This window comes from Quercus robur, chromosome 2 (assembly GCF_932294415.1).
Source record: "Quercus robur chromosome 2, dhQueRobu3.1, whole genome shotgun sequence".
Taxonomy (NCBI): Eukaryota; Viridiplantae; Streptophyta; class Magnoliopsida; order Fagales; family Fagaceae; genus Quercus; species Quercus robur.
Window position 1 is genome coordinate 38398101 of NC_065535.1, and position 72089 is coordinate 38470189.

A 72089-nucleotide genomic window follows, 5' to 3' on the forward strand; every position below is an offset into this window, starting at 1 on the left:
AGTTCTACAGGTCTCAATAGATAGCTAGCTGTCAAGCTTTAATAAACAACACTTCTTTAACTTAAATCTTGGACAGACTTGCATGACTTTAACACTTGATCTTGAAACACAGTTTCTTGAAGTATTAAACACATCTTAGATCTACCCAAATACAAGTAAAGTGCGTTTTGTCAAAAGATTAGCCAATTACATAAAATAGTGACATATGTTCCTAACAAGTGAATCACATATGTCCTAACAAAAAAAAAAAAAGGATGAAAAACAAAAACCAAGACAAATGAGGAAAGAAACAATTGGATGACACCGAAAAAATAGAGAAAAAAAGAAAAGAAAAAGAAAAAAGAAATGTGTGGTGGGGAGAGAGGAAAAAAAAAAGGACAAGCAAATGGAGAATGTTGTGCACACTACACAACCTAAGGATATTTTGGTCTCTCTCAAGTGCACTTTATTTTCTCTCTAGTTTTCTCTCCAAATTAAGGAGATGGCGTTCTAGTGGGCTTGGAAAGAAAACAATTCAGCCCCACCAATTTTCCACCATATTTTCTTCTCAAACCAAACACAAATTTCTCATTTTCTTTCCACTTTTCTCTCTTCTTTTTTTCCATCCTCCCTAAAATCTACTTAACCAAATGGACCCTGAGAGCATTTGTTAATATATCATTTTAGGAAAGTTTTGATAGGAAATATAAAAAAGCTGTAAAAAAAAAAATCAATTATTTTTTTCTTTTCTCATAAAACGTAACCAATGCCTTTAGGGAATTTGTTAATTTTTCCAATAAAAAAAAAAAAAAAAAAAAAAAAAAAAAAAAAAAACTAAAAGTTAGATTTTTTAATAGAGCTCAAATTTGATAAGTATGGAGTGTAAAACTCATGTTTCATACCATCCAATAAGAGATTGTCACATCAAACCTTTTACTTAAAACTCAATACAATCTACAACACCTAATAACACTACATAAACATTTTACTTAAAACTTAAAATATGATATTTATTGAGATTTTATCCTGTGTGATAAGATATATTTATGTTTTAGTAATATGAAGATGTAACATGCCCTTATTGGAGAGCATAAACCAAATGGTTTACATAAAGTCCTTATAGAATTTAATCTATATTTAAAATACACTTGAGACAAAAAGTAGCGTAGAATCTGCAAACAACACATAAAATAAGCAAAAATCTAACTTCTAATCATTCCCCAAACATACACTTCATTTTCATCTAGTTTCTTAGTTATTACTCTCTTTTTTTCCCAATCAAACTTAACTAATTATCCAAAGACCTTTATAGTTCAGTGGTATTTTCTGTTATCCTTTATTATTTATATGGGAGGATGAAACTAGGGCCCATTGGCCCCCCGGGAGGGGGGTGGGGATTCACCTAGAAGCCGAATCGAGAAGGGTCATCAACAACTAGAAAGAAACATTGACCAAGGATGGAAGAATCCTCAGCAGGACCCTTAAATGTTGAATGACCCCCTTGATCGAGATCAGTAGAGGAGTCTACTACAAAACACACTACCTGATAGCCCATTTTTGGAGAGATGCATCTCCTCTATTATAAATACCCTTAAAAGGAGAAGGAAGAAAAAAAGGTAAAAACTAAAAACAATTGAGGAGAAAGAGAACTCAAAGGTGTTAGTGGGAGAAATGAGATTGGGATAGCAAGTAATATTAAAAATAGTAGTTGATCTATCTTTGTCATCAATAAGGAATATTTTCACCAGTTAGATAATTTTTTCTAACACCCTAGAGTCTTTGATTACCAAAAGCATCATGAGCTTACCAAAAGAATCTTCGGTCATCAAAAGTATCATCGGTCACAAGGGGTCGTTAAGTACCCTCCCTAACACTACGCTACATGCTTTGCCCTGATGTTCAGCATGTATCAATTGGTCGTGATGTACCAAGAAGTCACCAGGGACCCAACGATCGTCAGGTACCTTCCCTGACATTGCGCGACATGTGACCCTAACAGTCATCACGTATCAATGGGTCATTAAGTACCAAGGAGTCGTCAGGTACCCAATGGTTGTTAGGTACCTTCCCTAACACCGTGTGGCACACTCCACCCTGACGGTTGTCACGTATCATTAGGTTGTCAGGTACCCAATGGTCGTCAGGTACCTTCCCTGACACTACGCAACATGTTCTGCCCTAACGATCGTCATGTATCAATGGGTCATCATGTACCAAAGGGTCATCAGGTACCCAACGATCGTCAGGTACCCCCCCCTGACACTGCGCGACACGCTCTGCCCTGACGGTCGTCATATATCAATTGGTCCTCATGTATCAAGGGGTCGTCAAGTACCTAACGGTCGTCAGGTACCTTTCTTGACACCGCATAACACGTTACGCCCTAACGGTCATCACGTACCAATGGGTCGTCATATACTAAGGGGTCGTCAGGTACCCAACGGTTGTCAGGTACCCTCCCTGACACTGCGCGACACGCTTCGCCCTAACGGTCGTCACGTATGAATTGGTCGTCATGTACCAAAGGGTCGTTAGGTACCTTCCTTGACACCGCGTGGCACGTTCTGCCTTAACGGTCATCACGTATCAGTGGGTCATCAAGTACCAATGGGTCGTCAGGTACTTAACGGTCATTAAGTACCTTCCCTAACACTATGCAGCACGCTTCGCCCTGACGGTCGTCATGTATCATTGGGTCGTCAAGTACCCAACGGTCGTCAGGTACCTTCCCTAACACCACGCGACACGTTCTGCCCTGACAATCATCACGTATCAATGGGTCATTATGTACCAAGGGGTCGTCAGGTACCCAACGGTCTTCAAGTACCTTCCCTGACACCGCATGACACATTCCGCCCTCACGGTCGTCACGTATCAGTGGGTCGTCAGGTACCAAAGGGTCATTAGGTACCAAAGGGTCGTTAGGTACCCAACGGACATCAGGTACCTTCCCTAACACCGCGTGGCACGCTCCGCCCTGACGGTCGTCACGTATCAATGGGTCATCAAGTACCAAGGGGTCGTCAGGGACCCAACGATCGTCAAGTACCTTAACACCGCTCGACATGCTCCGCCTTAACGGTTGATAGGGATAAATCCCATAGCAGACAGATCCAATTTGCTAAGCTAATAATAAAGTGACGGTGACACCTAGAGACGGTCCGGATAGCCTGACAGTCAAAGACCTGGTAGACGGAGTCTCGTCTTGAACGAAAAGTTGAGAGACGGACGAACCCTTTAAAGTGGACGGACCCTTTAATGGGGACGAACTCTTTAAGGTGGACGGACCCGACGGAGACAAGTGGCAAAGCCACGTGGCACCCACGTGACCTAAGTAGTCTCCAAGGAACCTAGTATGGGAATGCCTTGCATTCTACGTTCCACCGTAATTTGAGGGATCCTACAAGGAAAGAATCCCACAATATATGAACGTTGGAAAAGATCTTCTCCATAAGGAAATACCTTCTCCATCAAGAAACTGAGGTTAGCTCTATACTACTATGAAAACCTCAGAGCCCTCACAAATCAAGGTACGTGAATTCTCTCTAGCTCTTGCACTATTAAGTTCTTGGCGATTCTTCCATCACTGACTTAACCTTCAAAGGGTCTTTGGCCAGTACCCCACCGATGCCATTTGATTGGTTCTTCTCTTTTGTTCTTTAGGTGCACCCATTGGCACATGTGTGAACGATCAACTCACTGGAGATTTTTGTGCATCATCAATCATAGTTAGGAAAATTTTTGGAGTTCTTTATTATGGATTTTCCCAAAAAAATTAAATAAATTGTACTGTTGAGTTCCTCTCAATTTCACCCACTACAATTTCTTTTCTTTTTTTAATTAAAAATAAATTAAAAAACAAATACATTCAAAAAAATTTATTAATATAATTAGCATTTGAAATGGGCCAATTTTTTTATCATTTTAATCCAAAATCAATATTGCATGGTAAATTTTTTGTTAGAAAATATCAACTCCTTTTATCTACAAACATTAGCTCACCTATAACAAATATTATTTTAGAAAAACTTAAAAATGACACATGGGGCAAAATTAAATAACAATTGGAATTCAATTTGAAATCTAATTAGATTTTTTCTCAACTTCGGCTTTAATTATATACTAGTGTGTAGCCCCTTGCATATGCATGGGTACAATTAAAAAAAATCACCATTATACATAATATTAGTTTACACCTTTTTTAAACCATACATTTCTAAATATGTAATGGTTTCTCATTATATATATATATATATATGATTTAGAATTTAATTAGTTTTATACTCTTAGGTTTTTGCACCCAATAATTCACTTGCCACAAAATTAAAAAAAAAGGACACATGGCGAAAACTCAGTGCCTGTTTGGATTCAATATTTTGATAACTCAATTCTCAGTTTCCATAACTCATAACTCAAAAATGATGGGACCCATAGCAAAAAGGTTGTTTGGCCAAACGATAACTCTGTTTCCATCACTCAATTCTCTGATTTTTGAGTTATGAGTTATGGAAACTGAAAACAACCAAAGGCTGTTTTCAGTTTCCATAACTTATAACTCAATGGCATTTTCGTAAATAAACACACATAGAGGGACCCACAGCCGCAACTTTTGACCACCTTTTGACTTTTTTTTTTTTCACTTGTTCGGTCTTCAGTTCTGGGTTTTTTTTTTTTTCACTGGTTCGGTCTTCAGTTCATTTTTTTATTTTTTTTAGCTTCGGTGAGTTTGGGTACTGAAAACAAAACAAAACAAAAAAAAAAAAAAAAAAAAAAAAAAAAAAGAGAAAAAGCTACACCTGCTGACAGGTATGGGCCCACAAATAGTGTGAAAAATATTGAGTGATGGAAATTGGGTGATGATGCCAAATGGGTGTGAAAAATTGAGTGATGAGTGATGAGTTATGAGTTATGAGTGATGGAAATTAAGTGATGAAAAATGGTTGGCCAAATAGGCTCTTAGACTCTAATTAGAATCCAATTTAGAATCTAATTGAATTTGGACTCTTTGATTTTTATACTCAATAATTCACTTGGTATAAAATTAAAAATTAAATGGGATACGTGGCGCAAAATTGAGAATCTAATTAAAATCTAATTAGATTTTCTCTTTAGCTATTAATATCTATAGTTTCAAAAGTCTAATTGGCCCGAAAAAACACAAAATGAAATGACACATTTTCGCAATAAAATTTTACCTATGTGTAATATGTCTCCTCCCCATGTTGGAAAACATTATGCATCTCACACAAAAAGAAGGTAGTGGAATAAAAACAAGATTTACTTCATATTTTACATAAAAACAAGTTACGGCCTGAATTAGAAAATTTGCCTCAAGAAAGCGCATACCTTGTTGCTTTTAAACTTTAAAAACCAAATATATATGTACTAAGAACTTGAATTTTTGCCCTAATTTACTAAACTTATCAAGACCAAAAAGAAAACTAAAACTTAACTTCAATGGATCTTGAGCACTAACATTTTAATAACTAGCTCAAAGTTACTATTAATTATATTTTATTCAATTATTATTATTATTATTATTATTATTATTATTATTAAATAAATAAAATTGCACTATAAGACTTATCAAGACCAAAAGGAAAAATAAAACAGTGGGAGAACAAACATAACCACCCCGTGGATCCCAAGCTAAAGAAATAATGCCACAAAGACATTTCCAAAATAAGAAGTGGGCCTAAGTCTCAACACCAAAAGCCTAAGCCCATGGAATAATAGGGCGACCCAGATAGGCCACCAAGGTAACCCAAGGAACACCTAATTAAGGTCGTTACCAACAGAGTGCCGAGGACTCAGTCTCGACCCTTTTCCCGAGAAATAGAAAGAGGACGACACAGAGCCCAAAGTAATAGTCACCTCTGCATTAATTAGGTGTTCCTACTTAATGTCAACCGCATTAAATGATGAATGACTAGTTTGAACAGTAGACACCCCAAAAGTCTCTCTTCATAATCAAAAGATGGCAGGTTAAGTATCTGATGGGATAACCATCTTTTGTCATCCAGCCAGAAAATGCATAGCTAGAAAGGAGGAAGGAATGAGAGATAAAGGAGGAGTCAGTCCACAAAGGAGGGGATCAAGAAAAAGTTGAGGAGAGAGAGAGAGATTCCTTAATTAAATTCACTTTGTTCATCCATCTTTGTCATTCAATTACTTGTCCAATCCTTCCATTGTGGATTTTTCATCCATTCTTTAGAAATTAGCTGTGTTGATCAAGAATTTTTGATTTATTCATAAAGTATATGTCTTTGACCCCATAAAAACCTAACTTCAATGGATCTTGAGCCCTAGTAATTTCATAACTAGCTCAAAGTTACTTTTAATTATATTATATTATATTATATATATATATATATATATATAAAATTGCACTATAAAATTTATTTGATTACACAAGATGTCCCCTGATGTTTTATTTAACTTAACTACTACATAAAGAACTTTTGTAACTCTTGGACTTGCTTGCAATCAAGCCTCTCAGAAATATCACTGGACCTTCTAGAAAGGGAGCTAGCTCAAGTGAAAATTTGCTAGAGAAAAATATTGCTAACAGGGGTCCTAATCTAGGGAACCCTTCCTCAACTCAAGCTAATTCAAACCCTAACCTCGTCAGAGAGCTTCACCCTAGGGATAATCACGAAGCAAACTCAGCTGTAACTACTAGAGCATGCCATTACTCTAGCACGGAACCATAAATTACAAGGAGGACCTCAGGCAGGTGGGATGGAACTGGATGTCGTCCAGGAGGACTTTTGCTCAGGAATGTGAGTCCTTCTCTCCCTCTCTATCCCCAAAAATGAATATACTTATTTGGAATTGCAGAGGGACTATGAAGCCTTCATTTTGTAGTACCATTCATGACTTAACCAATTTCCACTCTCCAGGCATTGTGGTGATAACTGAAACTCACATAAGCGGCTCTAGAGCTGGTGAAATCATCCGCTTTCTACCCTTTGATGGCATTCATACAACTGACCCTATTGGCTACACGAGAGGAATTTGGCTTCTTTGGCAAAAGAATATGGTTGACATGGATGTCCTCACTACCACAAAATAGGAAATTCACGTTGTGGTTAAGGTAATTAACACTCCAACTTCTTGGCTACTATCATCTATTTATGGTAGTCCTAGGTTTGAGGAACGACAAGTTCTTTGGGACAATCTTTGTTATGTTTTTGTCCTCCATAATCTCCCCTGGGCTATTGTTGGGGATTTTAATGATGTGCTCAATGGATTAGAAAAGCTAGGTGGTAATCCGATTAATTTGCATTGTACTATGGCCTATAGCAACTGCAAGAATTTCTACAATATGATTGATCTTGGATTCTTTGAGCCCATCTTCACTTGGACTAACCGTAGGGAGATCACTGCCTTAATCCAACAAAGAATTGATAGGTGTTGGGCTAACCCCTCTTGGAATTTAGCCTTTTCTAAGGCTAATGTTACTCACCTGCCAAGAATAAGTTCAGACCACTGCTCTCTTCTCTTATGTCTAGCAGATAATCTCCAAAGTAAGCTGGAAAGGCCTTTTCATTTTGAGAAAATATGGATTGGCCACCCAGGGTTCCAGCAAGTAGTTGATAATGCTTGGAATCTGTCCTTAAGCCTCCAGTTAGCCATCTCTTCCTTTAAATCCCTTGCTACCTCCTAGAACAAGGAAGTTTTTGGAAACATTTTTGCCCAAAAAAGAAAGCTTCTTGCCAAAATTGGAAGCCTTCAAAAGGCCTAGGCTTCTCGCCTTTTTGTATTTCTTATTTCTCTAGAGCAAGAGCTCTCTCTTGAATATGTTGCTATCCTTAACCAGGAAAAGGAATTTTAGGCTCTTAAATCTAGGGTAGACTAGTAGATTTTTGGTGATAGAAAGACGGCCTTCTTCCACGTTAAAACCATCACTAAAAGGAAGCATAATAATATTAGGCGGATCAAGAACAATATAGGTGATTGGGTGGATTTGAAGGACCAAGTGATGGATATAATTCTGAAGGGCTTCATAGATCTCTATCAGTCACAGTATCTTACCTCCATGTCCCCTTTGGATTTTGAGGTTGACTGGGCTGTCTCCCTCTCTGATGATGACTCCAGGAAACTTTCTTGCAACTTCACCAATCAAGAAATTCACATGACCATATTTTCCTTAAAGCCCTTCAAGGCCCCGAGCATGGATGGTCTTCATGCTAGCTTTTTTCATCATTTCTGGCACACGATGGGTCCATCTGTTATTAAAGAGATCCAGTCCATCTTCTCCTCCAAAAAGGCCCCATCATACCTCAATCAAACTTTGGTGGTCCTTATCCATAGAGGAGATGGCCCTGAAACCCTTGGTCACTTTAGGTCGATTAGTTTATGCTCCACTGTCTACAAAACTGTCTCTAAGATAATTGTAAACAGTATCAAACCCCATATTCACCACCTTGTTCTTAGGATATGTGCCCTTTAAATCCTATTGTACGATGCTATGTATGACATAATGTTGTGATTAATAAAGTTGTTTTATTATTGTCTAAAATAATTATAACATGAATATTTGGACATTATCATATAGTCCATAAGATGCATAGTATGTGATTTATGTGATTTAATCACAGAAGATATAAGTCACAAGTTCTTTGTAAACTCAGAATTTTAGTTTGTAGTCAGTGATGAAATTGGGCATTTCATCTACAAAGACTATAACATATTAACTAAAATGATTTTTCTTGATCATAGAAGTAGAGACTTCTAGTTGATATATTTTAAGTGTTAAAATATATTGAACTGGACTGCTGTGAGATTTATTATTCTACTAACGATTGTCAAATAAATAATAAATCTCACGACTTCTATTTACATCAACTCTTAATCCTAAGAGAATAATGAACTTGATCATGAAGTGTAAGTTGCTTTAATATATCAGGAATGAGTTCTAAAGTCACAATCAAAATCTTAGTATGTTGAGCAGCCACATTTATCATTGAAAGAACATATATTCTCAAGATGGAATTCATAATCTCTTAACGGAGATATAAAATATTCCCTTGAGATATGTTTAATGGGTTTGGTTATTCAGAGTGTTAGGCCTAACCACTTTGCGAAGGAGTTACTAAAGTATATATTTATGAAATTGGATTTCATAAATATATGATGAATAACTTAAAGGATTAAACCGGGTACTCAAGGATTAAGATGTAGTAATCTTCAAAGTGGCAGTCAATATAAATGACTTTGTATTACTATGAATATTTTAATGAAGGGGTTGTATGTATAATAAAGTCTTGGGATATAATTTATTAATAAGGCCTAGAGTGCAATTATATTTATCTACAGTATTAAATATAATTAATGGTAATTTTGGGCTTGTCAAGCGTTGACAGAATAGCCCCAAAATCCATTAGAGCTAGTGTCTTATTTGTTCCCTTTGGTCCCACTCCAAGCCACATACTAAATCCCAATTGCAATGGCTTAAAAGTCTAGCCTAATTAGATAATCAATTATAAGAAGAGAAACATACAGAATTTTTTAAGAGAATGAAATTTGGAGTACACGAATAACAAAAAACCCTAGTCTACCCCATGTACTCGAGCCCTCCAAACTCCTGCTATCAACTAACTTCACCAAGCCTTATCTTCTCTAGCTCTCCGAATCACGCAATACGCCCAATTGCATCCGTCAAGCCTCACCAGCTTCTTTTGGCAAATTCCCAAAGCTTTCCAAGCTCTAAAACACTCTCTACACTCTGAAAAAGTGTGGGTTGTGTTTGGGTACAAATCTCCTATCAAGGTATGACAATGAGAGAGTGAAGGAGAAGAGGCTAGAATGATTTCTCACTAAGGATGAGTACCTCTCTCTCTAAAAGATGGGTGTGTGTTGTAGAAAACTTATCTAGGGTTTTTCTCTCTCAATGGCCTCCTTTACATTTGTGGGTAATGATGGTATATATAGTATGGGTGAAGGGTAAGAAAGTCACTCTTAAAAATCCTCCAGGCAGAATGTTTCGTGATTACCTCGCGGGAAGGTCTTACCCGCAAGACACTCACGAAACTGATAGTTTGGCACGACTCTTTAACTTTCAGTCATATGCTTCTCACGTGGCTACTTCACAGGTTAGCTTCTCGCGAAATCCACTTGATCTTCAATTAAGCTTGAGTCTTCACCAACTTAATACTAAACCCAATACAATAAAATCCCACAAACATTCAAGGAAACAAATTTATGTAATTACAACACTTTTTGTCATTGAATAAAGCCAACATAAAACAGAGTTGTAAATCACGACTTTACAGTGTGTATGTGAGTGGAAGCCACTCTCTTATTCTCCCTTGAACACATACATATAAACTGATTGAGAGACCACAGCTCTTGGGCACAAGTGGAATTAGAGTGAAGATTAAGAGTGTTTCCAAGTACTTCTAATCTTTAGTTTTGAATTTCACTACACCAAGGAACACTCTCTTATTCTTATATTCTAAAATTTACATAGTACATGTTATTAATTGCGAATGAAGTAAATATGTTAATTTTCCACTGCGTATGTTTTGTATGCTACACAAACATGTATTTATCCAACACTTGTTTCCCCCCTTTAAGCTACTTTCATCTCGAGAAGGAAAGGCCCAAACAATATGATTATAGCCCAGGAAACACTCCATGGAAAAAATGAAAGGGAAGAAAGGCACCATGGCACTAAAAATTGATCTTGAAAAAATCTTTGATCGCCTTGAATGGAGCTTTATAAGGGAAACCCTCATCCGTTTTAACTTCCCATTGGATCTCATTGATTTAATCATGGACTGCATCTCTTAAACATTTGTGTCTGTTCTCTTCAATGGTGGCAAACTCCCTGCTTTCAATTCATCTCAGGGTATCCGCCAAGGAGACCCATTGTCGCCATACATCTTCATATTATGCCTAGAATACCTCGGGCTTCTTATTCATGAGAAAATAGTTGATCGAACTTAGAAACTCATCAAAGCATTCAGATCTAGTCCTGCCTTTTCTCATTTATTTTTTGCAAATGACCTTATCCTTTTCAGTCAAGCAACTCTTGAAAAATTCAATGCCATCGAGTATGTATTATCATCCTTTTGTACTCTTTCTAGTCAGAAAGTTAGTAAAGAGAAATCAATAATCCTCTTCTCAAAAAACACCCTTATAGAAGACAGGGATTCTATTTGCAGCTCCCTTGACATATTGGAAACAAAGAAATTTGATAAATATCTTGGTTTTCCCTTGAAGTTTGCAGACCATGGATCAAAAGATTTTGAATTCATTATCCATAAAGTCCAAGACAAGCTCGTTGGATGGCAAGCAAGCCTTCTATCTCTTGCAGGTAGGAGAACTCTTATTCAATCCTCATCGGGCCCTATCCTTGATTATGTCATGCAAGGTGCCTTGCTCCTAGCAGGGTATGTTAGGAAATTGATCAAGCTAATAGAAATTTTTTTATAGGGCTCCAGCCTTGAAAAACAAAAGATGCACATGGTCAATTAAAACACAGTTAGTCTCCCAAAAGACCAGGGTGGAATGGGCATCTATGAATCAAAACCACGGAATCTACATTGCAGCTAAAGGTTTAAATGTTTTGAACCTCCCTACTTCTCCCCTTTCCTAGATTTGGGAAGTAAAGGCTCCTCCAAAAATGTTGTTCTTTCTCTGGTTATGTTCTTACAACAGTATCCCCGTCCGAGAAGTATTGGGCTCAAAGGGTTTAAGTCTTGATCAAAGCTGCCCCATCTATAGGTCTCATCTCGAGTCAAGAGACCATCTCCTTAAAGAGTGCTCCTTCTCAGTGAGCTTTTGGAACCAGCTTGGGCCTCCCTCAAGCCTCTATTCCTCTTTTGGGCTCCCTTTCCAGGAATGGATCCATGCAAACTGCACATCCAGCCTTGATTCTCGGCACCACCACATCCCTTGGTCCCTTTTATTCCTATTTGGAATCTAGTTTTTATGGATAAATAGAAATTGTGTGACTCATCAAGCTAAGCAAGCAAACCCCTCACTCTCCAAGGAATGTATTGCCAAAGCTTGAGAGTTCCCTTTCCTCATAGCCCTAAACACTTGTTCTGCCCCAAAATCTAGGACCAACACCAGATGCGTTAAACCGGCCCTTCATTGGTTGAAGCTAAACAATGATGCCTCCATTCTCGTTAATGATGCGGGTGCTGGTGGATTAATCCGAGATTCTGATGGTATTTGGGTTCAAGGATTCTCTAGAAAGATAAGCACCTCCTCAGTCCTTATGGTTGAACTTTGGGCATTGAGGGATGGTCTTCACATGGCCAAAAACCTGAATATCCAAAAGCTTATAATTAATGTTGACTCCATTGAAGTTGTTAACCTTATAACTTTTAATTGTATCATTAATAAACTAATGCAACCACTTGTGGCTGAATGCAAGGCCATTCTCTAAGCTATCCCTTAAGCCCATCTCCTCTACTACTACAGGGAGGCTAACAAGGCTGCTGACTCTCTAGCTAAACTGGGAAGACTGCAGGAGGAACCTAAATGAAATACTATTTTCGTGTTTGATGATCTTAATTGTATCCCTCCCCCCCCCCCCCCCCCCCCCTATTTCAGATGTACTTGCTTTTGACAACTCTAATAGCAATCCCCATGTAACTAACTCCCGCCTTTCTGCGGTTTAGTGTTTTTTAATGCATCTTTGTTAACCAAAAAAAAAAAAGAACTTTTGTAGTTCCCTTATTGGTATTGTCTGTTTTTATTGTAACGTTTGATGATTGAAACATGACGCTTTTGTGTTTCTACTTCTAACTCATTTTTCACATTTATTTCTTTAGCTATATAATAATACTAAGACGGAAATATTATTTTCGTTCCTACATTTTGACCCCATTCCCATTTTGGTCCCTACTTTTTTATTTTACCACTTTTAGTCTCAAAATGAAAAACGCGTTCCATTTTGGTCTCTACCGTTACCTTACTAACGGAAAAATCTTACTTGGCAAATGGAGTATACATTTGGCACACTAAATACTGACGTGGCTAATAAAATAATATTAAAATTTTTATCACGTCAGCATTCAGTTTAAAATATTTAATTTATCAATTTTAACCAAATAAAAAGAAAAAAATAAAATCAAAAAAATATTTGAATTTTGATCTGGTATCATCCTCAACAAGAAGACAAGCCCAAATTTAATCACAAGAACACACGCTTAGATTTTCTAAGGATTTTCTTACCCTTTCTTGTCAACCAAACACAAAAAACACAAACACAAATAGATCTCACATTTTCTAGGATTTTCTTACCCTTTCTTGTTAACCAAACACAAACACAAGCACAAACTAATCTCCAGCAAGAACACCAAAATATCTCAAACCCAGCAATCAGCAATCAACAAAGCCACCCAAGATTTTCTAGGATTTTCTTAACCTTTCTTGTCAACCAAACACAAAAAACACAAACACAAATTGATCTTAGATTTTCAAAGATTTTCTTACCCTTTCTTGTTAACCAAACACAAACACGAACATAGACTGATCTCTAGCAAGAACACCAAAACATCTCAAACCAAGCAATTAGCAATCAATTGGAAATCCACCTAAGATAGCGATCAGAGCTTTGACGTTGACGTCTTTCGCCATTTCCGACCGGCGGTTCTTGTTGAGCGAAGGGTTTCCGTTGAACTCCATGAAGAATTTCTTCCTACGGCGTCATTTCTTGGCAGGCGGATCGAGCTCGATTGGGCTGGGTTTGGTCGGGTTAGGGTTTTGAGGCGGTTCATCTTCTTGAACTAGGTCAGAAGAGTAATTTTGGGAGTTCGAAACAGGGGCTTTGGGAGGTGAGGTTTGGGGATTGGTTTCTGAAGGGGTTTACCAGTATCAAATATCAATGTTAATTTATTATGGTTCCATGTGGGTTCCATGAGAGTTCTGGGGAAGAACACATGAACAAGTTCTTCCAAAAATTTTAATGAAGGAATAAAAAAAAATTTTATTTAATTATCTTATTTTATTTTTAAAAAATTTAGTAAAAACATGAAAATATGTTTTCTTAATTATTATTTTATGCTGTCATGTAATTTTTAAATGCAAAATAAAAATTTTAATATTATTTTATTGGCCACGTCAACATTTAGTGTGTCAGATATATACTAAGATTGCCACGTAAGATTTTTCCGTTAGTGAGGTAACGGTAGGGACCAAAATGGAACGCGTTTTTCATTTTGGGACTAAAAGCGGTAAAATAAAAAAATAGAGACCAAAATAGGAATAGTGTCAAAATGTAGGGACCAAAATAGTATTTCCACCTAATACTAATAATATAAGAACAAAATTTAGTTACAAAATTAGTTGTAACTTTAGGTTACAACCTTACTCAATATCTTTTTATTGAAGGTGAATTTTGACAAATTTACCATTGGATCATATCTCCTTCTTATATTTCTTTATGCTTTCAAAATTTCTAGAAAATTAAATATCAATAGCTATATCATCAATAAATTATTCAAATTGCTAGTTTTTGTAGTTTACAATTATCCACAAAATATAAGCTTATAGATCATATAGTTAATAATATCCAATTGACACAAAATTTGACATGTATATCAAGAGCATAAAAAACATGCAATTCAACGGTTAGATTTTCAAAATATATAGTAATATTTATTTTATTGAGTAAGGTTGTAGTCGAAGGCTACAACTAATTTTGTTGCTAAATTTTGTCCATAATGTAATTGGTTTCTTAGTTTACTTACCAAAAAGAACTTTGTTGGTACTGTCCCTTCTCCATTATGATTTTTTTTTTCTGGGAAATAAAAATTAAATTAAATAACCCACAAAAAAACACACACACAAATAACCTTCATATTCAAAGTTTGTTTTAATCTTTTTCAGTGAACTAATTTCCAAATGCTTCAATGGTAATCACCGATTTTTTCTGCACTAGCAACAATATTAATTTAAAAAATTCCATAAATTATAGAATTATTAATTATAAGTTTCATGTCTTTTGGTGTTTAGATGTACTTAAATTAGGGTAGAGTAAAATTTCTATCTTATATTAAAAAAAAAAAAAAAAAAAAAAAGCATTTGATAGGGTGCCAACTTTTTTTTATCATTTTAGTATGAAGTTGATAATGCATGTTAAAAAATTTTGTTGGGAAATATCTTCTCCTTTTATCTCCAAAGTGTAATTGGGCCAACCAAATACAAAAAAATATATAATTATAATAATAATAAAAGGTAATTATACTTCTCTCCTTTAAGATTTGGGAGAATAACACTCCACCTCAAACTTGAGGAGAAAAATCACTTTCTCCCTTAAGACAAAAAATTCATTAAATTGATGTAAAAAGTGTTGTGCACTAATTTGCCCTTTGCTTAAAGGTAGGTTCTTAAAATTATCCTTCCTTTCAAAATTAAAATCTTTTTTTTTTTTAATTTTAATTAAAGAGTATTTTAAAATATCCCCTACGACTTTTGATTTTTTTTTTTTCTTTTCTATTTTCAATGGACTACGGAGAGATTGGCTCTTTCAAGTGTTCGGTGCTTGATAAACTTTGCATTTTGATTCTAAATTTGTTTATTTAGAAATTGTTTTTCTAATCATGGTTAAACTTTGGGAAAAATAATCTTATAGAAATTTAGAATATTCCATTACAAATATAAACAGAAAGGGGGGAGTGCTATTTTCTTCAAATCTCAAGGGTGGAGAGTATTTTTTCATTCAAATTTAGAGTAGAGTATCATTCCACCAAACCTCAAGGGAGGGGAATGCAATTATCTCAAAAAATTATTATATGTTTTCACCATAAAACTTTATCCTATTTGTAATGTGTATCCTCCCCCAAACTATCAATTCGTTGGATTAGCACTTTAATTTGAGAGAATTGTTTCAAATTGTCAGTATTCCTAAATATCTAAATTATTAGTGTTAAATGATAGTATGGAAATGGACACATATGTACTACACATGATATCGGCCACAAAACAACTCTTGGGTCCCAAAAATATTATCACCAAAATTACTAATCCAAAATAGCAAGCATACACAAGAATACAAATAGTTACATGGAAAACCCTTTCTTCTTAAAGGAAAAAATCACTAGACAAACTTTGAATTATTTCACTATTATCAAATCAATTATAATAATTCTCAAATTTACACCTAACTTGAGAGCTACCCAAATACAATAATCAATCATCTTGTGTATGTCTCACGGCTAAAGAAAAATCTCCTTATTTTCTTTGTTGTGTCACACACTCTCTTTGCATCTTATAACTGAAGAAAAATCTCTTTATTTTTCTTTGCTCTCACACACGCACTACATCACTGCGGTTTCTTCTTCTTTTTCTTCCAACGGTTCACTCTTGGTTGCTCTCTTTTTTCTTTTCACGCAACTTTCATTGGATGCATTTAGTCTTTGTCTTTCTTCACTTTTCAACATCAAATAAAGCTTTAAAAATTCTACTTGATTTGTGTGCTTTACAAAAAACATTGTCAACAAAACCGAAACTTTTTTGTCTAGCTCCTTGAGCTATCTTCCAAGCAAAAAATCCATTGTTTCTCCCTTGGTTTCACACAATATTCTCTCTGCTCATAGAAAGGACCCTTGGGCTGAAGCCATAAAATTCTTTATAACATTGTCTATTTATAAGACTTCAATTTCCTATTCCTTTGTGGACAATGAATATAATGTTTTTTTTTACAAAGAATAGACTTTCCTTTCACACTAAGTAAACCACAAAAAAAAAAAATAATAATAATAATAATAATAAATAAATAAATTTTCCTTCTTCAACTATCAACTAAGAAACTCAATTGGCTTCCCAAGTCACATTTAGAATTAAAGGCAATTTCCCAACAATTACACACAATAGTTCTAGGAATTTGAGATGGCCAAAATACCCTCCCATATCTTCTCTTCTCACTTCTTATCTTTGGGCGCGGTTGCAATTCAATGCATCGTGGATTTCAATGATTGACTGATGTTATGGAACGTATGGATTTAGGAGGAGTTTGAGGTTGGTGGGTTTAGGTGATTGGTCGAGTGTTGAGAGATGGGTGGTGGGTTGGCCAATGTAGTGATAGAGGGTTGAAGCTTCACGAGTTTAGTGAGAGAGGTTTCCTTTGTTCGAGATTTTATCAATGCCTGGAAGAGTAAAGAGGAATTAGGTGATGTTTTTTTGGGTTGAATCCAAGCCTACTTTGCTTGCTGTTAGAGGGGCCAAGAAGCTTAATTTATCCCAGGTTTATTCTTAAAAGGCTGACCTTACCCAAGGTTGAAAATCTTTTATTAAGTTGAATAAGATGAGTGAAAAGAAAGCTCATGAAGTATAACATATCATGTGTATACTCCAATGATAAGTATTTTTTTAGTAACCCTTGGGATTACCATAAGACAAGCAATGACCATTTTATTTGGGATTATAACCAAAAATAAAAACTGTCTACTTTACTCCTTAATAATGTTCACAATCTGAGGCTTTTTAAAAAAACATATATGTTTGAATATAATCACCTTCTTGCTTAATACAGCTCTAAAATCATTACCAAATGCAAATAATTTCACCTTTCCCCATTGGGAGGACCTGCAATTAACCATTTCTCAAATTGGAAATGAGACATCCCAAAAATTAAGAGTTGGACAAGTTGAGAGAGAGAGAGGGGAGGACAAGGACCAAGAAGAAGCAGTGAGATGACCGATAAACCTCTACTATAAGACAAGCAATGACTATTTTATTTGACTTTCACAGAGAGGAGTAACAAACAGGGGGGAGATAAAGGAAATGGGAAAACTTCAAAAAGTTGCTCATCCCTCAACTGACGGGAAAAAGGGGCATTAAGATACAACAGACATGGCCCGATTAGCCTGAATTACAAAGACATATACAACAAAGATACATAAGAGATCCCTCTACCTGAAAAGGTAATATTCTCTTTCACTCTTTCTTCCTAAGTCCTACTCTTAAAACTGTGCCTATGTGCAGTCAGAAATCTACCCCCACTATTGAAGGAACCTAAACAATCATTGGTACAAGGACTGTAGATGAGAAAGATGGATAATTAAAGAAATTCAAACAGTATGTCCCACCAGTACAAAAGCAATCAAAACCACATTATAAGAAAAGTGTAGAAACCATCAGCAGCACATAATATCCTTACCCCAATAGGCTTAAGGATCCTTACCCAGTTATCCTTCTATTACAAGTTCTCTTATATAGCCTGTAACTGGGAAAAGGAAATCCGGATTATGGACCCAGAAACTGAGGTAGCATGCTTGCACACAAGGGCTTCAGTAGCCTGCTCCTCAGTTTCAAACAGAACCAGGGCCTGCTTCTTCCCATTCATTTCGAAAAGCTTAGTGTTGACAATGGTGCCGTGTTCTTCCAAGTGGCTCACAATCTCCTCCTCAGTGAGATCCTGGGGGAGAGTAGATAGGTGTATCATTTTTGTGGGGGAGCAGCAGTAGCGGTAATTCTTTTGAGCATTACGGTTGAAGCGGTTGAGATTTGAGTTTATGTACTCATGGGTGTCAGCACCTTGGGTTATATTTGGATGCTTTGAAAAGTTCACCTCCATTGGCTTCTCAAATAGCATTGCTCCCTACATTTCCAATTTAAAAGGTATTAGTACCAACTAAAAGAAAGGATTATTAATCAGCGTTGACTCACTGCAGAAAACACAGTGCTTTCAACAGATTCCTTCAAGTAAATAATGATTGTGACATATCATGTAGGACAATAAGGCCCATAATTTGCAACAGAGAGGGAAAGTGAGAAGCAAGATTTTAGATGTGAGGACCAAAAACTATGAAGTGTTGTTATTCAAACACTACCACCACCCACCCCTCAACTCATTCATTATCAGTGGTTTCAAATGACTGAATGCAGCATTCATGTTTTGGAAACTGAATGGTTAACAAAGATTTTGATTCATTGATTTTCAGAATCATGGAACAGTGTTTCCATATTCTATTCCATAGTGAAAAAAAAAAACAGCTGTTGACAACTCATGATGAGAAAATCAAAACCCTAAAAAGATCAGTAAAATCATAATCGACTTTAATTTTAGATTAATAAATTCATTAAACCCAAAAGAAGTATATCAGAACTTACAACCAAAATCAAGCAGTAAAAAACTGCAGAGACCAAACAATTAGATCTACAACTCAAACAATGGAAACCAGAAACAAAACAACTACTAGGGACTTAATTGGAAAATAAAGAACTCCCATCTTTGGTTCATACATTGGCTTTGCCTTGATCTTTTCATAGGCTTGGAAGAGAAAATTTTATCCTTAACACAGCACAGATAACGAAACAAAGACTCCTCACTTTGACACTCCCCTCCATGGATTCTAGTGTTTCTTCCAATCCAAATAGGGCTGTAAACGAGCCAAGCTTTGTCGAGTAGTAAATGTTCAAGCTCGGCTCGACAACAAAAGTAGAATGTTCAAGCTTGGCGTGAACTTGATATGAGCCTAAAAATAATGTTCAAACTTGAGCTTGTTATAAAATATAAAAGCTTGAGTTCGGCTTGGCTTGGTTTGGTTCATTAATCAAGCCAAGCTCGAGCTCAATATCAAGCCCAAACTCAAGCTCAATATCATGCTTTTGAGCTTGAGATCTAAAACAAATATATTATCAAGCCTATATCAAGTTTATTATCTAGCCTATTGGGTTTGGATGAGTGGTTTCAACTTATAATTAATTAAAGTCTTAGAAGGATATGAGTTTACTTGTCAAGGTCATATCAATTTTATTACCAAACTCATAAATAAGCCTAGGCTCAACTTGTTTTGTTACTTTTGTATCGAGCTTTGGTGTTCACGAGCTTGTTCATGAACAATATTTTTTACTCGAGCTCAGTTCGTTTATAAAACATGCCTAAAACTAAAGCTTAAGCTTGGCTTGTTTATAAATAAACAAACATGAACGAGCTTTTTATCGAGCCAAGCCCGAGTTGTTTATGAATGGCTTGGTTCATTTATAGCCCTAAATCCAAATGTGGTAAAATATACGTGCAGTCCAGGCAAGATTAATGACAGGAACACGGAAACATTTTCTCTTCAAGTTTGTCATAACCCATTATAACTCCCTATCCCATGAGCCAAATTTCTAGCTTTTTTTATTGGTAAGTTACACACCCAATGGTTTAGAACCCACAACCTTGCACTCCACTCATTCATGTGGGAGGAACACATGCATTTGAGCCAGAACTTATTGGCGATGATGCAGCGACTTTATGCCTTAGAATAATCAACAAGATGGCTGCAAGTCTAGAAGCAGCAGCTAGCCAAGTAGTGGTAGCTTTGGTGCAACACAGCCTAAAGCATGCCTTGCAACCCTATGCCAGAAGCCGGAGTATAGTTAGTAGCTTTATGAAGTATTTCAGTGTCATTTTTTTTTTTTTTAAGTAAAGAAAATTTTATTGAAAACAAAACAGACCCAAGTGCACTTGAAATGTACTATGGGTACAATACAATCAAGATCCCAAATTAAAATGATCCAACAAATCAGAAATAGAAAAACAATAAAAGTTTGTAAAACTAAACTCCACTCAAGTAAAGTATGAAAGAAAAAGGACTTAACCTCGAGAATAGAACATTCACATCCCTCAAAACTTCTAGCATTCAATTCCCTCCAAATACACCACATTATGCAATGTGGCACAAACCTCCACAAAGCTATATTGGATTCCAAACAAGCTAAACACCATTGTCCATAATTCACACACTATATAGGCAATGAAGAAGAAGATGATTCCCCGATTCCCCACACTGCATGCACATACAAGATACAACACCAATCTATAACCATAATTCTCCTCTTCTGAAGATTATCTAGAGATAAAATCTTACCCAAAGTAGTAGACCATGAAAAGAATGGCTACACTAGGAGGGACCTTTGCTTGCCACACCAATTTCCAAGGGAATGACATGACATTAGGAGGGGATACAGAATGATAATATCCATGAACCTCAAAACCTTTACTCTTAGCCAGCTTCCAACAGATTTTATTACAACCATCACCTCACATAGAGGTGGCATAGATCATGTCCATAAACAGATTTGGTTAACTGTTAGTTAGGCCTTGTGCCAACTGGTGCAAGTCCATGTGCTGAGTTAGTTAGAGATCTCAAGAGCTAGTACTTGAGCCCAGCTTGTATAAATAGCCCATTGCTGCACTGGGAACTCAGTTTGATTAGAATACATATTTTAGCCTTAGTGCTAGTTTCCAAGAGAGTGCTCTTGAAGAGTTGAATTCTCATTCTTGCGCTTCTAAACAACTTAGCCTTTAATTTCATTTCAATTCCTGCTTGCCTATTGTTTTGTTTGCATCAGGAGAGCCAATCGGTCTAGTTAATGAGCATAATAAATCAACAATCCATTTCACAAATTTTCAAATGAAGAAAGTCTTCAACTTGGACTCACAAGATTAGCTCTTGCAAATCAAAATTGACATTGCATTAGCCAATATGAAAACCAAAAAGTTGAAACACAAACTACCATCCATATTTCTCACTATTTTTATTCCAGAATTTGGAGACCCCGTAAATCAATGTAAATGGAGATTTTTTTTCTGACAGGTACTGTAATTATCAAATTCTGTCAGTAAAAAGTGAGAAAGAAAAAAGGGTATTCTAGATCCTATAAAGTTCCACTTGAACGGTTAGACCAAAATATCAAGACACAACTGTAAGAAAATGTGTCCGCAAATCCTGCAAGGTCTTGTATACTAAGAACATAACTTGATTCCCTCAGCAGATCTAATAAATTGACATGCTACTGGAATCAGTGACAAAAAGACAATTGAATCTTATTAATCACAGTTTAATGAAATAAATTTTAAGATACATATTTGGAAAATATATACAAACCTCACCTTCAAAAAGTTAACTGCCAGTTCAGCCTGCAAGCCATCACCCATCTGAATGAGTGCATGATCTGGTTTATTGCGGAGAAGTTTAATTCTCACAATGTTTCCATATAAAGAGAAAAGATTGAAGAGCTTATCCTCATCTATTCTCTGAAACAAAGGATTGTAATACATGAAGACAATAGTTGAGCAAAATCTTTAAATTAAATAAAAATAAAAATAAAAATAAAAATTTCTTACATCAGGATTGAGATTGGAAACAAGGACTGTACACCTGTCATTTGTCCCACTTATTCCAGGAGGCAAACCTCCTCCAAAGGCAGCCGCAATGGCTGCTGTATTGGCCATCTAGATTTTGAAAAGAAACAAAATGTTCAATCAGGTGCATGTTTAGGGAAAAATTAGTGCAACTACTAAAATACATATAATTAAGGAGAACTGCAATGTATGTTAAAGATGGGGGAGTCTCATGAAGTTAAAGAAGTTGGAATAATTGTCAAAACAAGGGTCAACCAAAACCGATATCTCCTAGCAAGATCCTATGCTCAAAAAAAGGGTATTGCATTTTTTTTGATAACTAAATAATGCTTCCTTGAAGAAAATGAAAATTAAACAAGTAACCAAAGCACACAATCAGTGTACTAAGGAGCCAGAAAAACAGCAAAACTACAGTTCATGCAATCAAGCAAGTAGGCTAAAGAATTAAAAGTAAAAGCACCCAAAGCATTTGTCCACTCAAACAAAGTCTGAAAGAAAGACAGATTCAAGTCAGGAATTAATCTCTCACTTCCTTCAAAAGTACGAGCATTTCATCTCTCACCAAATACCCCACATAAGACAATGAGGGATCATAGCCCAAATCACCACAGATTTATGCCTGTTGAACTTGCTCAACTAGCTAGCTAGTATTGCAGTTAAAACTCCAACACTGGGGGATGGAGAAAAGAAAAATGCTGAAATTGAGTAATGCTACCAGAAGCCTTCTGAGCTTTAAGGTTAAATATGGGAAAAAAGATATTCTTATGGCATGATAGATGGCATCAAGATGGGACCCTAACCTGAAGTATTTTTATAGGGTCATATATGATGCAGCGAGCAGACTTGATGCTGAGGTTAATAGTGTACTTAAGAACAAGAATTGGATCTGATATCAATCCAAAGCAAATTATGCTTTGGCGGAGGGGCGGAGCTGAAAGAAGGGGACAGGGCTATCCAGTCTGCTTCTAGATCGGGCATATTCACATGTGCAGCATCCTGGGAGGAGCTGAGAACAAAGTATGAAGAAGTGCCATGGCGGAAACTAATTTGGTTTCAATGCACATTCCTAAGCATGCATTTGTCAGCTGTTTGGCACTCAAGAACAGGCTTTCTACAAGAGATAGAATGCTGCAATTGGGTTATACAGGTGACACTGCCTGTATCTTCTGCAGAATATGCATTGAATGCAAGAGCCATCTCTTTTTATAATGCTCTTTCACCAAGAGAATTTGGAGGTCATGGGAGTTTGTCTAGTTTCTAATGCTCAGTCAGCATGGGATGAGCTGATAGGTTGGGGGATCAGAAACCTGAAAGGTAGAAGCTTATGCGCTTCTCCATTTAAGCTAGCTAGCTAGGGCCTAGGTGGGAAGCTGTTTATCATTTACAGCTTTCTAAGGAAATTCAGAACCAATGCAAGGAAGATAAAAAATGAGGAGCAGAGAGTTAGAAGCATAAACCATGCCAGAGAATGGATAGAATACAAAGGAGTTGGCTGCAGTTCAATTCTAAATAGTCTTGTGCTGAGTTGGGGAATTTCCATCACTGTAATTCAAAATAATTCTGCCTAACTGTGAAAGATCATTGTAGAATCTGGGTGTATCTTAACCTAAGGGTCAGGCTCTGAGTGTATCTTTGGATCCTTTGCTCTGAGTGTTTGGAATTGTACAATGTTAATGAGAAGAGAAAAAATGGGTGAAAAATGGAGCCATTTTCCATAAAGCCCTCACTCAATCCATTACATATATAGAAAGAAAAAATTACAAAATATAACAAAGAATATTCTGATAGTGACAGCTGTAAAGACAACTCACCAATAGTATCTTCTATAAGTGTCTAGAATATGGACAACTCACTAGGGATACCTCACCAATGGAATCTTTCTAGAAGAATACAATCATAGCATTCTTTTCCTTTCGAACATATCTTTCTAACATACAAGTCATTTCATTTAAAAATAAACTGTTGGTTTATCACCCAAAAAAAAAAAAACACTCCCTACCTCCCTCCTCCAATCTCACCCACATGCACCAAACAAAAAAGATATAACAAAATAAATAGGTCTTCTCAATTGCCAATAATTTTTAAGTAGATTTTATGATGAGTCTATAAGAATGAGTCCATTGTATGCTAGGATATGAAAAGCTTGAATTCTTTTTTTTTTTTTTAAGTAAAGAAAATTTTATTCAAAGTCATAAAAAGGAGTCACCCAAGGATACAGGAAGTATGCAACAGGGGACCAAAACAATCAAATACAAAAATTACAAGCATCCATCAAAATCATAAACTGAAAAAAAGAATGACCTCCTATGATAGACATCCAATCCAATAGTGTTTTTAAAAAGAAAAGTTCTAAGGCAATCATAGTACATTTATAAGAAAAATTTTAATTCAAACACAAGACTAGATAGAAAAGGAGAATAGTCAATCTGTAGACATCCCATATTATCCACCACAAAGATATAAATAGATAGCATCCTCCAACTCAGATAATTATCTTATTCAAGACTTCTTCATGGCTTGATCAATACCCACCTGTGGAAATGGAACTGGAAGAAATTAAAAAGAAAAACTCATCAGTAAATGGTTGAAGAACACAAAATACAATTGACTTGTTAAAGCAATTTACAACTATCAAATTAAGCACCTGCCCGCCCAGTAGCTTGAAGGGCATACATGCCTCCTGCATCCCCATACCCAGGCTATCACATGATGGAACAAAAAAATTAGAATAATAGGCAAAGAACAACATTTTTACAAATGCACATAACATCAACATCAAAGGACAAACGCACATACTTGTGATGATCTGCCTTGATGTTCTGTAGGTAGATTTGGGTTTGTGAAATCCCTATGCAATGATGGACATAAATTAATTAATTTAGCACCAATGAAGGATTAATGTCATAGAAATAGAGTAATTGATTTCATAATCCACATGCTACCACCCACCTTGAACGCTCATTATTGTAGTTTACTTGTAACTCGTCAAGGCTTGGATCATGAAAAAAAAGGGGGGGAAATTAATCTCCAGAACAGATGAATAAACAATAATGAAAGAATAAGCATACACCCAAAGACACAGGCAAGCTGACAAAAAGCTTTGGGAAACCAAATACATGCAAAATGCAAACTGCTAAAAGGTTTAAAACCTACTTCGAGTACTGAATGTCCAGCTGACAGCAACCATCATAAATATTACGTCCCTATAACATGACACCAACAACAATTAAAACTATTTTGGAAATCAAGCCAGGATTTAGACGTCAAGAAAGCTTCCAGTTCATAAAGAACAATACCTGAAGTGCAGTTCTAGCTACAACAGCACTCTGACGTGATTGATACTGAATGAGGGCTTGAAAGCCTACATAGTTTGCAAACAAAAGATGACAGGCTATTAGAAACAAAATAAGACAGCATGAATATTTCTATTAGAGTGACCTATCTCATTCTAGATTACAAGGAATATGATCATGCAAACAACAGTACACCCACTACATTTTTAAAAATTATAACTACAAGCGTTTCTTATCTAAAAAGCAATTTATAGGGGCCATTCTGATGCCAATTATGAGATTAATTAACATGGCTCTTTTCCACAAAACAACATTGACCCATCCAGCTGTAAGACAAATGTAATATAAAGAGAGACAAAGGAAGAAAGAGAGAAAACTTGAAGAGGCTGACCAGCTGACTTCTGAAAAGTGACGATCTTCTCCACAAATCCATGCGGAGAAAACACTTGATGCAGCACGTCCACTGTTATTGGATATAGCATGTGGTGAATTGTAACTAGAAGAATTCGATTTGGCTGAGCATCCAGATAGTGCCCGGCAGCAAAACAGGATAGACAGAAGAGAGAGAAGAGAATAAATAGAGGAATATAGATAGAGAAAAAAATCCAGAGAAAATAATAATCTCCTATGTAAAGTAGAGATTGCCAAAAAAATGGTCAAGATGAAACGAAAAGGTAAACAAGAGAAAATAAAACGTGAGATATTAAAAAAAATCAGAAAGAAAAAAAGAAAATGGTTGTTTTGATTCAAGCCAAACAATTATCCTCACAAAAAAAATCTTTTCTTCTCTTTTGATATACTATCATGTTCAAAGTTCAATGAAAAGCACAGTAGAAGCAAAGCAGTAACTGTGTGCATAAAGCACATGAATAACATTCCTTAGATAATCTTTAGAAAGGTATCTCAGCTAGAGTAATTGAATAAGCAATATAATATGCAAGTCAACAGACAAGAAACAGTTATCCTCATTATCATGCAATTTTTCTTTTTCTTTTCTTTTCTTTTTTCTTCTTTTTTTTTTTTTTTCCTTTTTTGGGGATAAGTATCCACCATATTACTGCGTTATCAGCAGACAACAATTTTTTCTTATTAGAAAAATTACTTCTACTATTTATGCAGGAAATTAGTAAAAATTATTTTGGCCACAGAAAAGTTTCTATACACATTGCTTTCCTCCATAAGCATAACAAGGTATATGAATTATACTTCTCAAATAATAATTAAAAATGTACCAACCTCATCTCCTCGTCCTTGAGTGTTTTGATCCATTGTTGTTAGTTCCTGATGTGATGAGAACTGGACATAAACATTCCTCCCCCTGGGGCAAAACAAAAGGAGAGTTAAACCATATATGAAATCTTGAAATTAGACTAGTTTGGAAACAAATTGTGAATAATAGCTCTGCAGACTAAGGTGATAGTAAAATAATAAAACCTATCACAAAGAAATCAAATACCAAAGTAAACAATAAGCTCTAAAATAAACAGTACTTCCTCTTCTCATAAGAATGGATGGATAGTGAGGTCATGGGTTCAAAACCCATTGGATGCGTAACTTACCAATATATATATATATATATATATTTTTAAGTAAACAATCTGTTATACCTTATGCTTGGCTGGACGTTTGCATAGAATTGCAGAGCATTAACTGCTGAAGGAATATCTTGCATTTGGATAAGAGCCTGCATGCATGGCAGAGACAAAATAAAATGTGTCAGATCTATGGTTTGGCTTAATTTAAAAAATAAAAAAACTGTCTCTACCACGTTTTGCACAAAGTCACAACCTGATTTTTTGCTCGAAGCATCACAAGCTTAGTTATGACTCCAAATGGCTGGAATAGCTGAAGCAAATCATTCTGGTATGAATAATTTAAATTGCGTCAAAGATGTAATTATCCAAGATACAAAATCTGTAAAATATATATAGACAAGTACATGAAAATAAATGTAGAACACAACAGGCAAAAGTATAGCATATAACACATTTTAAATTTTTATTATTTTTTAATAAAGTTGTGATGCCCCAGATTAATTAGATGTTGATTGAGTGTATGCTAAGTCTCATATCGAGCATATCACATATACTGGGTTGATCTAGGCTTTATTAAAAACTACAAGGAACCTCAATTGTGACTAGACTTGTCTTTTTGGGTTATAGTACAGATATGGCCAGCGCTTATCTTTGGGTGTTACAAAATGGTATCAAAGCTCTAGGTTTGATCCTTAGGATTTTCTAAATTATAAAAAAATAAAAATAAATAAAAAATTATGAGCGGGGTAGAATTTAGGCAATTTGGGGTATATCCTATGGTACCTAAAAGTTGATTTTCTTAACAATTTTTACTGAATTAGAATTTTCGTAACATGCTAGTGTATATTGGACATAGGTTAAGATGCCACCACGCAATAGAAGACTCATGGACATTAGCAACAACTCTCATAATGATGGGAATCAGCAAGGCAAATGTCAAGAACCTAGGCTTAATCAAGGCCAACCACTAGATATGTTTCAGTTGATGCAAACCTTAATTGGGGTGGTTCAACAGCAAGCCACTACTGGGGATAACTTGACTAGAATGATGGAGTAGCACCAAGGTCAACAAGGTGGACTGACTGAATTTAAGAGATTCCCCTCCAACTTTTGAGGGAGCCATTGAACCTATGGAAGTAGAGAAATGGATGATTGTAAAGGAAAAGGTTTTTAGAGTGCTAAAGTGCTCTAAGGGTGAAAAGGTGGGTTATGCCACCTACATGTTGCAAGGAAATTAGGATTGGTAGAAGCTAGAAGAGGACAAGCATGGCCAAGAGTCAGAACCATGCGCTTGGGAGGTTTTAAAGGCTGCATTTTATGATAAATACTTTCCCTAGAGTGTTTGCTTCTAGAAAGAAAATGAGTTCATTAAGATGAAATAAGGAAACTTGACAACTGCCAAAAGCAGAATCTGCTAGTTAGCCAAATTTGCTCCTGCATTAGTGGCAAATGAAGAGAGCAAGGTCCCAAATCAATCAGGGAGTGTTGCCATTTTTAGTTGACCATCTTAGCAAATTCTGCTGCATACTGGGCATCATGTTTCCTTGTTCTAGCTGAATGAACTCATTTTCTTTCTAGAAGTGATCACTCTTGGGAAAGTATTTCTCATAAAATGCAGCCTTAAACACCTTCCAAGTACATGATTCTGACTCGTGGCCACACTTGTCCTCTCCAACTTCCACCAATTATAAGCATCTCCTCACAACATGTAGGTGGCATAACCCACATTTTTACCCTAAGAATATTAGCACTCTAAACACCTTCTTCATTTCAATTATCCATTTCCGCTTCCAAAGGTTCAATGGCTCCCTCAAAAACTAGAGGAGCTAGTCTCTTAAATTCATCGATTCCACCTTGTTGACCCTGGAATTGCTCCGTCATTCTAGTCAAGTTATCCCTAGTAGTGGTTTGTTGCTGAACCACCCCACTTAAGGTTTGCATCGACTAAAACATATCTAGTGGTTGGCCTTGGTTAAGCCTAGGAAAAGTGTTAGCCACATCTACGTTATACCTCAAGAGGATTAGTCTAGTCACAATTGAGGCTCCTTAGTTGTTACTAAAGGACATATCAACCAATTACATACCCGATGGGACTCATCACACACCCAAACAACATACTCTTAATCAAATCTAGGGCATCACACTCTTCCCCAGTTAAAAAAGAAGAGTGCTAGTCACATTTGCGCTATGCCCTAGTCTAGTCACAATTGAAACTCTTTGTAATTGTTAATAAAACCTAGATCACCTAGTACATGCTCGATGTCACACACCCACACATCACACACTTAATCAATATCCAATCAAATATGGGGCATCACAAAAGATGACTTCCAAAATTCTTAGTTCTAACCAAAATATATGACAATTATTTTGTTGGTTAGTTGTGCTTGGCACTTGATTGAGCATTAAAAATTAAATTAATGCCCCCTATAATTAGTGGTTGCCACTGAATTTACAGCTCTAGTTATGATTAAAACTACAAAGTGATGCTACCAATATTAGGAAACGCATCAATGACCCCTAATGAAATGAAAACCTTATGACCCATATCAGTTATAGAATAATCAAATTTATATACAACATTAACTTTCAATATAAGATGTTTGAATCAACTCATCTTAGTACTTTGTACTTTTTACTCCTAATCCACGTTGCAAGAGCATGCATATATGTAATACAAATAATATATTTAGACTGCAAGAAGCTTAAAAGGAAAGTAAATAAGGAAACCCTCCAAAAAGGTTAGATTTTTGTATAGAAGCTTAAAATGAAAGTAAAGAAGGAAACCCTCCAAAAAGGTTAGATTTTTGTATAATCTCTAAAGTTCATAATAGTACAAGAAGAGATTATTGTAAATTTGATTTCTCTTTTCAGTTTCATATCCTCCACTTCAATGATCAACTCTTTCAATCTTCCTATTTTCTGTGTGCAAATACACATTGAACATATGTTGAATAAAGAAGAGTAGCTGATAAGTAAATATTATGGTGAAATTTTTCTTTCAGCAATTATCTTAATCTTTTATCTACTGCTACGTAATTTCTTTAGTAAATTTAAACGTAGTTGTTGCAATTTTTACTTCTTTTTTTACAATACATCCTAACAGATTGTGTTCCTATGAGTTAAACAATGGCAGCCATCCAAGTAGGACCCCAACTTCTTTCTATTTCTTCAATATAAATGGGTATGTTGGAAATTTGGAATTTGGGACTACGGAAGCACATTCACACCAAAAGAACTTAAAAACATCCACACAAATCATAAAATTTAACGTGGTTCAACCAAGTCATGCTTACTTCCATGGTCAACTCCAACCAAAATCTACTATCAACAATATAGATTACAACTAAACTTAATCAAGCCTCACAAACACAAACTAACCTAAATCTCTAACTCCCAATACCACTCACAGACCCAAAACCCTAATGTGCCCAACAGTGCTCTTATATTAAGAAAAGTCAATAAACTCTCAAATCTCAACTCACACAAATGGGACACAGCTACCTCTTAACCAAAAAACACTACCAGGAATCTTCTGGGTTCCAAAAACAATCTATGCGTTTGTTCCAACACAAGCATCTTCCAACCTCACAGAGTGTATTGGTGAACTTACTAAAAAAAAATGGATTTCAAAACTATTTAGTTTAAGAAACTTACTAACTATAATATAGAGTCTCTCACAAGAGATTATTACCATCCATAAACACCTTTGACATATGCATGTATAAAAATGGTTTTCCTTTTGTGGGGCACTTGAACTGTGAGTAGTGGAGAAAAAGTGATCAGTTCATGCGAAAGTGATAGGCAGTCTCATTAAATTTGGACAGTAGAATTTAAAAGAAAATAGAGTGAGAATATACTTCAGATATTTCGGGGCCCACATTGCGAACGTGAATGACCTTAGAAGGTTCTGTCATTGTGCTGAAGCTGAACCACGCTCACCCTGACCCTGACCCTGACCCTGGCTGTAACAAACCCAACCGTAAAATCAGCTCAGCATTGCTTTGAATTTAGAAGCAATCAAATTAATATATATCACACATAACAAAGTTTTTTTTTTAAAATTCAAAATGCAAACAATCGGACTTGATTTTGCGAAGCTGAATTACAGACAGCACTACTAAATTAAACACTCAACTGCTTGCTTGAAATGAACACGAATATAGTATCGAAATCCCTAAATCAAAACAATTTAAAGAAAATCATTATTTCAAGAAGATTAAAAGAACATTTAATTATTTTTATACAACAATAACAAAAGAGGGTGTGTGCAGTGCAGGTCAAAACCCTAGGTCATAAAAGAAATCACAAAAGGAGAAAGTTTTGAATCGAAAAGAATCTACAAACAAACAGGTGGATAGATTCCAAATTCGAAGTTCACAACTTTTTTTCTTTTTCTTTCTCGGCAACCAAACGGACCGTACATTCGAAGTAAAACAAATATGAAAAAAGAAAAGAAAAAGAAAATCAGCTTGGCTTGGCTTGCCTGAGAGAGAGAAAGTGGTGATGATTGATGAGTGAAGGATTGAGAGGGGAACTGCGCAACTGCAACGTGTATTGTGTTTATTGTCTGCTCTCTGTTTCTCAAATCTCAATCTCACTCGCACTCGCACTTGCACCAATTGCTGCTCTCTCTTTATATTTACGCGGCCTTCTCTTTTTCTTTTTTTTTTTAATAAATTTATATACACGCCTTATAATAAACTAGTCGCTAACCCGTGCGATACACGGGATAGTTAAATAAAATTTATACATATTCACTTTTATTGGTACAATCATTTGAAAATAATTCTAATTAATACTCAAATGTAAGAGACACATTGACTTACTATTTAAAGTAGCCTTTTGAAGAATTTACACATATTGTGCAACTGAGCCTTAATTTCTCATCAACAATAAAAACATGGAAATTCAAAACATGGAAAGAAAATAAAAATTACAACAATTAATTCCATTATCTTTCATGCTATACTTTGTAATTGTATGGAATTAAGTCAACTTAATTTAAGTAGTTGTAATAAAATTGGCTTCTACTATTCTCTATTCTATAAAGATATGAACATATTGGATTTCTCAAACAATTACCGGTATTGCAATAAAATGATTTATTATTGAAAATAAGAAACAAAGAAAATCTGTCTATACCTTAAGAAACACAATATAATAAAATTAAAGAGATAAAATTTTCGGAGGACAAAATATTATAGATAATTTTAGAAAAAGATTATACACTTAAAAGGGTTAGTAATTTATAGCACTTACCCCCCACTATTAGTATACAGATACCAAGTGCGGTCATCGTAACCCTTTGAAAGAACCTTCCCCAATTGGACCCTATCAAAAAAAAAAAAAAAAACACCCAATTAACAAAATTGATCCAAAAGGGTCTAAAAAGCACACAAAATCAATTCAAAAAACAAAAATATGAGACAAAGTAATTACTTTTCGCTGCCAATGAAATCGTCTTTTGTATTGCTGTTCCAAATTGCAACACTTATCTCTCTAAGGCCTTCAATTAACGAAAACACAAATTTTTCTTGGAATACCGGAGTATTATGACCATCTATACACAAAAAAAAAACAAAACAAAATCGGCATAACTCACTATAACTCTATAGAAGCCTCAAAAATATAAAGAGAAATTAAAGGGGTTGAATTTGATATTTACGTTTGGAGAGAGAGAGTTTGCAGAAACTGTGACTTTATATTTCTTAACTTGAGAGAGGGGTAAGGTTGTTAGGATTTTGAGGGTAAGGTTGCTAGGGTTTTGAGGTGTTATAATGTTTTTATTTTTATTTTTTAAATATTGTGCTGACGTGGAAAATTGTGGTGCCAGCAGAGGCTTCGGTTTTATATTTTTATTTTTTAAATATTGTGCTGACGTGGAAAATTGTGGTGCCAGCAGAGGTTTCGGTTTTATATATATATATATATATAGACTAATACTATTTTTTTTTTTAATATAACATAAGATGTATTTATTATGGGAAATCCTAACAAATGCTTTTAGGGCATTGGTTAATAATCTATTTAAAGAAAATTTTTATGAGAAATTAAAAAAAAAGTAATTAATATTTTGACAGCTTTTTTCATTTCCCATAAAAGTGGTATCAAAACTTTCTTAAAATAGATTATTAACGAGTGCCCTTAGGGCACTTGTTAGCATAACCTATTTATTATTTAAGGAGATTTTTGCTAGTATTGTCCTCTGGGCACTCGTAAGAAAGACATAACGTGAAAGGACGATTCATTCTTGACCAAATAGCATCTTGCAATCCAAAATTAGAATAAAAAGTTTTGATGCCAGAACACCATAGGTTGTTAGCCAATTGAGGAGAATTTGAGAGTCAATTTCTAGGTTTATATGTTTATATTCTAATTCCCAAGTCTTTTTTAAACCATATTTATTTGAGGCATTGCCAGTGTGAATTAAGAAACATTTTATCCATCTCCCTTGACTATCTCTTAATACACCTCCACCTCCTGATTTACTAGGGTTATTTTTAGAATTACAATCTGTATTTAAAGTAACAAAAGGGGGTTGTGGAGGATGCTAAGATATTATTTTAGTGACTTGTGTTCCTTTTGTTTTTCTATTATATGCAAGATGATAAAATTTTGTAGCTAAATGTGAAGTTTTTAATCTATTTAAAGAAAATTTTTATGAGAAATGAAAAAAAAAGTAATTAATATTTTGACAGTTTTTTTCATTTCCCATAAAAGTGGTATCAAAACTTTCTTAAAATAGATTATTAACGAGTGCCCTTAGGGCACTTGTTAGCATAACCTATTTATTATTTAAGGAGATTTTTGCTAGTATTGTCCTCTGGGCACTCGTAAGAAAGACATAACGTGAAAGGACGATTCATTCTTGACCAAATAGCATCTTGCAATCCAAAATTAAAATAAAAAGTTTTGATGCCAGAACACCATAGGTTGTTAGCCAATTGAGGAGAATTTGAGAGTCAATTTCTAGGTTTATATGTTTATATTCTAATTCCCAAGTCTTTTTTAAACCATATTTATTTGAGGCATTGCCAGTGTGAATTAAGAAACATTTTATCCATCTCCCTTGACTATCTCTTAATACACCTCCACCTCCTGATTTACTAGGGTTATTTTTAGAATTACAATCTGTATTTAAAGTAACAAAAGGGGATTGTGGAGGATGCCAAGATATTATTTTAGTGACTTGTGTTCCTTTTGTTTTTCTATTATATGCAAGATGATAAAATTTTGTAGCTAAATGTGAAGTTTTTTACATAAGCTAGCTTAGTGTTTCAAAAGGAGGATTGAATATCCTATTATTCCTAGATAGCTAAAGTTGCCAAATTCCATAAGCAAATAAAATATTCCAAGGTGTCATTTGAAAAGAGTTGAGAGATGTGTTAGTTAAATTTTCATGTAACCATTCTACCAGCGATTTATGAAAAAGAAGATATTTCTCATTGCCTCGGGAAAGCAATCCAAAATTCCTTTGCCCAAGGGTAGTCTTGAATGACATGTAAAGCACTTTCAAGATTTAGACATCGAAAACACTCAGAACCAATACCATGTTGGTGGTGAGCAATAAAGGAATGCGTTGGTAATCTATTATGTGTGCATTTCCATATAAAAATTTGAATTTTTGTAGACATGGGGTTTTCAAGGTATAAGTATATTTTAGCACACTTTCAGCAAAAAAAAAAAAAAAAAACAAAACAAAACAAAACAAAGGTAATTACAGTAAACCCATCTGTGGTTTGGCCTAAATTCACGTTGCCTACATGTGGTTTGAAAAGTGTCACTTTACCCACCTGAGATTTGCACCGTTAACCTTTCGTAACGCACCTCTCAGTTTGCCGCTAAAAAAACACATTTTTAGACAAAAATAAACATAACTTTGAATCAAAAGGATAGGGTTTGAAAATTTTTCAAAAATGGATGAACATTGAAAATGAAATTTCAAACCATTACAAATAAGCACTTTGCCTTCTTCCTATAAAACAAAATTATACATAAGCAGAAAAGTTTCAACTTTCAACTTTCAAGAATTTATTTTCGAGGGAGATGCTCTAGTCATCATCAATTTGGTGCAAGGGGAGGATTTTTGCACTTCTCACTTCGATAATATCATTAAATTAAGATTGTGAAGCTTTAGCCATTTTTGTTTCAACCAGAATTGAAACAAGAAAGCCAAGAATGTTGACATCTAGTTTGGTTGGATAATGACCTAGCTGAAATGGAATGTGATGTAACTTGTGGTATTTCATTGTAGTTTTAATGAAACACAATACCCAACAAAAAAAAAAAAAAAAGGCCTCACCTAATGATTAGATCTACCAATTTAAGCTAAAAATTTCCACTAGAGGTTACCAATTTCATTACAATAGCTAGCCAATGATCTTTACTAGGCTTGCTAGTAAATCTGCTAAGCACTCCTACTGCATATGCAATTTCAGGTCAAGTGCAATCAATAACATAACACAAACTACCAATAATGCTAGCATAATCTTTTTGATTAAAAATCTCATCATCATTATTCACAGGAAATAAATAAACACTAGAATCAAAAGGAGTAGCTACACTTTTGTGATCATAAAAATTATATTTTCTCAACATAATGTGATTGATCAAGAAATATCCCATCATATGTTTTTGTAATTTTCATGCCCAAAATAAAATTAGCCTCACCAAAATCTTTCATATCAAAATGGCTTTTAAGCATACTTTTTGTCTCATTTATAACATGCATATTTAAGCCAAAAATCAACATATCCTCCATATAGAGGCTAATAATAACGTGTAAATTATTCCATGATTTAGAATAAATACATTTATCACATTCATTTGATTTATAACCATTCTCAATCATGCAAGAATCAAACTTTTCATGCCACTATTTTAGTGCTTGTTTTAGGCCATATAGGGATTTAGTTAGCTTACATACCTTACTTTCTTGTCCACACTCTACAAAGCCTTTAAGTTGATCCATATAAATCTCTTCCTCTTGGTCCCCATTTAGAAAAGTAGTTTTTACATCCATTTGATGAATTTTCAAATTAAAAATTGCAGCAATAGCAATTAACAATCCAATAGATGTAATTCTTGTTACCGGAGAAAATGTATCAAAGAAATCAAGATCAATTTTTTGTTCAAAGCCTTTTGCAACAAGTCTAGCTTTAAACTTATTTATTGATCCATCTGGTTTCAACTTTTTTCTAAGAACCCATTTACAACCTATGGTCTTACAACCCGGTGGAAGATCTACTAATTTCCAAGTTCTATTAGAAATTAGAGATTTCATCTCATCATTTACAGTCTCTTTCCAAAATATAGCATCAGGTGACGTTAAAGCCTCTTTTAAATTTTGGGGATTTTCCTGAATGTTAAAAACATAATAATCAGGACCAAAATCCTTTTCAACTCTAGCTCTTTTACTTCTTCTAGATTCCATTTCAAAATTTTCTTGATTTGTAGATGTGAAGTAGAATAACTAGGTTGTGACAAAATATTTTCTTCACCCCCACTATTTTTCAATTTAAAAGGAAATTTTTCTTCATGAAAAATTGCATCACCAGATTCAAAAATTATTTTGTTTTCAAGATCAAAAAATCTATAGGGCTTTACTATTATCTCACATATCCAAGAAAAGCAAAGGTAGTAGCTCTTATACCTAATTTAGGTTTTTTAGGGTCAGTAAGCCTTACATAAGCAAGACAACCCCATACTCTCAAATATTCCAAATTTGGCTTAGTCCTTTCCACATCTCAAAAGGTGTGGTGTGTGACTTTTTATGTGGCACCCTATTCAAAACATGACATGCAGTTAAAATAGTTTCACCCCAAAAATGTAAAGGTGCACCAAATTCAATTATCATGGCATTTGTTAACTCAATTAAAATTCTATTTTTTCTTTCAGCCACACTATTAGAAGCAGGTGAATATGGTGCAATAGTTTTATGGATAATTCTCAAAGACTGAACAAATGAGTTGAATGCACTTGATTCATACTCACAGCCTCTATCACTCCTTATTCTTTTTATTTTTCTACCAAATTGATTTTTAGCTTCTTTTAAAAAATCTTGAAATTTTTCAAAAGCATCACTTTTATTTTTCAACAAATAAATAGTTGTATATTTTGAGAAATCACTAATAAAAGTGATAATATATTTATTTCCTTCACGAGTTAAAATCCCCTCAAATTCACATAAATCAGAGTGAATTAACTCAAGCAATTCAGTATTTCTTACAACACTTTTATGAGGCTTTTTTGTAATCTTAGCTTGACTACAAATTTCACATTTTTCAAAATATTTTGACAGTTTTGGAATTAATCCTAAACTACTCATGATTTCCACATATCTACTATTTATATGACACAAACGAGTATGCCAAAAATTAATAGAATAAAGCATATAAACTGAACTAGTAGATGCTTTATTATTCTTAACATTCAATTTAAACATTCCATTACAAGCATAACCCTTGCCCACAAATAATCCATTTTTAGTAATTACATAATTATCAGATTCCATAGTTTACTTGAAGCCAGCCTTGTTAAGCAAAAAACTTGACATCAAATTCTTCCTCATGGACAGAGTGTAAAGAACATCTTTCAATGTTAGCATGCGTCCAGAAGTGAATTTCAATTCAACCTCACCACTCCCAAGAACCTTGGTTTTGCTAGAGTCACCAAGCATAACAGTTTTCTCTTCTTCAAAAGGAGTGTACAATTTGAACCAATTTTTGTCATAGCAGACATGCTTATTAGCACTAGAATCTGTCCAGCACCCTTTAACATATCGCATCATATTGATGTCTATAATCATAGCCACTAAAGGCTCTTCGGTTACGTTAGCATGCACGATAGATTCACGTTTCCAAAATTTGCAAAATCGAGTAATATGCCCACTCTTGCCACTGACAAAACAGGATCTATTGAATTGATCTTGTGAAAGGGGGTCCTTGATTCTTATTATAATTTTTATTCGGGTTTCCCCTTCCTTGAGGTTTATTATTATTTTTAAAAGCTCTCTTTTTAGGTTTCAATTGACCATTTCTAGGAAAATGATTTTTGGGCATATTATTATTAGCTGAAATAAGATTTACCTTTGTGGTGGAATTACCATTGCTCTCTTGTGTCATGAGTGCATCTTGTCCTCTAGCCTCCTCCTCCACACGGACGCGTGTGATCAAAGTCTCCAAGGATGTCTCCTTTTGTTTGTGCCACAAAGTCTTTTGGAACTCTCTCTAAGATTGTGGTAATTTATCAATTATGCCAGCTACCACCAAATTGTTTCCAATCTTTATGCCTTTGAATCTCAATTCTGCTACAATCATTTGGAAGTCTTATGCTTGATCCACCACCGATTTTCCATCCACCATTTGGTAACAGAAAAATCTACTAGTAGCATACTTCTTTACACCAGCCTCCTCGGTATCGTACTTGCTTTGTAAAGCTTTCCAAATTTTCTTAGCAAAATAATAAGTTGTATCATAATAATCATAGAAATGATCGACAAGACAATTCAAAAGATAAGAGCAACAATTATATTCATCTCTTGTATACTTATCTATTTTTTCTTGTTGGAGACTAAATTCTTCATTGGCAGAAACCTTTTGATGGATTCTTGTCAGTGAGGATGTAGGGGACTTTGAGAAGACTCAAATATAAAAGGACCTTTCCTTTCCACCTCTTGAAGTGGGCTCCTTTAAAACAAAGTCTTGGATTGGGTCTGAATGAGTCTATTTATAGGCTCAATGGGCCTCACGAAATTACTACCCAAATTAATTAGGTCCATTATTATGATATAATGGGTGTTACAAAATTAATTGCTGGATATTAATCTAGCCCAATATTTGAGACAATTCATGTTAGTCCATTAATCACCGCAATTAAAAAGAATAAAATAGTCTCTCTCATTTTCAATGTGGGATTAAACATTTTCACTAACTCCTCATCTTCCATATTCATTCCCACATCTTTACATTTATGTTGTAACATTTATTCATTTTAATTATTTAATATTAAAATGCTCCAACAATCTGCTAATACAATCTTTCTAAGAATTACAAGGTAAATACTTTTTCTTTTTTCTCTTGGTATTGATAATATCACATCTTTGCAACCTTGTAGGTGAATTTGTATTTGAAAAAAAAAATTATTATGAAATAAATGAAAGCAATTAAGTAGATGAGTTTGTAGGTTTTTTTTTTTTTTTTTTTTTGAGAGGAAGATGAGTTTGTAGTTGATAAAAGGTTATATCTAAGAGAAAAAAATAGTAACGAGTAAGCTACCATAGATGGCAGCTTACTGTAGTTAAAACTTAAAAATTTTAAAATATAATAACTTTGATGTGGCTTGAATTTTATGGACTGAGGTGCTAAAATAACTTTTGAATTATTTTAGCACCTTTTATTGTGAATGCTCTAAGACCTTTGGTACTACTGTTCAAACATTCCTCTCACTTGTCATATTCTCCCTCGTCAGCATTAGGATTGAACAACCACACTTGTTGAATAATGTGAACTTGTATTGCTCCCAATTGGTGTGCTGCCACAAAAACTAACTTTGAAACTCTCTTTTTATATCACTAACATAGGGGTAAGAGTCCAACCTAGGATGCATCTTTAGAATGGTAGTATTTTTGTTAAAGTGATAATCCCAAATTTACTTTAATCTTCATAATCTTTAAAAATTTATCTTATAAAATTGCCACATTTAAATATTTAATAAATAAACAAAATGTATAAATTACATAAACTAAATCTTTTTAATTTTTTCGCTTCATTTTTTATTTTTGTATTTTTAATGATTAAAATTTGAAATCAAGCTTACGTGACCAAGTATTTGACTTTTGTTGTTCTATCTTAAATATGTGGTTCATTGCTTCTTCTTTTTTAATTTTAAATGATTCTTTAAATTGTGTCTAAAATTATTTAATTAGACAAATTTGATAGTTAAATTTTTTTTAAATGATTCTTGCAAGTAGTGAAAAACATATTTTTTTTAATATGTGAATTAATGCACTACTTTTAAATTGGCTTTTTGATTATGCAAATTTATAGGGCTTTTGGGACTAATTTGTATATATAAAAAAATTATTAAGTGATTTGAGACTTAGAATTTTGGATATAATTTGCAAAGTGAAAATTTTGTACTCTGATTAGTTTATGTTAGATGAACATATAAACTATAGCCTTTTTTAGAAAGATATAAAATCTAAAATCAAAATTATTTAGACAAAGAAGTTGATATAAACAAAAAGTAGGCTACATTTTTTGTTAAGGCACTAATTGTTACTTTATCCAAAGAAGTTGATAAGAACAAATAAGTTATTTTTTTTATACAGTATAGAAATTCTACTTTAGCCTAATCTAAAATGTATATGTGTGTGAAACTCCTTCCTGAAAACTTGAACCCTAGCCTTTACCCCCCACACCCTACAAGCACCTATATTTTTCATGTCTGCTCATAAAGTTCTCTACTCCTAATGTTGACCAAAACATGTTTAAACTAAAAATTTTGGGCAAGCTTCATTACAAGAATTTGATACAAGCCATGATTAGAAAATTAACTAGAGAATAAATTAATTGGAGAATAAATTTTCAAGGCTATAAAAAAATTTTCCATTTAAAAAAAATTGAACATGTGAAATATGGTTGTTAAAAGTGGGTGTAACTATGTGTTGATGCCCATTTTAGCAAAGAGAGAAGAAAATGGCCAATGGCAAGAAAAAGCCCAACAATATAACAAAGAGTGAAGAAAGAAGAATTAACAAAGTGAGAAAAAAAATTATTAAGCCCGAGTGGTAGGAATAATGGTCCACAGGCCTATAAAATAATAATAAAAAGGCCTCAAAGAAAGCAAATGGGCCCAAAAGAGCCCGAAGAAGGAAGTAGTAAGCCCATGGGAATTATAAGAAATGGAAAGCAAGCAAAATGGGTAAGAGGAGCCCAAAGAAAGGAATTAGTAAATGGGATTGGTGCAAAGGCCAGCAAACCCCTGAAAGTAAAGGATATGGTAATTGGGCTGAGGAAGCCCAAAAGATGTAGTAAAGGTTCATGGGAATGTAAGAATGGAATGGGCCAAGGATGCCCAAAGGAATGAAGCAGGCCGAGGATGCCCAAAAGAATGATATGGGCCAAGGGAACCCGAGATGGCATGAGAATTAACCCAGTAGAAATACTGGGCAACATGAATTGAATAAAGGAAAAGAACATGGCAAGCCCAAATGAGGCCCAGCAAGTACAAGTCAAGTGATAACATGGCAGAAGTAATGGAGTGGCGTGGCAGGAATACTAGTCAGCTCACAAACTAGCAATAAAGAGAAACAAGGGCCGAATTGAAGAAGAAAGGGTCTTTGCCCAAGCAAGACCGAGCCTAGGAAGGAAACGAAATGCAAAGAATAAAGACCCAGACTCACCCATGCCACAAAAGGTTAAAAATAAGCAGCAGAAACGCGTAGTGAGACCAGACAGACTCACAAGCAATGGCAAACACATGAACAGTAAACAAATCGTGGACTCACATGGAAGTGGAGCACGCACAAGACTCAGGCACTACTCACTTATACCCAACCAATACAAGCACGGTGGGCCATGGGCCAAAGGTAAGAGAGGGTATGGTTTGGTGGTGGGGAGAAGGGGGAAGTCTATTCTGAGATTCTCGCTTAAGCTCTTTTAGGGGAAATGTCTTGCTAGAATGACATACCACCCAAAAGAGGGAAAGATGAGCTGAAATCACTAGGTGCATGCTATAGGAGTTAGTAAGAGAGAATACCCAACCCTTATCCGAATAGGGATGCTATGGAAAGCAAGAAAATAAAACAAAACTCTTTTGTCTGGGAATGGAATGTGGCGAGGCTGAGCAGCCGACAGACTAGTGGGTGGTCTAGGAAGGACACCCACACCTGGCCAAAAGTAGTTAAAGGGTAAAATAGTAAAACTCTTCACGACAAGTAATATAAAAAAGGCCTTCTTGGACTTAAACCTGCTAAGGAACCAAGCACAGCAGACTAATCCCCCTATCCCCCTTTTTCTTTTTACTAATTGATCAAGCATTGACAATATTCCTTCTTTTCTTTATTATTGTCACTAACCTATTTCTGCCGTACTCATATCGTTGTGTTTTCCTTATTAAAAAAGTGGTTTAATTATTGTCTTTGGTTGGTAGCAAATATATTCTTCTTATCTTATTATATTATGCCCTTTTGTTATAACATTTTTGTGACAATGTCTTCTGCCTTAGGCACGTGACCAAGATCTTAGCAAAGGGGCTTTAGCTTGTGCAATAGCTGGCTTGAGGTGAGTTTCAATCAAGCCAGTCCTGACTCTCTTACCCTAAAACTATTGGGCTACAACGCGGCAGGAAGCAGTCCAGTCCAGTCCAGAAGTACATAAAGGCCCACCACATTATGCTATTGTGAATAAAGGCACATAGTTGGTTTTAGCACATATGTGCTAGCCAAATGGTCATATATGCCATCGTATTTGGTCAAAAATAAGTTCTTCATGCAATTCTGTAGAGAGAGAATTATCTACCAAATCTAAAATTTGATGTAGCCCTTGGATTTGGTGTGGAAACTAGATATGATATTTCAGAGCATCTTTACATGCTTTATGTAACATTGAAACAAACAATCTGCATAAAATGGGAAATCAATTTTTAAAAATTTATAACATGACAATATGCACTTAAGGAGTTTTAGAGTTGATTTGTCCTCAAAGGCACTTGGCTTTCCACAATCCTCGAAAGCCTCATAAACACAAATCAAATGATTTGGAAATTCCCCTTTTTGTCGAAATGTTGCACACCTTTCAATTTTTCTTGTGAGACAATTAAAAAGTGGTATTTAAACTTCATCTAAGTTTTGAAGGATGTGGAAGTAGAATTGAAACGGATTGAGATCCCGTGCAATACCTAGGGTATTGTGCACGGGGTGCAATAGCACAAATCTCGACCGTATATTTGATCCAAAGCTCATTATTTTGAAACGTTATACATCCAGCCTGGCAATTTGTGTGCTTTCAATTTCTCCCACCTTCTCTTTTCATTTCAGCTACCAAATTAGAATTTCAGTAAAATTCTCTCTCCTCTCTCTTTCTCTCCCACTTCAACTGGGTTTCTTTTTCTCTCTCCCCTAATGCTCCACTCTTTCAACATCCACACTTGCTCTGTGCGTCTCCCTCAACCTCGTTGGTCACCACTGCTAGCGCCTAGCATACCCAACTCAGATCCATTAGCAAAAAAAGAAAAAAGAAAGAGCAACTCACCATCTGAAACCAAACCCCAAACACTCACACCTACAATCCCTTTTTAGACCCAGATCAAGAGAGAGCAAGGGTTGAGGTTTGGAGAGAATTAGGTGTAGAGAGAAAAGTTGATACTTTTGGGTTTGATCTAGGGAGGGAAGTGAGATTAAAATACAGAGAAAGAGATTTTAGTCAGAAGAAGCCACCATCGAAGGTGGTGGTGAGTAGTGGTTGTGATGAGCCATGGTGAGGCTAACTTGGGCTTGTTTCAGAGACCATTGACAAGTAGTTTTCCCTTATCTCTTTTTTTTTTTTTTTAATTAAATTTTTTAGTAAACTCTATTTGGTTGCTGGGAAAGGAAGGAAAGTAAATAATAGTGTCACAATTTTGTTGATTGATTTATTGTTGCTGAATTTAATTCTATTTTCTTTTATTTTTTATGTTTTTGGTTTCTAGCTTAGGAATTGAAATCAAGTCTTATATCGCCTGCATTTTTGTCAATTGTTTAAAAATGCTTAAATCCTTATAATTTGTATTCAATGGGCTTATTATTAGGCATCCTAAAGATACTATTTGACCAAAACATAAATGTTCAATACACTGAAAGGTTTTCACAAAAAAATTTTGGCAACATATATTCCCATTTGAAGGTAATTACACAATATTGAATTTAAAGTCTTCTTGTAGACGTGTTGCTAAAAAGGCATGCTTTTTATTGTGTTGAATGATCCATATTGAGTGTCACTCCTTAGCTATAGAAGAAACTAAATGAGTAGCACAAGTGATCAAATTTCGTAATTATACAAAATTTATTTTTTTTAGATTTTCAATTATGCTGGCATCCACAGAACTGCTACAGATGCATTTCAATAGCCACGAAGTTTGTTATTTATAATTTCTATAATGAAATTGGTTCTTTAAACTTAGTCTTTTGGATTTAATTTGTAGTCACTTTGGTTACATTTTTTTTTTTTAATAACTTGTAGTATTTCCACAACTCAACTAAAAACCATCATAGCTCAATACTGTGCTTTAGGTATGGTTGAATATGCTATGATTGAATTTTTGTTTGATGGTGAGCTTGTGTGGTTATAGCTTTTATTTGGATTTGAAACCAATGAATGGTGGTTGGATGGGTGTTTTTAGATTTAGGTTGATTTCAAAATGGGTTTCTATTTTCGTGCTTTATTTTGTAAAAACATGTCATGGTGCACGAGTTGTTGAGTGTGAGTGAAATTTGCGTTTCATGAGTGTGCTTATATTAGTGTAAAAAAAATGTAGTAGGTGAGTGCAAATCTAAAAATCTGGATCTATAAAGGGTAAAGTAATGTGGATTAATCTTCTCGTTGTTTTTTCCCCTTTGCTTTGATTTTTGTTATTGCCTTGCTTCTTTGTTGTTGTTGTCACCTTTGAGTCTTTTGTTACCGCTTTACTAGTATCTCTTGAGTAATTTTAGGATTTTTTTTTTTGGCAAAAATACTCTTTTCGTCCCTACATTTTAGGGTCATTTCTATTTTGGTCCCTACATTTCTATTTTACCACTTTTAGTCCCTAAACCAATTAACGCGTGACATTTAAGTCCTTTCCGTCAGCCAACTAACAGAAAAAGCTGACGTGGCTAACGGCACATTAAAATAATAATTAAAAAAAAAATCTATTTTGACATTAAAAAAGGACACATCAACATCTAAATTAAAAAAAAATTAACTAAATAAAAAAAATTACAAACAGAATTAAAAACAAAAAATCATATGAATGGAGATCTCAGATCCTTGAACAAGAACAATAAGATTAGAAACCCATAAACTCATAAATTTCACATTCAAATTATCAAATTCCTATTCCAAATTCATCTTGATCATGAACACACAAGAACAACAAACCCAGAATATTCAATCCCAAGAACAAAAGATAGAAACCCAAAATATTCCAAAATTTGTACACAAATTCTTCCATAAAAATCAATTGTACACAAACACCAATCCAGATTTGAATGGGTTTTTTTTTCCTTTCCTTTTTTATGTTCTTATCAGGAGTAGATCTGGGTTTGGAGCAAATCCAATGGCGCCGTTTCTAGGTTTGGAGCAGATCTGGGTTTGGGTTAAAAAACTCCCAATACTTTTCTTTGCCACTTCTTTCATTTTGTTTGAGCCAAAACTAAAAATGGCTGCTGTTGCTGCTTCCATTTCTTCAACGAGCTTATTCTCTCCCTACACTCTCGCTCGCCCTAAAACTCACAACCCTCAGCCTCATAAGCCCTCCAATTCCAATTCCAAGAGAAAGCAACCACTACGAAACCCTTTAGCTCCACCCCCACACACTAACGACAAATCGAAGTTGCTCCACCCCACACTCCGTCGAAGGTTTGACGTCCACCCACACTTCGACGCAGCTCCTCCCCACACTCCGACGCCACTCCAACGCAGCTCCACCCCACTCTCCGAAGCCATACCCACCTCCAACATCTTCGATCTATCGCCGATAAAGCCAATCTATGGGTTTGGGTTTTGATTTGTGGAGGAGGAGCATGACTGATTTAAGTCTGGGTTTTGAGGAGCGTGACGTGTAGGTTGCGATTTGGGTTTTGGTGGTGGTCGATCTGAGATTTTGGGTTGTCACGATGGACATCAGCATGGGGTCGTGGTGCTGTGGGTGGACCTGGGTTCGTGGTGCCGTGGGTAGTAGCTCGCCGTGGGTCTTGGGATTGAGATTTGTGGAGTGGTTGATTTGAGTTTAGTTTTTCTGGGTTTGAGAAGTCTTGGGATTGAGTTTAATTTTTCTAGGTCTTGGGATTGAGTTTAATTTTGTTTTTTAATTTATTTTGTTTTTTGGTTTAAATTGTCTAACATAACTTTTTTTTAAAAATTAAAATGCTGACGTGGCATATAAAAATGCTAAATAATATTTTTTTTAATAATATTTTAATCACCACGTCAGCTAATAAGGTGTTCTGTTAGCCACGTCAGCTTTTTCTGTTAGTTGGCTAATGGTAAGGACTTAAATGTCACGCGTTAATTGATTTAAGGACTAAAAGTGGTAAAATAGAAATGTAGGGACCAAAATAGAAATGACCCCAAAATGTAGGGACGAAAAGAGCATTTATGCCTTTTTTTTTCTTCGACATTAACTTGAAATTTTGTTGCTTGGTCATGAGGTATTCTAAAAATCCTTATGACAATTTTTTTTTTTGTCCTAACTTTTCTTAAGTGTGTGTTATTTCCTAAATTTGGATTTACTATGCACTATGCAGCAATGTATTATTCTGGTAGGACAATATGTTTGGCCTGTTGTGGTTCATTTTATACATACAAACTATGGCTCTTGATAGATGAACTTGTGAGGAATTTTTTTTGCTGTCTTGAATTGTTACTGTAAGAACCAAGTACAAGACTTCTGGGCCTTAGGTTACTTGGGCTCACAATTTATTTGTAGTGGGCTTAAGGATTTCCTACAATGGGTCGTTCTCGGCAGAGAGACTCAAAGCAACACTCAGTTGATACCCTCTCCTTGACTGTTTTCCCTCAATTTTTCTGAACCCCTTCTTCTCCCAACTTTCTTCTATTTATATCTGAGGTTAGTGGGGAGATTATGATTACAGCCACCGTTAGTGCTACTGGAGGTCCAATATTATCTGATTGAAGTGGATGTTTAGGTGAAAGGGCGGTGCAGCATTTATGATCTTGGAACTTGGCTCCATCTTGACCGACTATGTTCGGCAACTCAGTTCCCCGGGAATATCACAATTTCCCGGGAACAGTTCGTATATTTGACCGGGAACGTTTGTTCGATCACCTCTCGGAATTCAATACCCTATGCTTGTTCGTACATGAAGGAAGCTCCAAGAAGGGCGCAGGACAATTGGACCTTTTTGCTGGACCCTTGCCCAAGGCTGGTATGGGACTCGGCCCAGGGCCTGTGTGGGATTGGGCCCAGGGCCTGTATGGGACTGGGCCCAGGGCCTGTGTGGTCCTAGGATCTCGGGGCCGTACAGTTACTAATCATGCTTTATAAGTTCAACCCAAATTTTAGGTAATAAATTACATATTTGTATATGTTTGTTAGTGCATGCCCCAAATATTATGGGTTCTTGGATCAAAATCATCTTCCAAAATTTGGTTATTTTATTTTTCTTTTAATAAAACTTAAGTTGTAGAATTGAAAGTGTAAATTATATTAAACTAAAAGAGAAAAATGGTTTGGTGTTGTATATGTGGTGCCAAATTGCAACGAATTGTAAAACTTGTGTTCCTTTTACTATGGTAATGAATTGTTGACAACTTATATTCTTTTTTCTATGGTAAAGAATTTATCAATGATTAATATAATTAAAAAAAATAATGTTCTTTACTATTGTGGACCTGTGGTAGATATGTGACTAGTAAGTTCAAATTATTGAATTTAATGATTGTAACCAAAATAAATAATAAAAATTCTATGGTTAGGGCACTAATTTTAATTTGTTTTTCAACACTGCAAGATGACATAGAAGCCAAGCCTACTCAACCTACCATAAAGCTGGATTTGTTCATGATTTTTTTTGGAGAAACTGTTGTTGTAATTTTAAATATAAAGAACGTGACTCATTTCTATTTTGGTTGGGATCATAATCAAGATGTGGCTATTTTGGCTTTCTTGAAACACTGAAATCACATTTTCGTATTGTGAAGCTAATTTAGCTTGGTAATAAAGCCTTTTTATTTTAGGTTTTTTTCATTTGGTTGTGGATAACAATTATAGTGAAATTATGTTGTTTACAAAAAGTGATAAGGGAATCTGGTGGCCCTACTATTAAGAGGAGATTAATACACAATGAGAACAAAAAATTCTCACAAGAAAAAGTACAAATTCTAATGTCATTGTGCATGTGCTAGAATTTAGCATGAATAGATTATTTCCCACATAATGTCAAGAGATTAATATACAAGAAGAAAGCATCATTTGACTTATTATGTACACATTAGAGGCCAAAACTCATAGAGGTGATCTCAATAAACCTAATAATCACAACCTCTTAACTCATAGAAGTGATGTCTATAAACCTAATAATCACCTCTTTCCATTGGCCATTTGGCCTAGTAGCATTCACATGCTCACTGTAAATCTTATTTACAAGGGTTTTAAGTTTAAATCTTATTTACAAAGGAAAAAAAAGCTTATTTTCCCCTCATTCTCAAAAATACATACATTATTAGCTTTTCTTTAAGACTCAAGCCATGTGTAGAAGGAACGAAGTGCTTAATGTAGATTAAACCATTGGGAAATATCTTGACAGGTCATTGCAATGAGCATTTTTTTTTTTTTTTTTAAAGTAGATTCAATACAATTTCTCTAACTCTATAATTATACAGCAGCACAACAAAAGTTCAATTTCAAATTTATGATAAATATAAGGACCACAATTAACCAAAGAAAAAGTGAATGTAATGGATAATAAATCAGATGCATATCAATAGTTATCAAAGTGTCACACTAATTTATAACAAGCAAAAAATCAGAATTTAATCTACAATACAACATAACATTGTGACTCCAACAATTTACCATCCCCCCAAGAACAATTCTAGTTAAAACAATGGCCTTGAGTAACAGCATGTAAAAGAACTTAGTTATGCTTCCCCTAAACAAGTTCTCTTCAAGGAGCTTCTAGAATTGAGCAAGTATATGTGATGAAGCATAAAAGTCCAAGTTTGCATTGTCAAGGTAAAAAAACATGTTAAAAATGGCAAACTTGATGATTACACTCAAGCTCAACCTAACTTCAGAAAATCAACATAATTAACCCTTCAAAAAGATAACATACACAACTAAATAAATGCATCAAGACAGTGCATAATTTGATTGCAAAACAATCAACAAGAATAACCAACAAACAATTAAGCATAATTTAAGATTCAGGGACATCATTTGGGAAAGTGATGAAGGTTCTAGACAAGAAGAAACCATCAACTCCAAAGGTGAAGAAGAAAACTTGACTTCAATAGGTCAATTGAAGGAATAAAACCACTGTTGCCAATTTGTTACTAAATAATTGTTAGATATTTAGAATAGAAGAATAACAACGCAGAAGAATTTCCACTTATAGTAAATGTTATACATTGAGCATGGTTTGGTAACAACATAATCAATATAGTACACATCAAAGCCTCACGGACCTTGGAGATCTTGGTATTTTTCAAATGAAAGAAAAGGAATGCCTCCTGGGCATGAGGATAAACTGCTTAGCCCGTCAGGGGTGAAAAGCCCCTGAATTACCCGGTAACTGGTTCTGGCGGGTGGGGTCAGTTGCCCGTAGGAGTTTGATTAACAATGAGGATTGTTGTACAGTATGCTCTGCGACGTGCAACTAATCTGAGTGAAGTTCTCCTATGTTATCAAAAAAAAAGAAAGAAAAGGAACCGTAACATTCTTGCCAAACTGTGTTGGAGAATGGCATAGGACTTTGAAGTTCCATGGGTCCAAATGCTAATTAAAAGTACATTACTCAATCTAGAATCAGTGAAAAAGGAAGGATGTATAGTTGGCTGCATATCTCGTATTTGGACAAGTGCAAAGATGGAGGTATAGTTCTTAATAAATGCTTTAACTAGTCCATTTCTAATGGAGGTTCTGCTTGCCTATGGGGTGATTTCTAGCTGTCGCTACTGACAATAGTAGAAGTTCAACTAAGAAAAATTCTTTCAATCAATTTGTTATAAGAAAGCCCTTTGTGCCTTTAATAACAATAGGACATAAATTTTCCTACGTTGGAATGAAAACAAATAGATTCTAACTAAATAGAATGTCACTACCAACCAATGGAAATCCCCAAAAATCTGAAGCTGGAAAAAATTACCCATTTTTCAAAACTGATATTGCTCAATCACTGGTTCAACAAGTGATTTCAATTCCTAAGCTAGAAACCAAAAACATAAAAAATAAAAGAAAATATAATTAAATTCAGTAGCAATAAATCAATCAACAAAATTGTGACACTGTTATTTACTTTTCTTCCTTTCCCAACAACCAAACAGAGTTTATTAAAAAAATCAATTAAAAAAAAAGAGAGATAAAAGGGAAAACTACCTGTCAGTGGTCTCCGAAACAAGCCCAAGTTAGCCTCACCATGGGTCATCACAACCCCCACCTCCGATATTGGCTTCCTCTGACCAAAATCTCTTTCTCTGTCTCTCAATCTCACTTCCCTCCCTAGATCTAACCCAAAAGTGTCAACTTTTCTCTCTACGGCCAATTCTCTCCAAACCCCAACCCTTGCTCTCTCTTGATCTGGGTCTAAAAAGGGATCATAGGCGTGAGTGTTTGGGGTTTGGTTTCAGATGGTGAGTTTCTCTTTCTTTTCTTTTTTGCTAATGGGTCTGAGTTGGGTATGCTAGCAGCAGTGACTGACGAGGTTGTGGGAGACACACAGAGCAAGTGTGGATGTTGAGAGAGTGGAGCGTTAGGGGAGAGAGAAAAAGAAACCCAGTTGAAGGGGGAGAGAAAGAGACAGGAGAGAGAGTTTTACTGAAATTCTGATTTGGTAGCTGAAATGAAAGGAGAAAGTGGGAGAAATTAAAAGGTAGAGAAAGCAGTAAATAACAAAATGGAAAGCTCTCGCTCTCTCATGCTCTCAACGGAAGAAATAGAAGAACTCTCTCGTAGTAATAAAAAAGTTAAGAATGTTGTACATGTAGGCTATCAGGATGGGCAGGACCTTCCATCCTCCTCGATGAGGCATGACAATGGTGCTTGGAACCAAGCAGGGTCTTTTAAGGATAGACTGATTGGTGAGGTCCCAGGTGCCTACACCTAGGCCTTCAATTTCGGAGACCACATGGAAGATGATTTGGAATCAGATGAGGAGGTGGAAACTCTCCGTGAAAGGTTGGTAGCAGTGAAGTTCTCCAAAGACTTCAAACATCAGATTCAGAGTCCATGGACCAAAGCTCTCATTGTTAAAGTTTTTGGTCGCTTAGTTGGATTTAACTATATCTATAATAAACTCTTAGCTCTATGGAAGCCTGCTGGGAGATTGGATTGCGTACCCCTTGGGCAGGGCTTTTTCCTAATACGTTTGTCGCTTAAGGAGGATTATGAGGCTATCCTTAGGAAGGGACCATGGTTTATTGGAGGGCATTTCTATCCATTAGACCGTGGGAGCCTAACTTTCGTCCGGCGACGGCTAACGTTTCATCGGTGGCAGTATGGATTTGACTTAACGAGTTACCTATTGAGTATTATAATGCATAAGCATTGCATCAGATTGGCAAGTCGATTGGGAACATTTTACGGGTTGACACACACACGGCCACTGAAACCAAAGGAAAGTTTGCCAGGCTATATGTACAGATTGATGTCAACAAACCGCTGACCACAGCCATTCTAATAGGGAAGTTTGAGCAACCTGTGTGTTATGAGGGTATCCAAAAGCTATGCTTTGGTTGTGGAAGGATGGGACATCGAAAAGAGTTTTACCCGTACACTATTCGACAAGAATCATCTCTTGGGAGGATGGAGAAGATGACAGAAGGGAGCGTGGATGCTTTCCCATGTGATGTGCATGCAGATGACAGGGTGGAGAAAGGACAAGGGTCTATGGAGAGTGTGAATAGTAGTGCGAAGGAGGAGACAACAGATAGTACGTACGGCCCGTGGGTGGTGGTTACACGTAGAAGGCATGAGACAAGGAATCAAAGAAATGGTGGGACCTCTATGGGTCAGGTACTTGACCAACCAAATCAAGGACTGGTACGGAATGGGATGGAGAAAGCGATGAATATGGGGAAGTTACACGCGGGTTCAGCCATGGGCCTGTTAAGGATATGAAGAGGAAGTTGGCGCCCATTAGGGATCTTAATGGGCCTTTGTTGGAAAATTCTCTCCAACGGCTAATGAAGGCGCCCATTGATGGGGCTCTTAAGGTGGATGAGGTAAGCCCAAAAAACATGGGCCTGGAGAAAGATGATAAGGGGGCTCTAAAAACAAATACAAAGAACTCAGTAAAAGGCAAGAAAGCTCTTGCATGTGCTAGGGCTGTCCAAAATGGTTCCTCAGATGCTTTTAAATTAGCTGATCAAAAAACTCTGCTATCATCTCAAGGTAGAGATGGTGACTGAACTCCGCGGGACACGCCGATCATTATGCTCACATCTAAGCCATGGCCAGGAATGGGTTTTCAGTTCCGAGGTGAAGATCATGAAGATCGCTAAGATTCCGGGTGCCATCCATGCCGAGATCCTTGCCGAGATGCGAGCAAAACTGATTCGAGATGTGGGCTGGGTCGGGGGTGAAATCCCGGCGAGTATGGAAGTGCAACGGCCAAATGATGGAAGTGATTGCAACGGAAGTCTACCCACCCATGCCGGAACTAGTTTGGACAGATGTGAAGAACATGCAATGGATGTTATTGACGAATTTTCCGTTAATGGAGGCGGATCGGTGTTGGAAGCCAGTGATGCATCCAGGTTCCATAAGCCTCATGGGGAATTGAGTATCTCAACAACCCAAGCTTTTCAGTCTTTTCAGGGCATTGAAGGAGAGGGTTATGGGAATGATGCATCTCAATGAGGTATTGATGCAGATCTAATGGAGCTTGAGGAAGGGGGCGGAGATGTTGTCGCCAATTGTTAAGTGTCCCACCTTTGATCATTTTTATCCCCATGAATATAATTGTGTGAAATTGTAGAGGTGCTCGAAAGCCCTCATTTCAAAAGCATGTTGGTGAGCTGGTTTAGAATCATAATCCAACAATGTTGGTTGTAATGGAGACACGTGTTAGGGGTAGTAGAGCAAAGGAGATTTCTGACAGATTGCCTTTTGATGGATCAGTGCACGCGGATACCATTGGATATGCTGGTGGGCTATGGTTGCTGTGGGATTCAAATAAAGTGGATGTCACGCCTTTGGCTAATACCGAGTAGGAAATTCATGCCATAGTTAAGGTACGGAACTCTAATTCTAGCTGGCTCTTTACTGCTATGTATGCTAGTCCTAGAACTGTTGAAAGATTTATTTTGTGGAATAATCTTATTAAAACTGCTGAGTTGCATGATATGCCATGGGTTTTGGCGGGTGATTTCAATGAACCACTTACGGAGGAGGATAAATTTGGGGGAAGAGTAGTGAGTGTTAATAGATCGCTATTATTTAAAGAGTGTTTGGATAAATGTAACATGATTAACATAGGGTTTTCAGGGCCTCGATTCATCTGGACAAACAGAAAGGAGTTCCAAGCGCTAATCCAGGAAAGAATAGATAGGGTTTTTGTGAATCCTAGCTGTTGCGTATTATATCCGGAAGCTCGAGTTGTCCATCTCACCTGATGCCACTCTGATCACTGCCCTATTCTTTTAGAGATGCAGCCGAGAACAATCATGGGAAAAAAAAGGCCTTTTAGATTTCAAACCTATTGGCTGTTAGAGCCATCTTTCCCTTCTGTTGTGACTCATGCCTAGAGAGACTCTCCCAACTTAGGGGATGCAGTGAACAAATTTACCCAAGCAGCAATAAGGTGGAATGGTTCCCACTTTGGAAATATTTTTACTAGGAAAAAGAACCTTTTGGCCAAGATCAATGGTATTCAACGAGCCTTATTTGTGAGCCCTTCTATTTTCCTAGTAAATTTGGAGAATGAGCTCCTTAAGGAGTTAGACCGAGTGCTTAATCAAGAAGAGGAGCTTTGGGTGTTGAAGTCTCGATTTAATTGGATGATTCAAGGTGACCGTAATACTAACTTCTACCATGTGACCACACTTGTTCGAAGGAAGAGGAACCAAATTATGGCCATCAAGGATCATGTGGGGGAGTGGATACATGAAGAAAGTGTTGTTAAGGAGATATTTAGGAGTGGGTTTAACAGTATTTATACCTCTTCTTTTACATCGGGCTCTTGGGCTGCACCCGATGTATCCCAATGGCAGGCTAGGTTATCTGATGTAGAAAAGGAGAGTATTGGTGGGATTGCATCGAAGGAAGAGATAAAATCTGCCCTATAGTCTTTAAAAGCCTTTAAAGCTCCGGGTCCAGATGGATTGCATGTTGGCTTTTTTCACAGGTTTTGGTTGATTGTGGACAAGTCGGTGATTGATGTGATCAAAAAGATTTTTACTGAGAGGACTGTTCCGGAATATTTGAACCAAACTTTTATTGCCTTAATTCCAAAGATTCAGAGTCTTGAGACGTTGAGCAATTATAGACCCATTAGCTTGTGCAACACTATTTACAAGATTGTTACAAAGATTATTGTTGCTAGATTTAGACCGCATTTGGACAAGCTTGTCTCTCCCCTCCAAACCGCTTTTGTTCCGGGAAGAAAGGGCATTGATAACGCGATCATAGTGCAGGAAGTCATACATATTATCAGCAAGAAAAAAGGGAGGGTAGGGTACATGGCCCTAAAGATTGATGTAGAAAAGGCATACGATAAACTTGAGTGGAGTTTCATAAGGGATATGTTGATTAGGGCCAACTTACCAGCTGGTTTGATTGATGTTATTATGAGTTGTATATCCACGGTCTCGACGTCTATTTTATTTAATGGTGAAGCACTGGATCTGATATACCCGTCTAGACGGATTAGGCAAGGTGACCCTTTCTCGCCATATTTATTCATTCTTTGTATGGAGTTTCTTGGACAACTCATTGAGGAGAAGTGTAATGCCAAGCTTTGGCAGCCCGTGAAGGCATCGTGTAGTGGGCCGGCTTTTTCCCATTTATTTTTTGCAGATGATTTGGTGTTGTTTGCCAAAGCTAACCTCACCAATTGCTCGGCTATTAGGGATGTTCTTGATGTTTTTTGCAGTTTATCGAGTCAATCTGGAAGTGATGCTAAATCAAGAGTCTATTTCTCGCCAAATGTGGATAGGGATTCTAGAGAGTCTTTTTGTGATATTCTTGGATTTGCCTCCACCCCTTCTCTTGGAAAGTACCTTGGAATTCCTATTAAGCATCCTGGATCTTCATCTCAAGATTTTAATTTCATTCTCGATAGGGTGAAGACCAAGTTAGCTGGGTGGAAAGCTAACTTACTCTCTTTGGCTGGTAGGGTGGTCTTAATTCAAGCTTCTTCGGCGGCTATTCTTGCATATGTTATGCAATGCACTCACATTCCGAACAAAATCCTTGAGGGAATAGACCGGGTGAATAGAAACTTCCTTTAGGGGTCATCGGAATCATCCAAGAAAATCCATTGGGTTGGGTGGCAAAAGGTAGTGAAATCAAAGGAGGAAGGTGGGCTTGGTCTGCAAACTGCCAAGGGTAGAAACACTACTTTGCTTGCCAAGCTTAATTGGAGGTTTCATGTGGAGAAAGAAGCCTTATGGGCTAAAGTTCTAAAGCAGAAATATTGCAACAACAGAAGGATAAATTCTGCCAATATGGATAGGCTTCCGGGTTCGCAGATTTGGAAAGCAATGAAAAAGGGAAGGACTACTTTTAATGAGGGCAGTATGTGGACAGTTGGTAGAGACAGTAAGGTTCGCTTTTGGTGGGAAAATTGGACGGGTAAAGGTGCACTCCGTTACATGATCCAAGAACCTTTAACCCAAGGAGCTGATCAGTGGAAGGTGGGTGATATTCTTTCAAATATGTGTTGGGATTGGGATCAGATACCTTTTGACCTCCCCTTTCAAGTTAAGTCCATAATTCAAGCAACTCCCATTCCTTTCATGAGTATAGGTCAAGAAAAGCTAGCATGGTCAGGTAATCTGAGGGGTATTTTTGATCTTAGGAGTGCCTACTCTATTGTTATGAGGGAGGATTCTGCCCCTACCTTAAACTATGGTTGGATTTGGAAGCTTCAAACACTGCCTAGAATCAAAACTTTTCTGTGGTTGTGTACACATAATAGTATAGGTGTAAAGGTGTGCCTTGCTAAAAGAGGGGTAATGGTTGATGAGCTATGCCCTATATGTCAAAGGGAGCTCGAATTGATTACTCATGCCATTAGAGACTGTGCTTGGGTCAAAGCCGTTTGGATATAGCTGGGAGTGAGCATATCCAATCAAGCCTTTTGGACAAACAATCTCCAAGAGTGGATTATTCTTAATGGGAAAACTAGTAGTAGCTATGAGCAAGGTAACCTCCCTTGGGAAACTATTTTTTTCCTTTGCTGTGTGGTGTATTTGGAAAAGTCAAAACATGGTTGTCTTCAATAGGAAAGGTCCAAACCATAATTTGTCTAAGAAGATTGTGAACCAAACCTTAGAATTCTTCTATTGTGTTCAGTCTCCTAGAAACCCAAGTCACAAAGCCTTAAGGGCTATTCGATGGGAAAGACCCCCAGCAGGTTGGAATAAGCTTAATACTGATGGTTCTTGCTTGAGTGGATCGGACAGAGTTGGATGTGGAGGTTTGGTGAGGGATGAGCATGACAGTTGGGTTGGGGACTTTACTAGATATATTGGCTTAACCAATAGCTTCATTGCAGAGCTATGGGGGCTTAGAGAGGGGTTGTTGCTTTGCTGCAACTTAAACATTGGTTTCCTTATTGTTGAATTGGATGCTCAAGTTGTGGTGGAGGTTTTTAAGAATGCTAATTATGTAAACAATGTCATTTCTCCTCTTTTGGATGATTGTAGGCATTTGGCAGCTCGCTTTCAACATATTCGGTTTAACCATTGCTACCGCCAAGCCAATCGCTGTGCTGATTTGCTGGCTAAGATGGGTGCTATCTAGTTTCAGATTTCCTTTCTTTTAGTAGTCCACCTGTGGACATTTGTAATGCCTTTGAGGATGACTGTAATGGTGTGTTGTTCAACAGGAGGTGTCCTGTTCTTGATGTAATTGTTTAGCTGGTTTTATATATATTGTCTTTTACCAAAAAAAAAAAAAAAAAAAAAAAAAAGAAAGAAAGAAAGTGGGAGAAATTGAAAGCACACGGATTGCCAGGCTGGATGTATAATGTGTCAAAATAATGAGCTTTAGATCAAATATACGACTGAGATTTGTGCTATTGCACCCCATGCAATACCCTAGGTATTGCACGGGATCTCAATCCAATTGAAACTAAATGAGAATGGAAAGAGGCATAGACAATGTGATCGTCATGGAATTCAATGAGAACAAAGATAATCAACTCCTTCGTTGCAACAATAAGTTTTCTCATAAAATTCATAGCTATCTATGTTCGCTCACTTTAGATTTATTTTTAAATTTTTTTTTTTAACTTAAATTGCAAATAATAATTAATGATTAACACATAACAACTTATATACAATGGAATGGTTTGACACCTTTGAAATAAGGACAAATTAATCTATAAATTAAACTAATTTTAAAAATATTCTTGTTTAAAGAAGTGTTGCTTAAGGAATTGTAATTTTTTGGAATTATGAACATTTTAGGGGACTTCAAGTTTATGTAATTTCTTTTGGATAGGGTCACAAGATTTCATAATGACTTCTACGTTAGCGGTGATTTGCCACAAAAGTCAAGTATACTAATAATAATTAGTTGCAAATGAACATGTGAGAAGATATGATTCTATAGTAACAATCTATCATATCAAACTACCTGTTTTAAGGTATTGGAAAAAAATATTGGTTTTAAAATATTGATAAATAAATTCATATTAGAGTATATAAAGCTCATGTAGTGGCTCAAGGGAAGCGATACCAAATTTACGCTTGAAAGGGAAATGTAGACCCCAATGAAATTAACCAACTACCTAAGTTGAGTAATTAGTCAAATTGTACAGTGGTCCGATTCAAATCGTTGTGGGTACAACCTTGTCACCAAAACTAAAATGCAGTAGAAAGTAAATTTTGATACAGCAATATGGTCACAATGTGAAATCCTTTCGGGAAAAAACCTTACAAGTAATTTGAAACTTACCACCAATTTGAAGAATTCACTATATAGAATAGAAGTTGTTACAATACAAGAATATACCCAATCCTAGTATAACTACTTACAATATTAATTAGGGGAATTCACTAAACTACTCAAACCACATGGCCACACCCAAACCGATCAAAACTACCTGCAAAATGGAGTAACCACAAGCACTATACGGTGCGGTGTGCAGTTTTATGATAAGAGTACCCTTTGCAGTTCATTGTAAGTACCAATATCTGTTTGCCCTATTTACGATAACAATCAGAAGCACATGCTCGTGTGTAGACTTCCTCAATTAATTTCCATCTAAATGGAAATGAAAATATGAACATATTACCTACATAATTACCCCCATAAACTTTGTATATTGTTGACACCTTTGCAACCTGCCTTCACCATATTTGCTTTTATCAAAAGTTGAAACGAGACTATAAAATAGTGGAAGCATTTTAGAGAGACATTAAGCTATAAGTAATAGCCAAAATTGAGAGAAAATCCAATTAAATTCTAAATTAGAGTTTAATTTTGCACCACGTGCCTTATCTAATTTTTAAATTTATGTGTCAAGTGAATTATTAGGTGTAAAAATCAAAGAGTCTAAATTCAATTAGATTCTAAATTGAATTTTAATTGGAGTTCAATTTTGCGCTATGTGTCCTCCTATCTAATTTTTAAATTTTTGTGGCAAGTGAATTATTGAGTGTAAAAACCGAAGAATCTAGATCCAATTAGATTCTAAGTTATATATATATATATATATATATAAATATATATAATTGTGATTGTTTTTAAATATGCCTATGCATATGCATAGGTTTACACATTAGTTAAGTTATAATTAAAGTCTCATATTGTCCTAAGAACACAACTAACTCAATAGAAAAGCCTTAAAAAGAGTAGGAAAGACTCTGAGAACAAATAATCTAATTCATGAAACAAAAAAGAACAAACAAACATAGCTTTTGTCTGCATTTGTCAGATGCAGGGGGAAAAAAAACCTATTGATTTCCTCTAATTAGAAACAATTCATGTCTTCGTATCAAATGAAGCATAAAGGGTATTATAAACCACGAAAAAATAATAAGCAAACATTACATAAAAATTGAAATTATTCAATGTAACCATGTGCAATTTCAAAGCACATAATAAATATTAAAAATAAAATTTAAAACAAAAAACCCTAAAAACAAGAGAAGTTCTAAATCTCATTATATGTACTCAAAAAGCACATGGCAAATTGCAAATTACACCCCTAAAGTTTATGAATGTTTGAATTTTACATCTGAAGTTTTAGAATTTGGAAACCCTCTAAAGTTTGGGGTGTTTGGATTTCACAGCTTGACAATTTAGAATTTGGATTTTACCCCTTAAATTTTAAGGGTGTTTAGATTTTATTCTCTAAAGTTTGGGAGTGTTTGAATTTTACATCCTAAAGTTTCAGAATTTAGGGGTGTAAAATCTAAAAACTTCCAAACTTTAGGGGGTAAAATCCAAATTCCGAAACGTCAGGGTGTAAAATCCAAACACCCCAAATTTCAGGGGGTAAAATCCAAATTCCGAAATTTCAAGGTATAAAATCTAAACATCCCCAAACTTTAGGGGTGTAATTTGCAATTTACCATAAATTAAACTAGGCCTGATAAAAATAAATTAAAGTTTACATTTACATTATACGCTCTGTTTGTTTCGCTAGAAAATCTTCTGTAAAGATAGTTTTCTACATTTTCCAGTGTTTGATAGCACAAAAAAAACTGGTCAACAGAAAACTATCTTTAGTCAATGGAAAATCTTAATAAAAATAAGGCCTGTTTTCTAGAGGTTGTTTTCTCAAAAAAAAATTTGGAAAACGATCTCTCTCATGGTACGCTCTCTCTCTTTCTCTCTTCCCTTTTCTTTTTCTTTCCTCACACCCTCACTGTCACTAACTCTGGTCTCCTTTCTTCTATAGATCTCTCTCTCTCTCTCTCTCTCTCTCTCTCCATGTTTCTCTTCCCCTTTATAACACAATTCTCTAATTAGATTTTTTTTCCCTCATTGCTCAGTAATTATTTCATTCCTCTCTACCAACTTGCAAAGGAGAACATATTTGCAGCTGTAATTATTTCATTCTTCTCTTAGGTTCTTTGCCAAAATCCCAATTCTTTACTTTGAATTTCAAACTTGATTTTATTTTTTTCTCTAAGAAATTTTTGGTTTGATGGATTCCAGGTAGTTCTTTTTTGCACATAAAAGTGCTAAAAAAATATAAAAAATAAATAAGAAGAAAGAATGAATGAAGTAAAAGACGAAAATTTTAAATATAGTGCCTATACGGCTTTAAATTGCTTTTACATAGGATAATCTTTACGGTAAATTAATAATATTGTTATATAATAAATGATAATTGTTTAGGGGAATTGTATTTGTTGGTAGATACATTATGCAGATACTATGTAGTGATAATATATTATGTAGATACATTATATAAATACATAATTTCGAGTAATATTAAAGACGTGGTTGACCATAGTAGACAATTAGTGTACCAGCAAAAAGAATAGACAATTAAAAGTTATTAGGTAAGTTTTTAAAAAAATATTATTATATAAAAAGTTATAATATATAATAATAACGTATCTCATTTAGCTCCTTCATGCCTACTATAGTTAGTTATTTCGGTTTTCTACTGGCAGCTTCAATTATAAGCCCAGCTCTATTTATTGATCTGAGCAAGGTACGACTTATTCGAAATTCATTGAATGAACAATTCATAAAAATGAAAGTCTCTGTGAGATTCTGGGTATGGAAAACTTCATTCCCGCGTCAATTTCTAATTCTTGGTCATTGAGATTCATGGGCGATTCGGATGTTTATTTAGGTTTGGAACCCTCTCTTTTGTCCTCTTTCAAACAAATTGAAATGATTGAAGTTTTTCTATTTTGAATCGTGTTAGGTCTAATTTTATGTATATAGAAAAATGGTTGATATATATATATATATATATGTATGTATGTATGTATGTATGTATGTATGGACGTTACTGTCCATATATATGAGCAAGATGAGTGGTAGAGATCATGAAAATTTGATAACTAATTTTGATTGTATCTATTGTCAAAATTTTAGTATGAAAACTAAATTCATCTTGGTTTTTTTTTTTTTTTTTTTTTTTTTTTTTTAAATATATATTGATTACAGTAGTTGGTTTACATAATACACATGTTTTAAATTACACAAGGAATATAAAAAATAAAAATAAAAATTTGCATACCAAACACCAGAAAGCATTCTCAAGCTCATTTTCAAGGTTGTTACCAAACATTGGAAAATAATATAGTTTTTTAGAAAATGCTCTTTGGAAAATGAACCATTTTTCAAAAAACGTTTATGCTGAAACAAACAGAGCGTAATATAATTTTCAAATAGAATATTTAGTATATAATTATTTATTTATAATATTGATCAATATTTTTTTAGATAAATTTTACTTTTAATCTTGCCCCCATAAACTAAAATTGTGACTCTGCAACTAATAAGATGAGAAAGATAAAAAACAAAGGAATATGTGATGAAGAAGTTAAACAACATTGCTTGCTAGGGACTAAGGTTATATATGTTATTCAACATTTGCAGAGAGTAAGAATATTAGGTAGAGTAATATTTAGGTCACAACAAAATCTTACTATTTTTATATATATATATTTTTAGAGAGTTTCAATTTATGGCGTTCGCTCTTGATAATAGTTCTTTATCATCAGACCAAGATACCACTTGATTTTTGGTGCAGAATTCAAATCTCTTATTCAATATGATATGTTAGCTCAACAAAAGTCAAAATAAAATAAAAATGGGTGATTAGTGAGTTGAAATACTTATATCTTAATTGATTGATGAGCAAAGAGTGTACCAATTGAGGTGAATTGAAACCACAAAACAAAGATGATTAAAATGTAATGATATATTTTTGTGCTGGTAAACATTCCCTAATAAATGATAACTTCATCATGGGAACCTTTTTGTAGAAGGAAACTGATGGATTTTATTAGTGTAATTCAACTACATCCAATTGTAAAATCGAAACAAAATGTGATGGGACATCTACCATTTATACTTGAAAATCTGGTATGTATATTACATTTTTAGCCAAACTATGAACAACCCTATTATCTTTTTTCTAAATATGAGAATACAACAATTTTACAAAATTGTTAGCAAATACTTACATATCTTCAACCAGTAAACCGTTGGTGATAAGCCAAGTGGTCAAATCAAATGGTTCAATCCAATCTATTTCCCAAACTACTATTAAAAAATAAATAAATAAATAAATGGGCAGGGAAGGGATTCAAAAAATTGCGTGTGAAAAAGAAAAGGAAAAAGTAGGAAAATACAGGTATGTCCCCGTTGCCGTGAAAGAAAGGGAAAATCACCTGCACTGCCCCTGCGAGTGAGTTTAATAAGGCGGTTTCATTGCCGAAACGACCGCCATCGTAAGCCCTACCTATCAATCTCTCTCTCCTTTAAAAATTAAAATCATTCTCTCTCTCTCTCTCTCTCTCTAGTTAGTTTAGTTACTCGTATAAAGGAAAAAAAAAAAAAAAGGAATATCATTCATTCTCTCAGAGACTCTTTCTTCTTTCAAGGTAATTAATCTCAAACCCTAACCCTAAACCTTTCTTGAGATTTTACGTTTCATGCGATCTGTGCAGATGGATCGGTATCAGAGGGTGGAGAAGCCGAGAGCGGAGACGCCAATGAACGAGAACGAGATTCGCATCACCACTCAGGGCAGGATGAGGAACTACATTACCTATGCCACCACTCTGCTCCAGGTCTAGAAATGTTAGCCATTGCTGGAGAAATAATAATAAATAAATAAAATTCAATGTTTTTATCTTACTGTTTTTCATTTGATGTCTCTTTCTTTAAACAGGAAAAAGGATCTAATGAAATTTCTCTGAAAGCCATGGGCAGAGCCATCAACAAAACTGTGATGATTGCTGAATTGATTAAGGTAGGCTTCCTTTTCCCTCTAGTATTAAGTGCCTGCTTGCAAATGTGTTTGTTTTTATTTTATTTTATTTTTCTTTTCCAGCGAAGAATCGCTGGTCTTCATCAGAATACTGCAATTGGTTCTACTGATATAACTGATGTGTGGGAGCCGCTAGAAGAGGGACTTCTTCCGTAAGAATCATATCATTCTCTCCTCCTACCCATCATTTAAAAAAAAAAAAAAAAATTTATTGATTCCTCTTCTGCTTGATAATAAAATTATTAATTATTTTGATGGCTGTTGAACCTGAACAATGCAGCCTGGAAACTACTCGCCATGTATCAATTATAACAATTACTTTGTCCAAGAAGGAACTAGATACATCCTCCACAGGGTATGTTAGTATTAAATTGTATCTAAAGCTTTTTGGTTAATTTCTTTTCTTATTTTAATCTTTAACTTGTAATGAACTGGGGTTTGTTCATACATGCCATAAATTTCAATGTCTCCTTTCTCTCTCTCTCTCTCTCTCTCTCTCTCTCTCTCTCACTCACACACACACACACACACACACACACAAAATTACCTTTTGCATATGCTAGGACCATGTTAGAAATCAAGCTGACTCAAAAAAGAAGACTGCAAGTTCTGTTTGGCATTCAGAACACTCAAATTGGCACTTGAGGACTCACTTTAAGTGCTGAGCGGCCCTTGAAGCTCAGAAGGCTTCCGAATACAACAGTTTCCTTGGGACTAGAGACTTGTTCCAACTGGTTGGCTTGAGTTTTAGAGCTCATATTAGGGTTAATACTAGTGATTGTGATTAATTGAGTTCAATTTTAAAAGTTAGTTAGAGTTGATTAATTCTAGTGCACGCATGAATTATTTAAGCACTTGCATGTTTTTTAGGATCAGTTAGGAGCCTATGCAATTATTCATCTTTAGCAGGTGTTAGAAAGGCCAACCAATAGGAGTGAGCCATGTGTGGCCAACATAATTAGAGCATGAGTTGTTTAAATAGATCTATGTAATCACTCATTTGAGATATGTGGACTAATAAACTTATTTCCTAGACTATTGCAGGGCTTGCTTGGAGATTTGAGACTCTCTCCAAGTAGTCTCACTTTGAAAAATGTGACTCTCCTGAAGAAGTCACAACCCATTCCATCACTCACCATATTCATACAATCATCCCACCATTCTCATGCTAACCAAATCCTGATCTCATTCCCTTGAAACCCTAGCATCTTTTCTCATCAAGATCTCATATCTAACCCTTCACCCATCACCACCCTAAGATCTAGCCAAATTCCCTAGATCTTTAAAAGCTTTAATGATTAATATTTTCAGCCTCTGGAGTGAAGTGTAAACTCACTTTCAGGCTTGTTATAGTTTTGAATTGTAGAGTAATTACATTATATTTATTATGGTGGATACTGACTTGACCTTATTTAAAAAAAAAAATACTGTTCTTCTTGTTCTGTTTTTGATTATATGCTGATTGTAGGACTTGATATGTATATATATATATATATATATATATTTTGAGTTCAACACAAGTGTTTGAAACTTTAGAATTGTAAATGGATCTATAGAGTCAATGACACAAGATATCTTAGCAATAATAGAAAATTATGGACACATTTCAGATAAGTCAGGTGACCATTGCTTTGACTTTCTTGGGCTTTGAAGAGCGTATGGGACTTTAAAAGAATATTGATGATGTGAAAGTAGTGTATTGTGAGCTACTATAGTTCCTGGTGAAACCCTGTTCCCGCTACATACATCTGTACGATTGATTGTCATACTCAACATTGTGTTCTTTAGGAAAGTAACTATTGTCAACGTATTATTTATTTTGTATTTTTTTAATGTCTGTGCCCTCTTGGTTATCATTGGATTACTTATGTATAATGCTCCAGGTACCAACCACCTATTCCGGCTGATCAAGTTAGGCCCTGGACTGAATATGAGTATGAAGGAGGTAAAGCATTAATATTTTTATATGATTTTAATCCTTTTAAAGCATATTAATTAATGTTACTTGTTCTTGAGGAATTAGAGGGCTCTCCTAGCATGCGTGGTAGAGGACGTGGTGGTCGAGGAAGGGGCAGAGGAAGAGGTTAGATATATTACTCTGCAATGATGCTTGATAATGATATTCTACTTTTTCCTGCTTTTTTATTTTTTTTCTTTGTTTGATTCTTTAATTTTTTGGACTTAAATTTTAACTCGTTGCGGAATTTCTGGTTTGAGTTATGAATCCTTTGAAGCATGTTATATTAGACCTAGCGCACAAGTGAATGGATTTTGACTTGTTGCTGATTGCAAATGTTTGGGTATATGTTATTTTAATAGGGTGTGCATGGTTTTAATCAATTTTTTTCTGGCTAGTTTTGTCAAATTATCTTAACTGAGTTGTAACTGCTTTTCACCATTCTGCTTGACTTAGTTCCACTAGTGCCATATTGATAATTAAGTTATTTACCACCCCTTGTATACATACTGTGTACATGGGTTGCACCTCTCCATGTTTTAATGAAATATGTACTTATATATGTATGCATATAAGTTATTTACCACCTTATCCTATCTTATAGCTTAGAGTTAAGGTTGTCAATGTCAAAATGTTGGAAGTTTTTGATAGGGACTCTTCAATACTGATTTTATAATGGTTAGAGATACAATGGGAATAAAAAGAAAATTTTAATTCTTATCTATGATTCTTTTAAATGTATTTCAAATATTACCAAAATCTATTTAACTCTCTAGATTTTACAGTAATGATAAGTATATATTTTTATCAGTAAATAAAATTTCATTAAAAATATAAGTAGAAAGAGATAAGCAAACGGGTTGTTAACTTTAGTGTCCCCCTAAATTTGAAATAAAGAATATAGAGTCCAATACTTCAAACAACTATTTAAACATGCCATCTGTGGACATCCAACTAAACAACACTCATAACAGTTAATAAATGGCCAAATGTTAACCCCTAGGGGTTGGCTCATGTGGTCTGGGCCTTGGGCTTGGTGGTATGCTCCCTCCAAGTCTAAGGTTTGAATGACTTACCTAATCCATGTGATGTGGGCATGTTACATGGGTCCGGGGTTTAACTGGGTAAAACAACAGGAAGCTCTGCATGATCTCTGGGTTCCTCATCATCAAAAAATAAATGGCCAAATGTTGAGCAGGTAATATGAATGTTTCATTACTGTTAATTGGTTTTCGTTTTTGGCCCCTTGCATTGAGGGCTCGTAAAATGAATATGGTGTGCATCCTTTTAGAAATAGATTGTCAATGTATTATTCTGATGTTTTCTGCATGCAAAACCAGTTTGTTCTGTTGGGTCTATGGCAGATGTCTGCAAATCTTGTCAATCATTGTCTGCTTATAATTGCCTAAAATATAATAGGTTTTTTTTCCTGTCCTAATATGTTAAAAGTGAAAAATTTTCTTGAGGAACTTCTCTGTGTTCATTTCTTCCTTTTGCCTTTGAAGTCTCGAAAATTGAAATGGCTGAGGCTGATAGTCTATGAAGCAATCAATGGTTTTACATTGAGATTCGGTGGTTTATTTTTTGTCTTTAATGGAGTAATAAAGTTCTCGTTCATGTTTATATTTTGTCAAGAAAATTTTCTTCCTAGAGAACTGCCATTTGCTCTTTGGCAGCCTGGAACAGTTTTTAGTTATCAATAACACATCAGTATATCTCACGTGCGCACACATGCACACACAAAAATAAATAGTTGACTTATGAATTAGCTATTAACTCGATTTTCTGATGAAATGATATCGACTGTGATTTATTTTATGTACAGGGAATTTTAACAATGGAGTTGTGGAGTATAATGGAGATGGTGGCTTTGATGGTGGGCGGGGGTATGGAGGTAGAGGACGAGGCCATGGAAGAAGTCGTGGCTATCGTGGGCGTGGAAGGGGCTATGGCGGTGGGATTTTTCAACAGGATTTTGGTGGTTATAATAACTATGGGAATAACTATGGAGGTGGGCCAGCCCCTGCACAAGGCCGCGGTATGCTTCATCTAATGTTACTTAATAGATTTTTTTTTTAATTGTTAATTTAATATATAATCCCATTAAATAGGGAAGAAATAACAAAGTTTTAAAGCTAATCATCTCACAAGTCACAAGTGACCACCCGCGCGTGAAAAAGCCTAATCAGTACTTATTTCATTCTTTTCCTTGTTTTTGGTTTAAGCTTGATACAGATGTATTGGTGCATAATATTTGTGATTTTTAAAAATTTTAATTTAATATATAAAATCCCATTAAATAGGGAAGAAATAGCAAAGTTTTAAAGCTTAATCATCTCACAACTCACAAGTGAACACCCGCGCATGAAAAAGTGTATTCAGTACTCATTTCATTCTTTTCATTTTTTTGGCTTTAAGCTTGATACGGATGGGATTGATGCATAATATTTGTGAGTTGTAGCCACAAGTTGTCTAGGTTTGGCATAATTAACTTTTATAATATTAGCAAAATACTTATCAAAAAATAAACTTTTATAATATTAGCAAAATGATTATGATGTTATTTCGACTCAAGTAAGATTACAATATACATTGTAAACCTTGTATACATTTTTATGATAAATGCATTGTTTACTATGGGGGAGGAGAGATTTAAACCCTAGACATTTCCGTTAGATGTTAATTGAGCTACAAGGCTCTTGGCCATTGTAAATCTCATATTACATGCATGGTTTACAAATTATAAATCTAATGCATGGTTTACAAATTATAAATCTAATACATGGTTTACAAATTATAAAATTTTGAAGTATAGAGAAATAGGGATTTATGTGTCTATTTTCCCGTTTGTTTTTTCACAAAAAGATGTGGCAATGAATGTGCAGGGGTTTAAGGGAAGGGAGAAGCCTAGTGTTGGTAAAAGCTTTATGTGCATAGACCTTTTGAAGCCTAGGCACAAAGCGTAAGCACATGGCTGATTGAATTAAAGCACACATTTTTCAAATATATTATATAATAATCTTTATTAAAAGATTCATAGCTTGTGATAAAAAAAAAAAAGAATTTGATAAACCAAAATAGTAAAATATTTTGTCTATTAGTTAAAATATATTGTGCAATATTTCAAAAAAATGCGTTGGTTCAAATTTTATTTGAGTTATTTCAATTTCTTAAAATTTATATAGTAAATCTGAAAATAATTACCAATGGATAATATGATAATAATATAGTAATATAAAATTTAAACATGACATTTTATATGATCCCCTTGTGCCTATGGGGTTCAAGTGATAGCCTAGTGGTGATGATGGTTGTTGTGGTCCCCAATGTCTATTGTTCGAATCCCATCTCCCCCACTATTTACTTATGGAAAAAAGGAAAATGTTGAAGTTGCAAACTTTTTTACAAAATTTTTTACAAACTGCTGATGTAGTGAGTAATTATTGATAAGTGGAAAAGTGATGTCAGTGGTGGGACTAGATGAGAACCAGTAAGAATTTGCCACATTAATAGTTTGTAAAAGTGTTGTAAAAAAGTTTGTTGCTTTGGCACTACTCTTAAAAAAATGATCCTCTTGTGCCTATAAAGATGCATAACTATGATAATTATGATTAAATGAAGTATCTGTTGAATCAAAATATAATCAATAAAACCAGAAAATCTCAAGAATAATAATTTTTTTTTGGGTGTAATACAACACCTACGTATAGTGTATTTATAATAAATCAATCCATATTACTTCCTTGAAGTCTGAATAGAAATAAATTTTAATGATTCAGTAAATGAGCTTCGCTTCTACCAAGCAAAGCACTTGGGCCTCTGAGCTTTAAGTGCATTTCAGTGCTGTAACGACTCAGGAGAAGCCTACTTTCTGTTATATAGCTCATAGAGCCGTTTGGCCTCCAGTGGACCTAATAACAATATAATAATGTTATTTATCAATGTATGTGTTGATTGAATTTGCCAAAATTTTCTGTGTATGTGCAATATGGTTTTGTCATTATTTTTTCTTGCCATTTGTATGTCAAATTATGTTATACTCTTTTTAGGTACTTTTTTTCTAAATCAAACCATTTTTGACTCTTGCAGGGCGTGGAAGAGGCAGGGGAAGAGGCCGTGGACGTGGTCGGGGTTTCAGATCAGATGGTCCTGTGCAGGCTGCTGCCTGAGTGCTAGACAAGGTATAAAATCTTGGTTGCTGAAAGTTCTGAATGCCTGCTCTCTTATTCTAGGGAAAAGAAAGAAAAAGGAAGAAGTATTGGATTTCACTAATGAATTTCTAGGCATATTAGTTATAGTGAGCTACTGCACGTTGTGTGGTGGCCTTGTTTTTGTAGTTTGAAGGTAGGCTAATTCTTATTTGATTGCTGACAACACTTCAAAGTTTTACACCTTTCTCTTTTAGGTAATAATAGGGCAGCACATTCTTTCATTTCTTTCGCAAAGGAGCAGAAGTTTTTACTATATTGTTAGGGTTTGGTGTTTTGTGTCATGAGCTCTTCTTTGGATCTTGGTTTTATGAGATAGAAAACTGTATGCCTACTTTAGATTTTATGAGTACGAAAGCATGGCACAGTCCTATAGGTTGTAGGCTTGAGTTTGGTGCATTTGTAAGTAGACTGGAGGTAAGGTTTAAAGTTAAAGCGCATTCAACATTTCTTTGAACATAACAGATATCCTCTTTGCAAGGATTGTGTTGCACTTTAGCCAAATGAATTGATGAACTCCTGAGCTGCTGCTGACTCATACCAAAGCTGTTCCTGAGTTTGGTAATCAAAGCAAGCGGTGTATTTAAAATATGTTCAACACTTCCATAAACCAAGTTTGGAAACATTAGGCTGAATCTAAACAGGGGGTTATAAATGGTTCAGGCGAAATATATTCACATGCCATTACCAATTATAGCCATGCCCAGTCAAAACGTTCCTTTTAGAAATGCAAAGCTAGGTATCATCAAGTGAAGTGCATGGTACTGCACTTTTTCAAAGAATTTGATTTTCTGTTAATGTAAGATAACTTGTTATTTATGGGGGAAAATAATTGGAAAAATTAAGTTTTGAAACATAAGAGAAGGTAATGCAAATGCATCATTGCGGCCTTGCAAACATACAGTGGCGTGGCGCTAAAACATTTCTGGTGAACAGAGCACAGCAGCCTTCCTATATAATCTAAAGTTGTATACTTGGGTAAATTTCATGCACCCGGAAGGGTTAGGAAGCACAATTTTCACCCTAGTGAACTACTCTTAGGCTTAGCCATGTGAGATGGCAACTCATTCACCTATTCTATTGATCTCAACTTCATAACATAAGCTAGTAGATAAACCAATCTGGGCAAGTGCCAGAAATGATTGGCCAGAAATGATTGTCTTTCTAAATGGAAAGGAAGAAGATACTGCTGCTACTTCGCCTCTATGTTGGACCCCTTACAATACAATAAAAAACAGCTTTGGTCACGTCTAGTAGTTACTGCCATGAACCGGTGGCATGCCAATGCTACGGATTCAGTTCTGGTGCCATGGGTGGAAAATTCTTCAAAATTAACTTTACACTCACCAGATCCAAGAAATGAGGATGAATGTTTACTTTTCACTTTCACTATAAAAAAAAAAATCACTTGCGCCCCTTTATAGGTATTGCTCTAAATCTCAATTCATGCATGAATCAAGGGGTTTCTCTTTTTTGCTTGAAGGAAAAATTATTATTATTTTACCAAAGGGAAAGAAGTAGCCACCAGAACCAAAGTTACAAATCTTAGCAGAACACAACTGAGATTTAAATAAAAAGAAGAAGAAAGAAGAATTGCACAAGCCAACTCATGGGCTGCTCAATTTGCAAACCTGCGAACCAAACAAAAGGATGGACAAGACATTTGATTGGTAATGGCTTGCTAAGGTAATTTGACAACAGTTTTGTGTGATTTAAATCGTCAAACATGTGGATCCCACTTTAAAAACTATATTTAGCAAGAGAACCCTAAATACAATTTTTAGAATACAATTTTCAATTCATATTATTTAAATCATGTATTTAGAGAACACATCAGGAGGTTTTTTCAGTTTTAAAAAACATAACTCAAGATTACTATTCATTAATATATTATTATTTCATTCACATTCCCCCCTCTCTCTCTCTCTCTCTCTCTCTCTCTCTCAGAGCGACAGTGGTGGCTAAGCACCACCTTGAGCATTCAATTTGGGCAACAGAGCATCAAGGTGGCATCAAATCTAAACAGAGATCACCCCATGCATTGCATCTGGATGACGGAGCACCACAACGATGTCAGATGTAGAAAACACCCTGTGTGACGGATCTAAGTGGCGAAGCACCACCCTGAGCATCAGATTTGGGTTTGTCTCTTCTCTTTCACGGTAGTTTTTTTAGGTTTGTGATAATTTTTCATTGGAGAAAAATTCAAAACAATTTTTAAGTGAAAGCTCTTACCAAATAGATCAAATGTGTTTGGGGTTTGAGAAAACACATTTTAAGAACAATCTTGTAATCACCTTCAAATACTAAAAATTGAAAACTGAAAGTTGGTAGGGGCATCCAACCCGAACTGGCATCCAAAGAATCCATCCAACGCAAAGCCACCCAAACCTGAATGAACTCGATTTAAGCTTGGAGGCAATTGATGGCGAGCTTACATCTTCAACACCTAAGGGTGGCAGGTCGAGTGGCAGATTTTGCTATTTGAGACCCAAGAAACCTGATCCGACAGTCGACTACATTGTTACCCTCTTCCCTTTGTCATGAGCAAGCTTTATCACTATTCTTCACAAATTTGGTAATAACTCCACTAGATCTGTGAGATCTTTGCTAGATTTGATGGAGATCTCATTGAATTTGTGTCGAATCTCCTATGTTCCACCAAAAAACAACTTTGACAGACTCGTTTGAAGACGTTTTATGGCATCTAGCAATCAATTTTGACCAAATTGGCAGTCGGCGGCAATTTTCCTTGCACAAACTTGACCCAAACCAACTGGTGGGCTCCCCTAAAAGTTGGATTCACTTACCAAACAAGCCCATATATGTTTGAGATCCTCCATGCATTTGTGGAAAAGGTGTTGGAGACCACTTCCAAAAAAAGCTACTTTAACAAGATAGCGTTGTTAGGCTAGCTGAACATTCCATATCACTGCCTTTGCTCTCGGGTGTTGAACACTATT

At 35.3% G+C, this 72089-nt stretch overlaps 2 protein-coding genes across 8 annotated transcripts; one reads left to right on the forward strand and one right to left on the reverse strand.

The window, feature by feature from the left end:
• Nucleotides 1-17743: 17743 nt before the first annotated feature.
• LOC126713612 (polypyrimidine tract-binding protein homolog 3) lies at nucleotides 17744-31552 on the reverse strand. 5 transcript variants are annotated; one of them, XM_050413406.1, is made up of 17 exons: nucleotides 31390-31522; nucleotides 31042-31080; nucleotides 30764-30868; nucleotides 30598-30661; nucleotides 27157-27228; nucleotides 26976-27052; nucleotides 26605-26686; nucleotides 25760-25883; nucleotides 25372-25436; nucleotides 25229-25278; nucleotides 25025-25066; nucleotides 24872-24923; nucleotides 24720-24774; nucleotides 24608-24621; nucleotides 22058-22165; nucleotides 21824-21967; nucleotides 17744-18541 (listed from the first exon to the last, which is right to left on the reverse strand). In XM_050413406.1, exons 3-17 carry the CDS (start codon nucleotides 30784-30786, stop codon nucleotides 18152-18154), a joined length of 1362 nt encoding a protein of 453 aa, XP_050269363.1. In that variant the 5' UTR covers nucleotides 30787-30868; nucleotides 31042-31080; nucleotides 31390-31522; the 3' UTR covers nucleotides 17744-18151. The 5 variants fall into 5 exon arrangements, with proteins under 5 accessions (XP_050269363.1, XP_050269362.1, XP_050269365.1 ...); XM_050413405.1 differs by lacking the exon at nucleotides 31042-31080 and having other exon boundaries at nucleotides 31390-31552; XM_050413408.1 differs by lacking the exon at nucleotides 30598-30661.
• A 30704-nt stretch (nucleotides 31553-62256) lies between these two features.
• Nucleotides 62257-69515, forward strand: LOC126713614 (uncharacterized). Of its 3 annotated transcripts, XR_007651387.1 has the most exons (10): nucleotides 62257-62419; nucleotides 62639-62761; nucleotides 62863-62943; nucleotides 63025-63113; nucleotides 63242-63316; nucleotides 64845-64906; nucleotides 64985-65044; nucleotides 66744-66956; nucleotides 67804-67880; nucleotides 69008-69515. XR_007651387.1 is itself a non-coding variant. In XM_050413411.1 (9 exons), exons 2-9 carry the CDS (start codon nucleotides 62639-62641, stop codon nucleotides 69085-69087), a joined length of 783 nt encoding a protein of 260 aa, XP_050269368.1. In that variant the 5' UTR covers nucleotides 62258-62419; the 3' UTR covers nucleotides 69088-69515. The 3 variants fall into 3 exon arrangements, 2 of the variants coding, with proteins under 2 accessions (XP_050269368.1, XP_050269369.1); XM_050413411.1 differs by lacking the exon at nucleotides 67804-67880 and having other exon boundaries at nucleotides 62258-62419; XM_050413412.1 differs by lacking the exons at nucleotides 62257-62419; nucleotides 67804-67880 and adding an exon at nucleotides 62426-62572.
• The last annotated feature ends 2574 nt before the right edge of the window (nucleotides 69516-72089 follow it).

Bases quoted from the DNA above. Each gene is read 5' to 3' on its own strand.
- LOC126713612 (XM_050413405.1), bottom strand. From the start codon at position 30,786: ATGTGGGCCCCGAAATATCTGAA. The intron at 30,662-30,763 runs GTATATTCTCAC...CACTACTCACAG, and splicing joins TGGGCCCCGAAATATCTGAA to TTCAAGTGCCCCACAAAAGG. The intron at 21,968-22,057 runs GTAAGAAATTTT...CCTTTGTTTCAG, and splicing joins TTTCCAATCTCAATCCTGAT to AGAATAGATGAGGATAAGCT.
- LOC126713614 (XM_050413411.1), top strand. From the start codon at position 62,639: ATGGATCGGTATCAGAGGGTGGAGAAGCCGAGAGCGGAGACGCCAATG. The intron at 63,317-64,844 runs GTATGTTAGTAT...ATAATGCTCCAG, and splicing joins CTAGATACATCCTCCACAGG to GTACCAACCACCTATTCCGG. The intron at 66,957-69,007 runs GTATGCTTCATC...TGACTCTTGCAG, and splicing joins AGCCCCTGCACAAGGCCGCG to GGCGTGGAAGAGGCAGGGGA.